This window comes from Ursus americanus, chromosome X (genome assembly GCF_024610735.1).
Source record: "Ursus americanus isolate L20-20 chromosome X, mUrsAme1.1.p, whole genome shotgun sequence".
Taxonomy (NCBI): Eukaryota; Metazoa; Chordata; class Mammalia; order Carnivora; family Ursidae; genus Ursus; species Ursus americanus.
In genome coordinates this window covers 103723182-103795270 of record NC_142164.1, presented here as the reverse complement: position 1 = coordinate 103795270, position 72089 = coordinate 103723182, and the positions used below count along the sequence as shown (strand labels likewise).

Here is a 72089-nt window from a genome sequence, read left to right as displayed (position 1 = left end):
AAAAATCATTAAAAAAAAGTAAAAAAAAAAAAAAGAAACCAGGGATGTACTGTATAGTGACTAACATAATATAATAAAAAGAACATTAAAAAAAAGAAAAATACATTATTTTAAAAAATAATAATGTTCCTTGAGATTAAAATATAATTAAGATACAAAACAAGAATAATTTATAACTGAGGAAAAAATAATGAAATTAAAAAGTGTTCTAAGACCCTTATGCTGTCTGGGAGAAAAATAGAGGAACCTATTAATTTTAGACTTTATAAATTAAGTAAGCATACTGTAATTCTAAGGACACTATTAAAAGAAAAAAAGTATATGACTTTCAAAACCAAAAGAAAGAAAAGAATTAACATAATTTAAAAAGTACTCAATATCGGGGCACCTGGGTAGTGCAGTCGTTAAATGTCTGCCTTTGGCTCAGGGCGTGATCCCGGCGTTCCGGGATCGAGTCCCACATCGGGCTCCTCCGCTGGGAGCCTGTTTCTTCCTCTCCCACTCCCCCTGCTGTGTTCCCTCTCTCGCTGGCTGTCTCTCTGTCACATAAATAAATAAAATCTTTAAAAATAAATAAATAAACAAATAAATAAATAGTACTCAATATCAAATGAGGCAATAAAAGAGAGAAACATAAAGCACAAAATAGGGTAATATCAAAACTTATTAACTCTTTTAAATATAAATCAATGCAGTGCCCCAGTTAAAAGACAAAGGTTCTTAGAAAAATCACATTTTAATCAAAGAACTTTTTCTTTATTTTTTAAGATTTTATTTGAGAGAGAGAGCACGAGTAGGGGTAGGGGGGCAGAGGGAAAGGGAGAAGGAGACTCCTCACTGAGCAAGGAGCCCGATGCAGGACTCAATTCCAGGACCCTGGGATCATGACCTGAGCCAAAGGCAGATGCTTAACTGACTGAGCCACCCAGGCGCCCCTTATTTTATTTTTTTAAAGATTTATTTGCTTATTTATTTGAGAGAGAGTGAGCACGGGGTGGGGGCGAAGAGCAGAGGGAGAGGGAAAGAGAATCTCAAGCAGACTCCATGCTGAGCACAGAGCCCCATGGTGGGGCTCGATCTCATTACCCCAAGATCACAACCTGAGCCGACCTGAGATCCCAACCTGAGCTGACAACAAAAGTCCAACGCTTAACCAGCCACCCACGTGTCCCCAAAGAACATTTTTTTAAAAAGATTTACTTATTTCAGAGAGAGAGAGAGAGCATGGGAGTGCTGGGGGAGAGGGAGAGAGACTCTTAAGCAGACTCCATGCTGAGTGAGGAGCCGGAGGCCAGGCTCCATCTCCCATCCTGAGATCATGACCTGAGCTAAAACCAAGAGTCCACTGCTTTACCGACTGCACCACCCAGGCACCCCAAGAACAACATTTTAATCAAAAGAAACAGTATCTAAAAACTGAGACTAGAGAAATGTTAAAGTACAAGGACAGAGAAAAATACACCATACAAATAATCAAAAGAAAGTTGGAGTAGCTATAGCACTATCAGAAAATATGCAAGTCCAAAGGTATTACCAGAGACAAAGTGAATCACTTTATATAAATCAAAGGTATAGTTCACCAGGAAGATAAAGTCATCTAAAATCTGTACCTAATAATACAGCATCAAAATAATTAAAGCAAAAATTGACAGAACAACAGGCAAAAGTACATAAAACCATACATACAATGGGAGATTTAAACACAGATCTCAGTAATAGAACAAGTAGATTTTTAACAATAGTACAATCTATCAGAGCAATGCGCTTCTCTCCTTTTCCTTTCTAATCACTCTGTGTGACAACAGAAAAGAAAATATTTCTTGTCCCTAGGTAGTAAAGAGACCAAGGTCATGGCTTATGTGAGTTGTGACCTGGCTGGGTCCTCTGGGTTGTGGTTAAATACTTCCCACTTAATTTGGACCATTATCCTGCAAATAGGTTAGCACTTCAAAGTATAACTGCACAGGGCAAATCTATCCAGTTACTGGAAAAATTACCTAGAGAACATATAAGGAAGACAATAATTACCTAGAAATAAAAAAAGTTTGTAACCTAAAAATAGTTTCCTAAAAAGGGAATAACACAGGTCTTCTTCCTAAGGGCACCAATAAATTTTTATAAACCAAGTACAAATAGTGGTAATAAAACCTAATGAGAAACTGGATTTTTTACAGTATATATTAAAAATACTCATTTCCTGGGGCGCCTGGGTGGCACAGCGGTTAAGCATCTGCCTTCGGCTCAGGGTGTGGTCCCGGCGTTCTGGGATCGAGCCCCACATCAGGCTCCTTCGCTAGAAGCCTGTTTCTTCCTCTCCCACTCCCCCTGCTTGTGTTCCCTCTCTCGCTGGCTGTCTCTCTCTCTGTCCAATAAATAAATAAAATCTTTTAAAAAAATACTCATTTCCTGTTCTCCTGTGGAAGTCTGCATAAGTAAATGTTATTATCATTTTTCTCAAGATCAAACTATTGGAGATTATACATCCCAGTGTTTCTTCCTTAATTCAAAAATAGTTCAGAATCCCAGTCAAGGGGCGCCTGGGTGGCACAGCGGTTAAGCGTCTGCCTTTGGCTCAGGGCGTGATCCCGGCATTCTGGGATCGAGCCCCACATCAGGCTCCTCCACTATGAGCCTGCTTCTTCCTCTCCCACTCCCCCTGCTTGTGTTCCCTCTCTAGCTGGCTGTCTCTATCCTGTCGAATAAATAAATAAAATCTTTAAAAAAAAAAAGAATCCCAGTCAAGAAGAGAAAAAACAGCAATAATAAATCTCATGAATGCCTACGACTCTCTGAGAACCCTTAAAAAAGTGACAAATTAGGTATTCATAAGTGAACATTATTAAAAATTTTTCAACTAGTATGAATCATTCCAAACCAAATTATAGTAGAAATGCCATATCCATTTTAAATCCTAAACTATCCACTTAAATGGCCAATAATTTATTCTTTGAGAGAACACGAACAAGACTCCAATCAATTTATATGAGACAGTCCAAGCAAATATGAAACTGCTGCCAATTTCCAATTGTTCCATCCTAGTAATTTTATTTAAAAAAAAAAGACTGAGTAGAAAACAAGACAGTTGTTTTTATAACTTAGCTATAAATAAAATGAAGTGTGGGTGTGGGTTGTTGTGTGTGAAAATCTCATCAAAGAATGTATGAATGTGCTTGGGAAATAGTTTCGACAAACCAGAGCCACCTCTAGGCCACATGGTACCTCATCTTTCTCTGAACACCTTTATGCAATATACAAATACACATTTCTGTGTAATAATAGCCCTGCACAAAAACTATTCTTACAATATTATTTGTCAAAAGGAAACACAATCATTCAATACCTACTTTATCCCCAAGTGAACCCTCACCTCAGCAAACACAACCTAAGAGCAAAGCCTGAGAAGAAACAAAAGGCAATTCACCTTGCCATGGCCCAAGGAAGACTTTCATTAATTATATGACATGTTTCTCTCATTTCATTGAGATATAAAGGGAGGTAAGGTATGAAGAAAATCCCCCAAGCACCTGCAGGGTGGCCACACCAATAGTCACCTAAACTCTGGATAGAACAGAAAACATAAGGTCACTGTTTCCACATTAGGTGACTGAACTGGCTCTTGATGTTGACCCCTGGGGCAAAGAAGTTGCTTTAAGAAGCCCCTGACTACTATACAAGAAGAAAGGGGGCTTCCCAAAGGACAGTTGAGGCTTGGGATTTTAAATCTGAAGGAAGAGTAAGAGTTATTTAATTCAATCCTTCTGTTTGACATATAAATAGAGATCCAAGGCCTTTCAATGACTCTCCCGAGGTCATCTATCTAATGTTTTATAACAATTGAACTTGAACCTATATCTCACCATCATTCACTGTTCTTTCCAGTACAACTCTGAAACCCCAGTTTCAGCAGTGAATTCTCAAAAAAGGATCACTGGGTAATCGCAGTCAGGATCTTAGTGAATAATATGTAATTATGGGGCAAAAAGAAACTTTCTTGAGTGCTAGAAATATTCTATATTTGATAGGGATGTTGGTCACACATGTGTATATGTTTGTACATTCATGGAACTTAGGATCTGTACATTGCACCATAAATCATAATTGTTTTATTATTAAAATAACAATACTTAATAAAGATAATTTATGAAATGCAAAAAATTCTTTAATAACAAATTCTGCACAATGTATCATTAAACTTATGCCTCCTTATCCCCGGTCGTACAGATGTTAGAACTCTGAGACAAGGATTAAGATACTAAATTTTATTTTGGAAGTGCAAACTTAGGGCCGTGAGGGGAGGAAAAAGGGGGAAAGAAGGTAAGGAAAGATACAGAGCACTCAATGTGATGCATTACCTCACATGATTACTGCTTCATAAGGAACCATGAAGAGACGCAGCAGGCCGCTCAGCAGATGTGTTCACTCAGCACACAGGATTTGTCTAGAAGCTTTACTAGGAGGACTTCCATTTCAGAGTACTCCAGAGGAGAGAGAAAGAAGGAAAAATCTGACTAGCTCCTTCCTGTCTCCCATGTCCCACACTCCCCAGCAATACTGAAGGGCAGCTGCTCAAGAAGCAGACCCCACATCCCACAGAGCGGTGTTTCTTCTCACTTTGAATGCTGAGGGCTGACTCAGTGCAGATGGGCCACTAACCAAATTTATAAAAAGAAGGAAACAGTCAAAAAAACCTGAGATGGCACATAAGGCTTATGACCCAAAACAGATTAACAAGTAGATGGTAGGAATAATAGGCACATTATCCCATTTTTTTTAAGGATATAAGACTAAGAGAATATACATACTGAAATATTAACCACAATCATCTCTGGAGTGGTCAAGTTAATGCCGATTGTTTTTCTACTTTGTTATTCTCTGTGTTTGCTGGATTTCCTACCCCAAAAACCAAATACTCAAGTCTCAACCTTCTTTTCTCCCCCACCTTTCTAGCTTCAACACTTCATGCCATAATGATGTTTCTAGGCCTACAAAGGATGGTTACTTGGGATTTAGTTACTAAACTCAACACAGAAAGCACATATTGCATATAGTAAAAATCACTTTTGAAAATCCCTTCAGTTACTCATAACAAGTAGTTTATTGTCCATAACAAATGGTACATTGTGTACTACCCATAAACTAATACTTGGATCCCCTAAAATTTGAAAACTTCTGAGCTTCACTGAAGGAAGTTAACAAAATCAAAAGTCTGTATGCAGTTGTCTGGGCAGTCAAACCACAATGCCATCAAGATAATGCTCATATTCTGAGTGCCCATATGGTTCCCTTCCTTTCTTCTTTTAATCAGGGTTCCACTCAAGTGTAATCTCCTGATATACAGGATGGCTTGCAGGAGGAGAATGAGAAACAGAGCATTTAGCAGTTTGCTGGAAGATTCTAGAGAGAAGATGACGAAAAGGTCAAGACACAGGTATGAAGAGGAAGAGATTTCCAAAATATTGGTGTTACTATTCAGTTCAAAAACTTTAATTAAATCCATTGAAAATGATTTAATGTTTGAGAATGCAGCTTGCTGCAAGTTTATATATACATTAAAATGAACACATATAAACAATGGGGAAAAAAATGGAACCTCCACAGATGCCTCTTTGCTAACAGCTGTATCTGAAATAACAACTCCTGTTGATCTCTACCCTTTTAACTTGACTTATTTTGTTTAGAGCGCTTACAACAGCCTGAAACCATATTAAACACCTACTTGCTAATTTGTTGAATGTTTCCTCGACTAGAATATAAGTTCTATGAGGGCAGAGCCTTTGTGTGTTTTGTTCACTGCTGTGTCCTCAGTGAGCTTTTAGAAGGGGTGCCACATAATAGATGTGTAATAAATATTCGTTAAAGTAACTATTAAATCCCTAATCTGTTTTAATATTAAGCCTCTATAGAGGCGCCTGGGTGGCTCAGTAGGTTAAGCGTCTGCCTTCAGCTCAGACCATGATCCCAGGGTCCTGGGATCAAGCCCTGCCTCGGGCTCCCTGCTTAGCAAGGAGTCTGCTTCTCCCTCTCCCTCTGCCTGCCACTCCCACTACTTGTGCTCTCTCTCTCTCTCTCTCTGTCAAATAATAAAATCTTTAAAAAAATATTAAGCTTCTATAATCTTAATACATGTTCTCAACTGTGTTTGTTGTTTGTTGTTTTGAGGAAGCTACTCCACTGGGTTTTTTTTTCTCTTTTTCTTCAGATATACGTATTAGCAAAATTAGGTCATTAACTGCCCAGTTTTAGGGCCAAACAGGACTAGGGCCATACATCAACGAATGTACCCTACTTAACAAACCATTTCACAAATCTTGCATTTCTCATGTTTCCTTTCTAAATCATTGAGTTTTTGTAGAATTATTACTATTTCTTATGATATAGTTTCTTATTCTGTCATTTTAGGCCACTGAATTATAGTTGTTCTGTATGACATACCTTCAATATTCAATTTGAAAACTGATTTATGCCAATATATTTTGGGACTGGAAATTCAAGTTTACTTATATATGACTGTAGAATACAACCTATCCAGCAAATTTACTAGTATGTTTCAAAATTTTGTGTTCTTTTGTAACCTGCTATAATCTGTCTTAATAACACATTTTACAAATATATAAAGTCATTAAATGAATTTGACCCAACCAGTATTTATATTTTGCTTTCTAAGAAGTTTTAATGTATTCTTTGAAAACGTTGAATAAAGGATGTTTCTGAGGAAACGAAAGGCAAAATAAATGTTTTCATTTTCTATATTTATGCCTTACCTCATTCTGAAACTGATTTCAGACAATTTATAGTAATAAATAAACTCTTCAAGGTGAAAAAAATATAACAATTCAAGGACAAGGGAAAATAAAGGAATAATGATAAGATGTGGCCAGAGGAGTATCCTTTATAATAACTAGAAGGCAGGGAGAAAGAGTAGACTATAAATAATTACACTTTATTATTTTCCCTGTCATTGTGACCATGTAAAATTCCTATACCATGAGAAAAGAAGAGCAAAGTATTCAATTCTCCCTGAAAAAGATTCGATTAAAAAAAAATTAGAAAATATCTGCTTCATGTTTGAAATATACCAGACATTATTCCTGGTTAAGCTTGGCTTCAGATTCCACTGATACAAGCAGGATTCAGTCTACAAAGTAGGGTTTCTGTGCTCTTCGGGGTGTGTATGACAACCTATCAACCCATTTAGAGTGAATGGGAACTATTAGGACTTTTTATATTTAATTTCATAACGTCCATTTAAATTTATATTTTGAGGTTCTATAATGCTCATCTTACATATTTAGAATACTTCTTTTAAGTCTAATTTCAAAGCACAAATATATTTTAAACAAAACTGGGATCAGAATATGTATACACACACACATATACATATACACATACATATATATATATACGCACACATATATAACATGTGTGGTTTAGTATTACCTTTTTTACTGAGCATTCTACCATAAGCATTTTCTTATGCATTAAATAATACTTGAAAAAACAAATTTATTAAGTACATTGTATGAATGAACTTTAAGTTCCATTTAGCTGTAAACCCTAGTTGTTGGATTTGTTTCCAAGATTAACTATTTTAAATAAAGGTGCAATGACATCTTTGCACACAGAGACTTTCCTTCTTTAGAAATGGAATTACTGTGTCAAAGGTATGAACATTTTTAACATTTATGATACGGATACTGTGCTATTTTCACAAATATAAACATTTTTAACATAAAAAGTACTTAACTGATCATTACTTTGCCCTCTTCCCATTACGTTTTAACAAGGGCAATCATTTTGAATGTACTATTGTTACTAAAAAAAACCTATTTTTCTGAACCTTTATTTGTCTCTTCAAATTAACATCATGATAAAAGATGTCCTCTTAGCAGCCCACGGAATGGGAGAATATATTTGCAAAGGACACTACAGATAAAAGACTGGTATCCAAGATCTACAAAGAACTTCTCAAACTCAATACACGAGAAACAAATAAACAAATCAAAAAATGGAAGGAAGATATGAACAGACACTTTTCCAATGAAGACATACAAATGGCTAACAGACACATGAAAAAATGTTCAAAATCATTAGCCATCAGGGAAATTCAAATCAAAACCACACTGAGATACCACCTTACGCCAGTTAGAATTGCAAAAATAGACAAGGCAAGAAACAACAATTGCTGGAGAGGATGTGGAGAAAGGGGATCCCTCCTACATTGTTGGTGAGAATGCAAGTTAGTGCAGCCACTCTGGAAAACAGTGTGGAGGTCCCTTAAAAAGTTAAAAATTGAGCTACCCTATGACCCAGCCATTGCACTACTGGGTATTTACCCCAAAGATGTAGTGAAGAGAAGGGCCATATGCACCCCAATGTTCATAGCAGCAATGTCCACAATAGCTAAATCGTGGAAGGAACCGAGATGCCCTTCAAGAGATGACTGGATTAAGAAGTTGTGGTCCATATATACAATGGAATATTACTCAGCTATCAGAAAGAACGAGTTCTCAACATTTGCTACAACATGGACGGCACTGGAGGAGATAATGCTAAGTGAAATAAGTCAAGCAGAGAAAGACAATTATCATATGATTTCTCTCATCTATGGAACATAAGAACTAGGAAGATGGGTAGGGGAAGAAAGGGATAAAGAAAGGAGGGGTAATCAGAAGGGGGAATGAAACATGAGGGACTATGGACTATGAGAAACAAACTGAGGCCCTCAGAGGGGAGAGGGGTGGGGGAATGGGATAGACCGGTGATGGGTAGTAAGGAGGGCACGTATTGCATGGTGCACTGGGTGTTATACGCAACTAATGAGTCATCGAACTTTATATCGGAAACCAGGGAGGTACTGTATGGTGACTAACATAACATAATAAAAAATAATTTAAAAAAAGATGTCCTCTTAGAAAAATAAACCTATTTATGTTAGGCCTTTGTTGTGTTGGGTAGGAGTAAAAAAGAAGGAATGCATAAGCTTTCAATTATACAGTCCTTTATTGCTGAGAGCTGCAACTAATCCCTTCCACCAAAAACACTGTTGAAAGCAATTCCAGGGCTAAGAAGTCCTGGGGAAATATCAAGATCCAACCACAATCATGTCACATGTAGACATTATGTTGCAACTTTTATCCTTGAATGAGATCAACTGGAATAGCACAAAACTTTAGAAATGTCCTATTCTTTAACTTTTCTTGTTTTATTCTTTAACTTCTTTTACCAAATTATACTGACGTGTAGTCCACATCATCATCCAGGTAACAGATGCTATGGGCAGCGAATGAGGAGACATTTAAAATATCAAGTTTTGGGGCAACCTGGGTGGCTCAGTTTGTTAAGTGTCTGCCTTCAGCTCAGGTGATGATCCTGGAGTCCTGGGATCGAGCCCCACGTTGCGCTCCCTGCTCAGCGGGGAGCCTCCTTTTCCCTCTCCTCCCCGCTCCTGCTCTCTCTTGCTATCTCTGTCACTATCTCTGTCTCTCTCTCTCTCAAATAAATAAAATCTTTTGAAAAATTAAAAAATAAAATAACAAGTTTTAATAACAATTTAATAATAATTTTAAAAACAAGACATATCCTGAAGACTCAGGCTATTCTGAGAACAATTTAGTTTGAAAAGATCAAGTGTTGATTTGAAAGGTAGTTTAGTTTGTTTCTCTGCACTATGTGGAAGAGAGTCTAACATTAATCTTCTTTTACACAGAAACTTAAAAAATTAAAGAGGATGGGTATAATTGTATTGATTTTTTAAGTTAAAAAATACAAACAAAATGAACCTATTCTTATATGGTCAATTAATCTATGACAGAGGAGGCAAGAATATACAACAGGGAAAAGACAGTCTCTTCGATAAATGGTGCTGGAAACACTGGACAGAGACATGCAAGGCAATAAATGGGACCACTTTCTTCCACCACACACAAAAATGAACTTAAAATGGATTAAAGACCTAAATGTGACCTGAAACCATAAAAATCCAAGAAGAGAACACAGGTAGTGATTTCTCTGACACTGGCCATAACAACATTTTTCTAGATATGTCTCCTCAGGTAAAGGAAACAAAAGCAAAAATAAACTATTGGAACTACATCAAAATGAAAATCTCTTACACAGCAAAGGAGGGGGACGGGTGAAACAGGTGATGGGGATTAAGGAGTGTACTTGTTGTGATGAGCACCAGGTGATGTATGGAATTGTCGAATCACTATACTGTACACCTGAAACTGTAACACTGTGTATTAACTATACTGGAATAAAATAAAATATACTGAAAAGATGTACTAACCAATTCCAACGTATCAATCTTACTTGGACCCTGATTCAAACAAACTGTAAAATACATATATAGGGGGGGCACCTGAGTGGCTCAGTCAGTTAAGCAACTGCCTTCGGCTCAGGTCATGATCCCAGGCTCCTGGGATTGAGCCCCTCTTCAGGCTCCCTGCTCAGTGGAAAGCCTGCTTCGCCCTCTCCTTCTGCCCCTCTCCCCCGCTTGTGCGCTCTCTCTTGCTCTCTCGCTCTATCTCAAATAAATAAAATCTTTTAAAACATACATATGTGTGTGTATATATATGCTTGTGTGTGTGTGTATATATATAAAATAATCAGGGAAATGTGATATCTAAATATCTGATCATAATAAATTATTAACTTTTTAGCTATGATAAATGGTACTATGTTTTAAAAGGTAAGAACATTCGTCTTTAAGATTACATTCTGAAATATTAAAAGATGAAATATGATGGCTGGAATTTGCTTCACAATAATCTAGTAAGTGGGTAGCAATATAGATAGAACAAAATTGGACAAGAACTGATCATTGTTGAAGATGAGTGGTAGGTACATGGGAGCTCATCATACTATTTCTCTATTTTTGTGTATTTTGAAGTTTTCCATTATAAAATTAACAAAAAATACAATGAAAGAATTATGGGGTATACCAATTCTTCTTGAATTTCACATTTAAGAAAATATATCCTATAGGAAAAGATAATAGCATTATCATTCATTCATCCATTCAGCAAATATTTGAGAGCCCAATATAGCAGAAGTGGGGGGAGGAAGAATCAAATGTATATCATAAGTTCCCTCTACCCACAAAGAGTTCTCCTTTCCATAGGAATCATTAATAATACCATGGAATGCCTTCCCTCTTTCCCTTTCCTCCTTGAGAGCTAGCATAGAGGACAGTAAAGGCATAACAGATTTGCTTTAAATGTCAGCCTCAGGGATCACTTGATCAGTTGGAATGGCCAAAGCCATTGGTGTGGTCCATGATTTCAGCCTCACAGCTGTAGCCAGTAAAAAGCGTAAAACATGGGTTTCTTTTGGGGATAGTATTTGGAGAGGAGGAAGAGAGATCTTCTAGTTAACATTACCAGGAAACCCATCCTTTCACTCCAAATAAATGCATTTCCTGAAAGAAAATTATTTTCCTATCCTACTGAGAATAACGGAAGAGATACAAGAGCTGCTGTACTGAATGCAGCGCTCAGCCAAAAGCATGGGTGTGAGAACGATGAAAGCCGGCAGCTCATGAGTAGAGAAAAAAGAACAGACGACAAAGAAAGGAAGAGAGGGCAAAAGGTGATGCTTTCCAGTATCAGAGCCAGTTTCACCATAAGAAAGCAAGCAAAGTGGGCAACAGAGATTGGGCAAAGCAAAAGAGAACAATTAAAAGAAAAACAAGAGATGAATGGAGTCACAGCCCACTCAGATCTTGGGAAAAAGTGAAGTATAAAGCAAATTCTCCTTTGAACACATTTGCATATTGTGGATTCCAAACTCATTTCAAACCAGGTTAATATATTTAATTAAAATGCTTCAGAGGCGTCTGGGTGGCTCAGTCAGTTAAGCATCTGACTCTTGATTTCGGCTCAGGTCATGATCTCAGGGTCATGAGATCGTGCCCAGCATGGGGTTCTGCGCTGGGCATGGAGCCTGCTTAAAATTCTCTTTCCCACTCCCTCTGCCCCTCCCCCACCGCTCATGCATGCACAAGTACACTCTCTCTCTCCAAAAACAACAACAACAACAACAGTAATAATAATGTAATAACACTGTATGGTGATAGATGGTGACTACATTTATCGTGGTAAACACTGAGTAATGTATAGAAATGTTGAGTCACTATGTTGTACATCTGCAACTAATACAACATTGTATGTCAACCGTACTTCACTGAAAATAAGTAGAAAAATACTTCAGAGCATACAGCATGATAGTAAATGTGTATTGTTTTGTTAAACTTCAATTCTAAAAACAATCAGTTGCCTTAATCAAGATTCTATATTCCTGGAGTGGTCAGTTAGTGTAATGTCACAAAGGCTATACTGCAAAGGAGGCAGTTCTACTACAAGTTCTTCTGTTATCCTATCAAGACCAACATGCCATGCTTTGTTAATTAGCACGCCAAAAGTCGAAAAGAGGATGGGACTGGAGGAGATAATGCTAAGTGAAATAAGTCAAGCAGAGAAAGACAATTATCATATGATTTCTCTCATCTATGGAACATAAGAACTGGGAAGATCGGTAGGGGAAGAAAGGGATAAAGAAAGGGGGGGTAATCAGAAGGGGGAATGAAGCATGAGAGACTATGGACTCTGAGAAACAAACTGAGGGCTTCAGAGAGGGGAGGGGGGAATGGGATAGACTGCTGATGGGTAGTAAGGAGGGCACGTATTGCATGGTGCACTGGGTGTTATACGCAACTAATGAATCATCGAACTTTACATCAAAAACTAGGGATGTACTGTATGGTGACTAACATAATATAATAAAAAAATTATTAAATAAAAAAAGAGGGATTCTGATGAAAACAGTGGTCTGTTAATTACACGATGAATGTCTGAAGTAAACTTTCCATGTGATAAACATACTCAAGAAACACGGACTGAATAAAAATATTGTAGAGTCATTGCCCTCATTTACATAAATAAGATATTAAAAACCAGCAAGGCCCACTGCCTGTGCACCTAAGGATAGCACCCAAGGCTTGATCCCTAAACATTTCTGAGACCAACTATTCGTTCAGAGAATTTCTCATCGCCTGATACAACTGGAGGTAATAAAATCCTGCCTCTGGGATAGCATTATGCCTCTGCCCTAATAGAACCTTTTGTACAGGTGGAGGACAACACATCTGAAAGGACAGAGGCCGGAGGCTCCAAAAAGCTTAAAGAAAGAATTGAATTAACTGCTTTGTGCCTGCTTGCAAATGAACACTTATTTAATTAAAATCTGCATATGTGGCAGGATTTGGTCTGAGACTTCCTTTCATTACGACATAGTAGTGAGGCTGTAGGTGAATAGCAAGCCATCGTCCACTAAAAACTTTGTCAGCAGCTACTGTTACCCAACAAAGTGACCTTAAAATTGTACACGACCAAAGTGACGCAGGAAAGTTCATCTAAAGTGAGACAAACAATAAACACATATAAAAATAAGTAAACAGCATAGTTTCAGATAATAATAAGGACTACAAAAAATAAGGGACAAGAATATAGAGATTGTGAGGTCAGAGAGAACCTCTCTGGTAAGTTAATATTTGAGCATAAGCAACCAAAACCATAATTTGCTTTTGTTTTTTTAAGTTTTTATTTAAATTCCAGTTAGTTAACATATAGTGTAATATTAGTTTCAAGAGTACAATATTGTGATTCAACACTTCCCATACAACACCTGGTGCTCATCACAACAAGTGCCCTCCTGAATACCCATCACCTGTTTCACGCAACCCCCCTGGTAACCATCAGTTTGTTCTCTATACTTAAGAGTCTGTTTCTTGGTTTGCCTCACCCTCTCTTTTTTTCCCTTTACTTATTTGTTTTGTTTCTGAAAGTCTACATATGAGTGAAATCATACTATATTTGTCTTTCTCTGACCGACTGCCTTATTTTGCTTAGCATTATACTCTCTAGCTCCATCCATGTCATTGTAAATGGAAAGATTTCATTCCTTTTTATGGCTGAGTAATATTCCATTGTATACCACATCTTCTTTATCCATTCAGTAGTCGATGGATGCTTGGACTGTTTCCATAATTTGGCTATTGTAGATGATGGTGCTATAAACATCGGGGTGGTTTAGTATTTTTTTGTATCCTTTGGGTAAATACACAAAAATAAATTTAAAATGGATGAAAGACCTAGATGTGAGACCTGAAGCCATAAAAATCCTAGAAAAGAACACAGGCGGCAACTTCTTTGACATCAGCAGTAGCAACTTCTTTCTAGATATGTCTCTGGAGGCAAGAGAAACAAAAGCAAAACAAAAAACAAAAAAACACTCTTAGGACTATATCAAAATCAAAAGATAGAGTAAATGGACAGGATAAAGAATAGCATATTAGACACAGGTGAAAAGAGAATTAATGATGAGCTAGGTAATTAAACCTAACCCTCTAGCCAAGAACAAATAGAAAAGCTGAGAATTTTTTTAAATTTTGTTTTTGTAAATGTAGTGGAGATGTACTACTCACTGAAGGATTTGGGGAAGGCAGAGTGAGGACAGGAGAGCCAAGAAAAGAAGGAAAGTAGGATAAGGAGCAAAGGAGATGAAAGAGAGAAGTGGGGAGTAGCACTATCAAAGAGATGATGGCTCAGAATTTTCCAAACTGACAAAAGACATCAAGCCACAGATTCTAGATGCACTATTGATCCTCAGACAAATACAAAGAAAACCACCTGTGATGGCTTATTATATGTGTCAACTTAGCTAGAGCATGGTACACAGTTTTTGGTCACACATCAGTCTAGATGTTGTTGTGAAGGTATTTTTTAGATGTGGTTACCATTTAAATCAGTGGACTTTGAGTAAAGCAGATTACCCTCCATAATGTTCATGGACCTAAATAGATCATATGTACATCAAATGTAAATAGACAATTAAAAGATAAAAAACTAACTATATGCTGCTTATAAATGACATACCTTAAATATAAAACTATAAAAGGTTTAAAGAGGGTGAAAGGATATATCCTACATACACTAACCAAAAGAGGCTTCTATATCTATATATAATATTAGACAAAATAGGCTAATGCTAAAAGCATTAATAGAGTTAAAGATAGATATTTTGAAACAATAAATGATTCCATTTACTATGAAGATATAACAATTCTAAATTATCATACATCTCATAACACAACTTCAAAAATATATAAAGCAAAACTTGACGTAACTAAAGGATAAAAGACAAATCCAGAATCTTAGTGGGATAATTTAACTTATCTGTCTCACTAACTCATAGAAAAACCAGATTCTAAAAATCCTTAAGGAGAAGTTTTGAAAAGCATGGCTAACAAACTTGACCGAATTTATATATGTAGAGCACTGAATCCCAAAACTGCAGAGTATACATCCTTCTCAAGCACACACTTGGAACATTTAAAAAGCTGACGATATATGAATGCATTTTCTCTGATCAAATAGAATTAAGCTAGAAATAAATAACAAAAAGAAGGATAGCTATAAAATCTTCCATATATTTGGAAATTAAGCAGTACTTAATTAAATGACCCATGCATGATTCAAAGAAGCAAACACGAGAAAAATCAGAAAGTATTTTCAACTGAATGATAATTTCAAAAAACAGTGTATCAAAACTTATGGACGCAGCTAAAGCAATGTTTAAGGAGGAAATTCACATAATTAAACACATCTATTAGAAAAAAGCCTGTAAAATAATGATCTGAGCATCTCAAGAAGTTAGAAACAAAGAGCAAATTAAAGCAAAAAAGTAGAATTAAGGGAAAAAATAAGGGCAGAAATTAGTAACAAAGAAATCAAACAATCAACACACTCTTGATAAACAAGGTGGGAGAAATCACTCTATTGGACATCAACTTACTCCATAGCTACAGAAATTAAGGCATCATGTTATTGGCACAAAGACAAATGGAACAATGGAACAGAATTAAGAGTCCAGAAACAAACTCTTACACATATGCAGACACTTGATTTATGACAAAGGTGGTACTGCAGAGCAGAAGAGAAAGGGGGCATTTTCAATAAGTGGTGCTGAGTCAAATTAGTATCTACATGGACAATATAAGAAACTTGGCTCTTACCTCAAACAATATACCAAAATACATCCAGGAATCTAATGGATCTAAATACGAAATATGAAAACAATAAATCTTGTAGAAGATAATTAAGGAAATTATCTTCATAATGTAGGCATAGGGCAATAAGATTTTTAAGCCAGACAGAAAAAACAATAACCATTAATAAGTTACATTGCATTAAAATTAAGAACAATTTCTCATCAAAAGACACCAATAAAAGGGTGAAAAGGCAAACCTCAGACTGGGAAAGACAGTTGTAATACATGTAACAAACAAAGGACTCATGCCTAGACTACAGAAAAGATTCCTATGAATCAATAAGTGAAAGACAAATGTGTGAGTCCAGGTCCTTGCAGAAGCACATGCCAAGATGGGATTCAATGTGCAAGGATTTATTAAAGAAAATGCTTGTTGAGAGAATTTAACTTAATCCACAAGATAGTGTTTTGACACTTTCAGCCCCATAAAGGACACAGAAGTTTTTTTAATTATTCATTTATGTACATTTCTGCAGAGAAGTAGTAAGACTTCTCAACAGTAGGGCGCCTGGGTGGCTCAGTCAGTTAAGCATCTGCCTTCGGCTCAGGTCATGATCCCACAGTCCTGGGATCGAGTCCTGCATCAGGCTCCCTGCCCAGCGGGGAGGCTGCTTCTCCCTCTCCCTCTGCTGCTCCCCCCCAACTCACTGCTTGTGCATTCTGGATTTCTCTAATAAATAAAATCTTTTTTAAAAAAGACTTCTAAACATAAAATAAATTAGGATAAAATTCTGTAAGAGAAGTAGAATAGAATTAGGAGCTCATGGGGTATTATGCTAAGTGAAATAAATCAAGCAGAGAAAGACAATTATCATATGGTTTCACTCATATGTGGAATACAAGGAATAGTGTGGAGGATCATGGGGGAAGGAAGGAAAAACTGAATGGGAAGTCATCAGAGAGGAAGACAAACCATGAGAAACCCTTGACCCTGGGAAACAAACTGAGGGTTGTTGGAGGGGAGGTGGGTGGGGGGATGGGATAACTGGGTGATGAGCATTAAGGAGGGCACGTGATGTGATGAGCACTGGGTGTTATATGCAACTAATGAATCGTTGAACACTACATCAAAAACTAATGTTGTACTATATGTTGGCTAACTGATCATAATTTAAAAAAAAGAATCAGGAGCTCACGGAGAAAAGAGAAGGATATAAAACTCAAGAGAGTTTTAATTTGAAATGACATGGAAAAAAGAGGCTAGAAGGGACTGAGTTTACTGGGAACTGACTAGATTATATTTTTTAGTAGAAACAGAGTTCAAGATAGAGAGTCCCACCCCCTTCAAGGTTGTGGCCAGTGAAAATTTATATTCTCTACATGTGTAATTAAATACATTTATACTAATATAATATTTAATCAAAATGGAAAAAGTATATTGGGCTACAATATTCAAGCATACGCTTTGCCTTTTATAACCAAAGTCCTTCAGGAATTACTTTAAAAATTAAAGCTTTTATAAATATGATAAATATGATAAAAATAAATATATTTTTAAATGTTTTTAAGCTCTCAACTTATATCCAGACAAGAGCTTGCACACTCCACAGGATCTACTTCATTCTTGGAAATAATTTAAACTGCACCAAAAAAAAGAAAGAAAGAAACTAGGAAGAGAAATGTAGTATTAGCCTGTTTAGGATTGAGCATAAATGTGAAATGTAAGTGTAAGAGAATAAACATTTTGTAGAGACAGAATGAATGGACTCTTCCTTAAATGAAAATGTAATCATCTCAAGTACTTACAATGTACTTCACAGATGTTTATTATATAAGAACATGTAAATACAAACATCTGTTTAGTTAAAAGCAGATATTAATCCAGTGCTTTAGAACTGAAATGTATTAAGTACTATTTAGCTAAGAGTCTCTTAACCACACAAAATGTACAATACGACATACAGGTTTTGGGAGTTTTTGTTTTGTTTTGTTTTGTTTTGTTCTACAGAAAAATTAAAGTTATTTGGAAACATCTTAGCCTATGTGGAATCATACTACATTCTTCATAACATTAGTCCAGAATATTTGCCAAATGTAGTTTGATGTTACAGAAAAAAACAAGGGCTTTGGATTCAAAAAGAACTAAATTCAAATCACAGCTCTCCAACATAATAGTTGTGTGGCCTTGGACAAGCCACTTAACTTCTATGAGCCTCAGTTTTTTCTTCTGTAAAACTGCAGAAGCCAACATCTAACATCACAGGATGCTGGAATGGGGTTCTTCTTGCCCGAGATACCAAAATAATAGATGTCAGAACACAAATGTGAAACCACACTCCTTCACCCACCACCATTCCTACAGAGTTACTAAGGAAATAGTCAATGACTCTTCTATCAGTTAGATTTTGCTAATAACAAACCACCCCACAACTTAGTGCTTAAAACTACAAACATATAGTTTTTCTCACATTTCTGTGATTTGTCTTGGCAGTTCTTCTGGTCTGGGCCAGCTTGACTGGGCTACGTAATCTAGAATGGCCTCATTGCCATGTCTGGCTGTTGACCTGATGTCAGAGGGGTAATATGAAGAGCTTGGCCACATGACTCTCATCGTCCAGCAGGCTTATTCACACAGTCATAATCACAGAGTTTCCAAGAGCAGCAAAATAGGCCAAGCCCCATTGTGCAAGCACTTTTTTTTTTTAAGTCTCTACTTGTAGCACATTTTCTATTGTCCCACTGGCCAAAGGAAGTCACATGGCCAAGCTACCACAACCCTTGAATCCCTCAGAAAGAAATATAAAAAGAGGTTTGAGAACACAGTCCTGAGCTGCTTGTAAGAGCTCAATAAATATATGTTGAATAGAATAATAAATGAATGAAAGAAAAAACTGAGAGGATGATGGTGCCATTAACCAAAATAAGAGGTTTAGCTAAAGCAGCAGGCACAGGATTAAGGGGAAAGAGTGAATTCCATTCCAAACACCTAGAACCCTGAGGTATTCATGATAGGTGTGCAGCGGTATCTCATTGTTGCTTTAATTTGCATTTCTCTGATGACATAAGATAAGGAGCATCTTTTCATATGCTTATTTGCCATTTGTATACAATCTTCTTTGGTAAAGTGTCGGTTAGTCTTTGGCCTATTTTTAAATTGGATTGTTTGTTTTCCTATTGTTGGCTTTTAAGAGGTCTATTTTGAATAACAGTCCTTTACCGTATATATTTTCTACAATCTTTGCAGTCTGTGGCTTCTCTTTTTCTCTCTTGACAGTGTCTTCTAAAGAGCAGAAATTTTTCATTTTAACGAAGTCCAGCTTGCCAATTCCTTCTTTCACTGACGTGTCTTTGGTATTACATCTAAAAAAGTCATCACCAAACCCTGGGTCATCCAGATTTTCTCATATGTTATATTCTAGGTATTTTACAGTTTTGCATTTTACATTTAAGTCTATGATCCATTTCAGTGTAACCAAATTGTATGCCTCCTATGACTGCCCAACTAAAGGCTGAATTCCTAAGCCTCTTTTCCTGCTATGCTTGCTCATGTGATAAAGTTCTAGCCAACAGAATATGAAAAGAAGTTATGTGTGCAAACTTTAGTTCTCACCCTTAATGGGGGGAGCATATTCTCCTTCCCTCCCTCTTGTGACTTCTTTCATCCTGCTATCTGGAACATGAACATTATGGCTAGCCATCTCAAACTGTGTAGACAAGTACAGAGGAGGGACAGAGGAACAAGATAAAAGGGACTGAATCCCTGTACGAGCATGTAGAACAGTGTTGCCATACCACCCAGGGAGTACTACCTAAAAGAAAGATGAATTTCTATCTTCTTTAAGCCATTGTTAATTTACATTTCTGTTAATTTGCATTTCTGTTACAGGCAACAGCAGTTACATCCTAACTAACAGAGTGGGCCATGCAAGAAGAAAAATCTAGACATTAGCAGACTAGAGAACATTCTTTTGGCCTCTCCTAAGAAGGAGTTTTCATATGTTCCTTGAGATGTTAACTGGAAAGCAACATCAGAACCTAAGTCATTTAACTTATAGTGGTTGCATATAACTATATAATATTCATTATATATTGAAATATTTATGGGTCCCATTAAATCAAATGTATTCATCATTCTTCTGTATTCTTTACCTAATGATCAAGGTTATAGAGACCCCCTAGACACGTTATAAATGAGTTTTCTGACTGGACCCTACTTGGCAATAGCAGTAAATATCTTAGAGCTGAGAATGGTCAAAACCAAGTAAAAAAGCTTCTTCATACCTATCCACACTCTGATTCATACACTCCTTACAAAATGTTGCTTTAACCAATTCATGGTATACACTATACTATGACAGTACTACACCTGAGGTATTTTAAATGGGTATGCTGAATATAGTTTCCCCTCCATTTTATTCCTTCCTTCCCTGTGCCTTGTACTACTCTTCAAGGAATGCATCACCTGACTCCCTTGTGCTCTGGCTTCTGCTTGGGTTAGGCCAATCAGAGGCAGAGGCAGAGGCAGGGGATTGGAGGGTGGGAAAAAAGAGAAGTTGGGATATTCATTCCCCCAGCTTTTTCCCTGCCTGGTCACAGTGGACAGTATTTCTTTTTCTCAACTGAAGGCCAAGAAGGAAGCAGAAAATGTTCATGTTGTACATTTGTATAATTTTTCAGAGTAGGGGCTAAGTATGGTTATTAACTGCTGACAAATTGGAAGCCACCACTCATCTTAGGCCATGACAATTGGGAATTTAGCCCAGTGTGAAATAGTGTTGGGACAGAAGTACAGTGGCATGGTAGCCTCTGCTGTTTCACAGTATATAACCTATTTGCCATGATGCAGCCAGTAAATCTTGATCTAAACTGCATTCAGAGTGACAGAGTACTAAAAGCAAGAAACATAAATTCTCAAACTTTACACAGGAATCACCCAGAGTACTTGTTAAAGATGTAGATTCTTGAGCTGCAGTTTAGGAAACTGATTCAGCTTATCTGAAGCTTGTCATGAAATCTGTAAAAGGTGGCCGGGGTAGGTTAGGCCCAGGTGGTCAAAGGGGCACACTGAGAAACACTGAATTAGAGATTTGTGTTTAAAAAAAATTTAATATCCAAGTAGCCATTCAGTCTTCTTTACCTGGGCAGCAGAAAGTTAACCTCCAGCTAAATTCCATAATTCCTGCAGTCTGTCTTCTACAGCTGCAACAGAGTTTCCCAAACTGTCATATGCACACAAATAATCTGGAGGGGGGAGTCTTGTTCATCATACCATCATGTAATCACAAGATTCAAGAATTTGCTAAATTCAAGATTCGAGCATTCGCTAAAGATGAATGAAATCAAATTTTGCAACTCTTGAAAATTAAAATGGGGGGGGGCATTCCAAGATGGCAGAGGAGCAGGAGACCTAAAGTTCGCCTGGTCCCAGGAATTCAGCTAGAGAGCTACCAAACCATTCTGAATACCTATGAACGCAACTGGAGAACAAAGAAAAGAGCAGCAGAAGCTCTGTGAAAAGAAAAGCAACCACTTTCTGCAAGGAGGAGAAAAGATGGCGGAGGAGTAGGAGACCCTTTCTCAGCTGGTCCCAAGTGGAGCTGGATTTCTACCAGACCATCCTGAAAACCCATGGAATCAGCCTGAGACGCAGGAAGATACACCTGGATCTCTACAAACGAACATCTCCAGCGCTAAATATTGAGGTACAAAACGGGGAGCCGTGAAACCGCACACAGATATCAGAAGATAAACGGAAGGGGGAGGGAGCCGACGCACTTGGGCGCCGGGAAGCGGTAGCCACTTGCGCTGGGAAGCGGGCAGGACTCGAGGACCAGCACCCACAAGAGGGCAAACTGAGACTGTGAGCCTGAGAATGCACATGCACAGACTGAAAACTGGTGCTCCGGAGCACACACTGGAGCTAGACTGAAACCAGGAGCTTGGGAACGCGTGCGTGTCCAAACTGAAAACCAAAGCTCCAGAGCGCACACTTGAACTAGACTGAAACCGAGAGCTCGGAGTGTGCGCGCAACCAGACTGAAAACAGGTGCTCCAGAGCACGTGTGACCCACACTGAAACAGGGAGCTTGGGAGTGCGCATGGGTACCGGGGGCGGCTGGCGGTGTTAGAAGCACAAAGGACAGAAACGTGCCGGCCCTGGAAGTGAGGCCTGGGACACTGGCTGTTGTGCGCACACCCGGGACGATGCAGGGTCTTTGGCAGCACCGACAGAAACAGAGTTAAAGTGGCCAAGAGAGCTCAGTGGAGAGCAGACTGTGATCCCTCTGTTCTGAGACAGAGGCTAGGATACACCCACTGCTGCTCTAACTCTCAGAAGAGGCACAGAAAACCGCCAGGGAAAGCCACCAGAGAACAAAAGCCTGGAAATACCGGCTCACATTGTGCCCATCCCCAACCCCCCTCGCAGGGGACGGGGCAACTCTACCCAAACAGGGTTGCCTGAATATTAGCATGGCAGGCCCCTCCCCCAGAAGGCAGGCTGAAAAATCAAGAAGCCCACATCCCTAAGGTCCCTATAAAACAAGTATACACTGCCTGTGTCCTGGTCAATAACTTGGGCTCTGGGCATCCCCGCAACCTCTCCTCATCAGAATGACGAGGAAGAGAAATACCCCCCAGCAAAGAAAAGATAATGAGTCTGTGGCCTTTGCCACAGAACTGATGGATATGGATATAACCAAATTGTCAGAAATGGAGTTCAGAGTAACAATGGTCAAGATGATGTGTAGGCCTGAAAAAACTATTAATAAAAATATTAATGAATAGAATCTCTAAGGGCGGAAAGGAGAGTGAATCTGGCAGAAATTAAAAATGCTATGAATCAAATGCAGTCTAAACTAGAGGCTCTGACAGCCAGGGTAAATGAGGCAGAAGAACGAATTAGTGAACTGGAGGATGGGATGGTAGAAGAGAAAGTTAAAACAGAAACTTGCCTCAAAAAAATCCAATCTCAAGAATGTAGATTACGGGAGATTACTGACTCAATGAAACGTTCCAATGTCAGAATCATCGGCATCCGCGAGCGGGTGGAGAAAGAGAGAGGTCTAGAAGAGATATTTGAAAAAATTGTAGCTGAGAACTTCCCTAATCTGGCAAAGGAAACAAGAATTCATGTCCAGGAAGCAGAGAAGACCCCTCCCAAGGTCAATGAGAACAGACCTACACCACGTCACGTCATAGTACATTTTGCAAATATTAGATCCAAGGATACAGTATTGAAAGTGGCCAGGGGGAAGAAAATCCTTACGTACAGAGGGGAAAATATCAGAATAACGTCGGACCTGTCTACAGAGACCTAGCAGGCTAGGAAGGGTTGGCAGGGTATTTTCAAAGCTCTATCTGAGAAGAACATGCAGCCAAGGATACTTTATCCAGCAAGGCTGTCATTCAGAATTGATGGAGAGATAAGGACCTTCCAGGATCAGCAGAAACTCAAGGAATTTGTAACCATGAAACCAGCCGTACAGGAGATATTAAGGGGGGTTCTATAAAAGTAAAAAGGCCCCAAGAGTGATACAGAACAGAAATTATAATCTAAAGAAACAAAGACTTCACAGGAAACAGGACATCATTAAAATCATATCTCTCAATAATCACTCTCAATGTGAATGACCTAAATACTCCCATAAATGCCACAGGGTTGCAGACTGGATAAAAAGACATGACCCATCCATTGGCTGTCTACAAGAGTCTCATTTTGAAACTAAAGATACATCCAGACTGAAAGTGAAGGGATGGAAAACCATTTTGCATGCCAGTGGACCTCAAAAGAAAGCTGGGGTAGCAATTCTCATATCAGACAGATTAGATTTTAAACTAAAGACTGCAGTTAGAGATACAGAAGGAAACTATATTATTCTGAAAGGATGTATCCAACAAGTGGATATGACAATTATAAATATATATGCCCCCAACAGGGGAGCAGCTAGATACATAAGCCAACTCTTAACCAGAATAAAGAGACATATAGATAATAATACGTTAATAGTAGGGGACCTCAACACTCCGCTCTCAGCAATAGTCATATCACCTAAGCAGAAAATCAACAAAGAGGGAGGAGTTAAGATGGCGGAGGAGTAGGAGACACCGTTTTCAGCCGATCCTCCGAGTCGAGCTGGATAGGTACCAGACCAGCCTAAACAACCACGGAACCAGCCTGAGACGCAGGAAGACGCATCTGGATCTCTACAAATGAACATCTCCAGCGCTGAGTATTGAGGTACGAAGCGGGGAGCCATGAAACTGTGCACAGATATCGGAAGATAAACGGAAGGGGGAGGGAGCCGCCGCGTTCGGGTGCCGGGAAGTGGTAGCCACTTGCACGGGAGAGTGGGCGGGGCTCGCGGACGGCACCCGCAAAACAGCAGACTGAGACCGGGAGCCGGGTGCGCGCCACCAGGCATCTCGCGGATCACCGGAATCCCGGTGCGCTGACTGGATCCAGACTGAGACCGGGAGCTCTGGGAGCGCGCGCGGGGCGGCTGGCGGCTGGCGGCATTAGAAACACAAAGGACAGAGACACGCCGGCCCTGGAAGTGAGGGCTGGGACGCCGGGTGTGGGGCGCACATCCCGGGACGCTGCAGGGTTGAGCAGCACCAACAGTAACGGAGTTAAAGTGGCCAGAACATTAGTAGAGAACGGGCCGCAATCCTTCTCTTCCGTGACAGAGGTAGAAATTTGGCCGCTGCTGCTCTGACTCTCAGAAGAGGCACAGCAAACCGCCAGGGAAATCCGCCAGAGAACAAAAGCCTGGAAATACCGGCTCAGAGAGTGCCCATCCCCATCCCCCCTCACAGGGGACGCCGAGACTCTACCCAAACAGGGTTGCCTGAGTATCGGCGCGGCAGGCCCCTCCCCCAGAACACAGGAGGCAGGCTGAAAAATCAAGAAGCCCACAACCCGGGCGCCTGGGTGGCGCCGTCATTGAGCACCTGCCTTCGGCTTAGGGCGTGATCCCAGCGTTCCGGAAAGGAGTCCCTCATCGGGCTCCTCCGCTGGGAGCCTGCTTCTTCCTCTCCCACTCCCCTGCTTCTGTTCCCTCCCTCGCTGGTTGGCTGCCACATAAATAAATAAATAAAATCTTTAAAGAAGAAGCCCACATCCCTAAGATCCCTATAAAACAAGGGGCACGGCCTGGGACCCAGTCAATAATTTGGGCTCTGGACAACCCCGCAACCTCTCTTCATCAGAATGACAAGAAGGAGAAGCCCCACCCAGCAAAGAAAAGACAGTGAGTCTGTGGCCTCTGCCACAGAAATAATAGATATGGCTGTAACCAAATTATCAGAAATGGAATTCAGAGTAACGATGGTCAAAATGATGAGTAGAATTGAAAAAACTATTAACGAAAAGGTTACTGAGAATATAGAATCCCTAAGGACAGAAATGAGAGCGAATCTGACAGAAATTAAAAATTCTATGAGCCAAATGCAGGCAAAACTAGAGGCTCTGACGGCCAGGGTCGCAGAAGCAGAGGAACGGGTTAGTGAATTGGAGGATGGGTTAATAGAGGAAAAAATGAAAATAGAAGATGGTCTTAAAAAAATCCACGCCCACGAATGTAGGTTACGGGAGATTACTGACTCAATGAAACGATCCAATGTTAGAATCATCGGCATCCCCGAGGGGGTGGAGAAAAACAGAGGTCTAGAAGAGATATTTGAACAAATTGTAGCTGAAAACTTCCCTAATCTAGCAAGGGAAACAAACATTCGTGTCCAAGAGGCAGAGAGGACCCCTCCCAAGCTCAACCACGACAAACCTACACCACGTCACGTCATAGTGCATTTCGCAAATATTAGATGCAATGATACAGTATTAAAAGCGGCCAGGGCAAAGAAATTTCTCACGTACCAAGGCAAAAGCATCAGAATTACGTCAGACCTGTCTACACAGACCTGGAATGAGAGAAAGGGTTGGGGGAGCATATTTAAAGCTCTTTCAGAGAAAAACATGCAGCCAAGGATCCTTTATCCAGCAAGGCTGTCATTCAGAATTGATGGAGAAATAAAGACATTTCAGAATCGCCAGTCACTAACCAATTTTGTAACCACGAAACCAGCCCTACAGGGGATATTACGGGGGGTTCTATAAAAGTAAAAAGGCCCCAAGAGTGATACAGAACAGAAAGTCACAGCCAATACAAATAAAGACTTTACTGGCAACATGGCAACATTAAAATCATATCTCTCAGTAATCAGTCTTAATGTAAATGGTTTAAATCATCCCATAAAACGTCACAGGGTTGCAGATTGGATAAAAAGAAATAACCCATCCATTTGCTGTCTACAAGAGACTCATTTCGAACCCAAAGATGCATTCAGACGGAGAGTAAGGGGATGGAGTACCATCTTTCACGCAAATGGACCTCAAAAGAAAGCTGGGGTGGCAATTCTCATATCAGATAAATTGGATTTTAAACTACAGACTATAGTTAGAGATGCAGAAGGGTACTATATTATTCTTAAGGGAAGTATTCAACAAGTGGATATGACAATTATAAATATATATGCCCCCAACAGGGGAGCAGCAAGATACACAAGCCAACTCTTAACCAGAATAAAGAGACATATAAATAAAAATACATTAATAGTAGGGGACCTCAACACTCCACTCTCAGAAATAGACAGAACACCCTGGCAAAAACTAAGCAAAGAATCAAAGGCTTTGAATGCCATACTCGACGAGTTGGACCTCATAGATATATATAGAACACTACACCCCAGAACCAAAGAATACTCATTCTATTCTAATGCCCATGGAACATTCTCAAGAATAGACCATGTTCTGGGACACAAAACAGGTCTCAACCGATACCAAAAGATTGAAATTATCCCCTGCATATTCTCAGACCACAACGCTCTGAAATTGGAACTCAACCACAAGGAAAAATTGGGAAGAAACTCAAACACTTGGAGACTAAGAACCATCCTGCTCAGGAATGACTCAATAAACCAGGAAATCAAAAATCAAATTAAACAATTTATGGAGACCAATGAGAATGAAAATACAACAGTCCAAAACCTATGGGATACTGCAAAGGCAGTCCTAAGGGGGAAATACATAGCCATCCAAGCCTCACTCAAAAGAATAGAAAAATCTAAAATGCAGTTTTTATATTCTCACCTCAAGAAGCTGGAACAGCAACAGAGGGACAGCACTAATCCACGCACGAGGAAGCAGTTGACCAAAATTAGAGCTGAAATCAATCAAGCAGAAACCAGAAGTACAGTAGAGCAGATCAACAGGACTAGAAGCTGGTTCTTTGAGAGAATCAATAAAATTGACAGACCCCTGGCAACACTTATCCAAAAGAAAAGAGAAAGGACCCAGATTATTAAAATTATGAATGAAAAAGGAGAGGTCACGACGAGCACCATTGTAATTGGAAGGATTATTAGAAATTTTTATCAACAGCTATATGCCAATAAACTAAGCAATCTGGAAGAGATGGAATCCTTCCTGGAAACCTATAAACTACCAAGATTGAAACCGGAAGAAATTGATTCCTTAAACAGGCCAATTAATTATGAAGAAATTGAGTCAGTGATAAACAACCTTCCAAATAACAAAACTCCAGGCCCGGACGGTTTTCCTGGGGAATTCTACCAAACATTCAAAGAAGAAATAATACCTATTCTCCTAAAGCTATTTCAAAAAATAGAAACAGAAGGAAAGCTACCAAACTCATTTTATGAGGCCAATATTACCTTGATCCCCAAACCAGGCAAAGACCCCATCAAAAAGGAGAATTACAGACCGATTTCCCTAATGAATATGGACGCCAAAATCCTCAACAAGATACTTGCTAATAGAATCCAACAGTACATTAAAAGGATTATCCATCACGATCAAGTGGGATTCATACCTGGGATGCAAGCGTGGTTCAATATTCGCAAATCAATCAGCGTGATACATCATATCAACAAGAAAAGACTCAGGAACCATATGATCCTCTCAATCGATGCCGAAAAAGCATTTGACAAAATACAGCATCCTTTCCTGATTAAAACCCTTCAGAGTGTAGGAATAGAAGGTACATTTCTCAATCTCATAAAAGCCATCTATGAAAAGCCTACTGCAAATATTATTCTCAATGGGGAAAAGCTGGAAGCCTTTCCCTTAAGATCAGGAACTCGACAAGGATGCCCACTCTCACCACTATTATTCAACATAGTACTAGAAGTCCTTGCAACAGCTATCAGACGACAAAAAGGGATCAAAGGTATTCAAATTGGCAAAGAAGAAGTCAAAATGTCTCTCTTTGCAGATGACATGATACTCTATATGGAAAACCCAAAAGAAGCCACTCCCAAACTATTAGAAGTTATAGAGCAATTCAGTAACGTGGCAGGATACAAAATCAATGCTCAGAAATCAGTTGCATTTCTATACACGAATAACGAGACCGAAGAAAGAGAAATTAGGGAATCCATCCCATTTACAATAGCACCAAAAACCATACGTTACCTTGGAATTAACTTAACCAGAGACGTAAAGGACCTATATTCTAGAAACTATAGATCACTCTTGAAAGACATTGAGGAAGACATAAAAAGATGGAAAGATATTCCATGCTCATGGATCGGAAGAATTAACATAGTTAAAATGTCCATGCTACCCAGAGCAATCTACACTTTCAATGCTATCCCGATCAAAATACTGAGGACATTTTTCAAAGAACTGGAACAAATAGTCCTTAAATTTGTATGGAAACAGAAAAGGCCCCGAATCGCCAAGGAACTGTTGAAAAGGAAAAACAAAGCTGGGGGCATCACAATGCCAGATTTCGAGCTATACTACAAAGCTGTGATCACAAAGACAGCATGGTACTGGCACAAAAACAGACACATAGACCAATGGAACAGAATAGAGAGCCCAGAAATGGACCCTCGGCTCTTTGGGCAACTAATCTTTGATAAAGCAGGAAAAAACATCCGGTGGGAAAAAGACAGTCTCTTCAATAAATGGTGCTGGGAAAATTGGACAGCTACATGCAAGAGAATGAAACTTGACCACTATCTCACACCATACACAAAAATAAACTCCAAATGGATGAAAGACCTCGATGTGAGACAGGAATCCATCAAAATCCTAGAGGAGAACATAGGCAACAACCTCTACGACATCGGCCAAAGCAACCTTTTTCATGACACATCCCCAAAGGCAAGAGAAACAAAAGATAAAATGAACTTATGGGACTTCATCAAGATTAAAAGTTTCTGCACATCCAAGGAAACAGTCAGAAAAACTAAGAGGCAGCCCACGGAATGGGAAAATATATTTGCAAATGACACTACAGATAAAGGACTGGTATCCAAGATCTACAAAGAACTTCTCAAACTCAATACACGAGAAACAAATAAACAAATCAAAAAATGGAAGGAAGATATGAACAGACACTTTTCCAATGAAGACATACAAATGGCTAACAGACACATGAAAAAATGTTCAAAATCATTAGCCATCAAGGAAATTCAAATCAAAACCACACTGAGATACCACCTTATGCCAGTTAGAATGGCAAAAATAGACAAGGCAAGAAACAGCAATTGTTGGAGAGGATGTGGAGAAAGGGGATCCCTCCTACATTGTTGGTGGGAATGCAAGTTGGTACAGCCACTCTGGAAAATACTGTGGAGGTCCCTTAAAAAGTTCAAAATTGAGCTACCCTATGATCCAGCCATTGCACTACTGGGTATTTACCCCAAAGATACAGACGTAGTGAAGAGAAGGGCCATATGCACCCCAATGTTCATAGCAGCAATGTCCACAATAGCTAAATTGTGGAAGGAGCCGAGATGCCCTTCAACAGATGACTGGATTAAGAAGTTGTGGTCCATATATACAATGGAATATTACTCAGCTATCAGAAAGAACGAGTTCTCAACATTTGCTACAACATGGACAGCACTGGAGGAGATAATGCTAAGTGAAATAAGTCAAGCAGAGAAAGACAACTATCATATGATTTCTCTCATCTATGGAACATAAGAACTAGGATGATCGGTAGGGGAAGAAAGGGATAAAGAAAGGAGGGGTAATCAGAAGGGGGAATGAAATATGAGAGACTATGGACTATGAGAAACAAACTGAGGACTTCAGAGGGGAGGGGGGTAGGGGAATGGGATAGACCGGTGATGGTTAGTAAGGAGGGCACGTATTGCATGGTGCACTGGGTGTTATACACAACTAATGAATCATCGAGCCTTACATCGGAAACCGGGGATGTACTGTATGGTGACTAACATAATATAATAAAAAATCATTAAAAAATAAAAAAAAAATCAACAAAGAAACAAGAGCTTTGAATGACATACTGGACCAGATGGATCTCATAGATATATATAGAACACTACACCCCAGAACAGAATACTCATTCTTTTCGAATGCACATGGAACTTTCTCCAGAATAGACCATATACTGGGTCACAAAACAGGTCTCAACCGATACCAAAAGACTGAGATTATTCCCTGCATATTCTCAGACTACAATGCTTTGAAACTGGAACTCAATCACAAGGAAAAATTTGGAAGAAACTCAAACACTTGGAAACTAAGAAGCATCCTGCTCAAAAATGATTGGGTAAACCAGGAAATTAAAAATCAGTTTAAACAGTTTCTGGAGACCAATGAGAATGAAACACATCGGTCCAAAACCTGTGGGACACTGCAAAGGCGGTCCTAAGGGGAAAATACATAGCCATCCAAGCCTCACTCAAGAGAATGGAAAAATCTAAAATGCAGTTTTTATATTCTCACCTCAAGAAGCTGGAGCTGGAACAGAAGAACAGGTCTAACCTACGCACGAGAAGGCAGGTGATCAAGATTAGAGCAGAGATCAGTGAATTAGAAACCAGGAGCACAGTAGAGTAGATCAAAAGAACTAGAAGCTGGTTCTTTGAAAGAATAAATAGGATTGATAAGCCACTGGCCAGACTTATTCAAAAGAGTAGAGAAAGGACCCAAATTAATAAAATTATGAAGGAAAGGGGAGAGGTCACAACCAACACCAATGAAATAGGAAGGATCATTACAAACTTTTACCAACAGCTTTATGCCAATAAATTAAACAACCTGGAAGAAATAGATGCCTTCCTGGAAACCTATAAACTACCAAGACTGAAACAGGAAGAAACTGATTATTTAAACAGACCGATTAATTATGAAGAGATTGAAGCAGTGATCAAAAGCCTCCCCAAAAAGAAAGGGATAAAGAAAATGGGGGTAATCAGAAGGGAGAATGAAGCATGAGAGACTATGGACTATGAAAAACAAACTGAGGTCCTCAGAGGGGAGGGGGGTGGGGGAATGGGATAGGCTGATGATGGGTAGTAAGGAGGGCACGTATTGCATGGTGCACTGGGTGTTATATGCAACTAATGAATCACTGAACTTTACATCAGAAACCAGGGATGTACTGTATGGTGACTAACATAATATAATAAAAAAATTAAAATAAAATAAAAAAAAAAACCTCCCCAAAAACAAGAGTCCAGGGCCTGACAGATTCCCCAGGGAATTCTACCAAGCATTCAAAGAAAAAATAATACCTATTCTCCTGAAGCTGTTTCAAAAAACAGAAACAGAAGGAAAACTCCCAAACTCATTCTATGAGGCCAATATTACCTTGATCCCCAAACCAGGCAAAGACCCCATCAAAAAGGAGAATTACAGACCGATTTCCCTAATGAATATGGACGCCAAAATCCTCAACAAGATCCTGGCTAATAGAATCCAACAGTACATTAAAAGGATTATCCATCATGACCAAGTGGGATTCATCCCTGGGACGCAAGGGTGGTTCAACATTCGCAAATCGATCGGGGTCTTAGATTTTATCCAGAACGAAAAATTCAGAAATCATATGATTCTCTCGATAAATGCAGAAAAAGCATTTGACAAAATACAGCATCCTTTCTTGATTAAAACCCTTCAGAGTGTAGGGATAGAGGGTACATTCCTCAATCTCATAAAAACCATCTATGAAAAGCCTACAGAAAATATCATTCTCAATGGGGAAAAGCTGGAAGCCTTTCCCTTAAGATCAGGAACACGACAAGGATGCCCACTCTCGCCACTATTATTCAACATAGTACTAGAAGTCCTTGCAACAGCAATCAGACAACAAAAAGGGATAAAAGGTATCCAAATCGGCAAAGAAGAAGTCAAAATGTCTCTCTTCACAGATGACAGGATACTCTATATGGAAAACCCAAAAGAATCCACTCTCAAACTATTAGAAGTTATAGAGCAATTCAGTAATGTGGCAGGATACAAAATCAATGCTCAGAAATCAGTTGCATTTCTATACACGAATAATGATACTGAAGAAAGAGAAATTAGGGAATCCATTCCATTTACAATAGCACAAAAATCATACGTTATCTAGGAATCAACTTAACCAGAGACATAAAGGACCTATATTCTAGAAACTACAAATCACTCTTGAAAGACATTGAGGAAGACACAAAAAGATGGAAAAATATTCCATGCTCATGGATCGGAAGAATTAACATAGTTAAAATGTCCATGCTACCCAGAGCAATCTACACTTTCAATGCCATCCCGATCAAAATACTGAGGACATTTTTCAAAGAACTGGAACAAATAGTCCTTAAATTTGTATGGAAACAGAAAAGGCCCCGAATCGCCAAGGAACTGTTGAAAAGGAAAAACAAAGCTGGGGGCATCACAATGGCGGATTTCGAGCTGTACTACAAAGCTGTGATCACAAAGACAGCACGGTACTGGCACAAAAACAGACACATAGACCAATGGAACAGAATAGAGAGCCCAGAAATGGACCCTCGGCTCTTTGGGCAACTAATCTCTGATAAAGCAGGAAAAAACATCCGGTGGGAAAAAGACAGTCTCTTCAATAAATGGTGCTGGGAAAATTGGACAGCTACATGCAAGAGAATGAAACTTGACCACTCTCTCACACCATACACAAAGATAAACTCCAAATGGATGAAAGACCTCGATGTGAGACAGGAATCCATCAAAATCCTAGAGGAGAACATAGGCAGCAACCTCTACGACATCGGCCAAAGCAACCTTTTTCATGACACATCTCCAAAGGCAAGAGAAACAAAAGATAAAATGAACTTGTGGGACTTCATCAAGATAAAAATCTTCTGCACAGCCAAGGAAACAGTCAAAAAAAGTAAGAGGCAGCCCACGGAATGGGAGAATATATTTGCAAATGATGCTACAGATAAAAGACTGGTATCCAAGATCTACAAAGAACTTCTCAAACTCAATACGTGAGAAACAAATAAACAAATCATAAAATGGGCAGAAGATATGAACAGACACTTTTCCAATGATGACCTACAAATGACTAACAGACACATGAAAAAATGTTCAAAATCATTAGCCATCAGGGAAATTCAAATCAAAACCACACTGAGATACCACCTTACGCCAGTTAGAATGGCAAAAATTGACAGGGCAAGAAACAACAATTGTTGGAGAGGATGTGGAGAAAGGGGATCCCTCCTACATTGTTGGTGGGAATGCAAGTTGGTACAGCCACTCTGGAAAACAGTGTGGAGGTCCCTTAAAAAGTTAAAAATTGAGCTACCCCATGACCCAGCCATTGCACTACGGGGTGTTTACCCCAAAGATACAGACGTAGTGAAGAGAAGGGCCATATGCACCCCAATGTTCATAGGAGCATTGTGCACAATAGCCAAATCGTGAAAGGAACTGAGATGCCCTTCAACAGATGAGTGGATTAAGAAGTTGTGGTCCATATATACAATGGAATATTACTCAGCTATCAGAAAGAACGAGTTCTCAACATTTGCTGCAACATGGACAGCACTGAAGGAGATAATGCTAAGTGAAATAAGTCAAGCAGAGAAAGACAACTATCATATGATTTCTCTCATCTATGGAACATAAGAACTAGGAAGATGGGTAGGGGAAGAAAGGGATAAAGAAAGGGGGTAATCAGAAGGGGGAATGAAGCATGAGAGACTATGGACTCTGAGAAACAAACTGAGGGCTTCAGAGGGGAGGTGGGTGAGGTAATGGGATAGACGGGTGATGGGTAGTAAGGAGAGCACGTATGCATGGTGCACTGGGTGTTATACGCAACTAATGAATCATCGAACTTTACATCAGAAACTAGGGATGTCCTGTATGGTGACTAACATAATATAATAAAAAAACATTAAAATAAAATTTAAAAAAAAAGAATGGCTAAAATATAAAATAATGACAGCACCAAATGCTGACAAGCCTGTTGAGAAACTTGATCACCCATATGTTGCTGGTGGAAATGTAAAACAGGACAGCCACTACAGAAAAATTAAATGGATTATTTTAAAATGAAACAAGTAACCATTATATGACTCAGTGGTTGCAAATTTGTGTATTTATTTATCCCAGAGGAATGAAAATTATATTCATGCAAAAACCTATACATGAATGTTCAAAGCAGCTTTCTTTGTAAAGCCAAAACCTGCAAACAGCCTAAATGCCTCTCTATGAGTGAATCATTAAACAAACCACATACATATGTGATACCACTCATTTGTTTGCTTCAATTCTATCCCTCTTTTGAAATGTCTATTTTTGATTAGGTTATCCTTTGTTAAACCATGAACCACTAGCAGACTACCCATATGAATCTCTGCTTGGCAAAACTAACGAAAAGTTATAAAATAAAGGTCAAAAGCAGATAAAATCTTATTTTAAAATGTTTATACTATTATTCCACTGTCAAATTTAACTCCTCCAAGTGTTCTCTTAAATTCAAATTTTATTTCAACACAACTTCGTGACCCACTATGGGAATCCAGGGAAAAGTCATTTTATTTTATTTTTTAAGTTAATGATCTTTTTATTGAAGAAAAAAAAAAGACTAGCATCTACAACTTGGAATGGTCATAAATTGCAATTTCTTGACCTGCAGTGTTGATGGTTGTGCTGAAGTCCACAGCCACAGCCTACTCTGCTGGCTCCAAGTCATGGTTCAGAAGGTTTTAAAAACAGAGAGTCCCAAGATGCTCCCTTGTTAAAGGTTTCTTTTTAAAAATTGTGTGTGAATGGTGACAGCCTGACACACATTTCACTCTGGTAAAACACAGACAACGCTAAACCAACACACGCAGGATGTCACCAGGATGTGTGTCACCATCACCAGGGATCAGGACACACAGAAGTACAAGAGGGCTAGCCTGCTAAGTGGGGCCACATCTAGACAGTTTATCCTTCACTCATCTTTCTGTACAGCATCCTGAGGCAAAACAATTTTAAATGTTTGTTTTCAGTAAACCAGCTATGACAATACATATTAACAAACTGGACTAGACCCCCCTTTTGAATAGATTTCAAATTTGTTTTTTTCATTTTTCATTTTTAATACAAATGTCTGACTGTGCTCAATTGTTAAGCTGCACGGATGAAAAACTGGCAAGCCCAAATAGTGTATTAATCATTAGCAAATGGAACTGCAAGGAGTTCACTAAGAGCTTCCTTATCATTAAGGTAGTACAAGTGTTTATATATAAAACTGACATGTAGCTTGATCTTTTGGGGGCAGGACCACCAACCAATACATGCAAATTGTGTGTGGACAGAAGGCACTTCTGACATTCAGTTTTGCTTTATAGAAAGAGAATGAATAAATGAGCTTTTTTGCAAGAGGTGAGTAAAAGATTCAACATGATTCTTCTGGGGGGGCAAAGGAGTTGAAAGTAGGTATTCATTTTACAGTCATCATCTGTATGAATTCTTCAAAGGTGACCCATCCATCTCCATCAATATCTGCTTCTCTGATCATTTCATCTTCTTCAACTGTTTGTGTTTCTCCTAAGTTTGTCATGACATGACATAGTTTTGCTACGCTGATGTAACCATTCCCATCCTTGTCAAAGACTCAGAATGCTTCACAAATTTCTTCTTCACTGACTGTATCTTTCATTTTTCTAGCCATCAGAGTCAAAAATTCTGAGAAGTGAATGGTGCCATTACCAACAGCATCCACCTCATTGATCATATCCTGCAATTAGGCTTCTGCTGCCTTCTGACTCAGTGACCTCATGACAGTTCCAACCTCCTCTGTTGTGATGGTGCCATCCCCATCTTTGTCAAATAGAGAAAAAGCTTCCTTGAACTCAGCAATCTGTTCTTCGGTCAGCTGATCAGCCATGGTGCTAGCAAAGGAAGGAAGAGCAGAGCCCACAAGGGTGGCTCTACCAGCGCAGAGGCTGTGAGGGCAGGGGTACCTCCACTGGTTGCTGCTGCTGCGGCGGCAGCACAGTGTGCACTCAGCCCCGTACCCCTGCCACTGCCCAACTCCAGGGAAAGGTCATTTTAAAGCATATACATCGCATAACATTAGGAAAAATAGTCAATACAGGACCCACGACTTTCTGCAAAATTTTATCAAATCCAGGTCAAAAGTTACTAGAAACCAGGCCTAGAATTGGTGTTTTCTTGCCGTTTAAAGAGACTACTTTAATAGGAAAAGAAGTTTTATCTGCATTTTCTTTTACAGATTTGAACTCAACTGTGTTTTACCTTCTCCAAAGGAAGCAGTATTTCAGATATAATTTTCCCTTTTCCAGAACTGTTTTTCTAATTTTAAGAAAAGTGAGCATTTTGGGGTACCAGGCAGGCTCAGTCAGTAGAGCATGCAAATCTTGATCTCAGGATTGTGAGTTCTAGCTCCATATTGGGTGTAGAGTTTACTTTAAAAAGTAAATAAATAAAATCTTAAAAAGAAAGAAAGAAAAGTGAGCATTTTATAAATAAGTCACTGTGAAGGTATAAAATATAACCATTTGCTACCCTCTAGTGGAACTACTAAGTTTTGCACAGAAACATTTTTGGCTTTAACGGATCATTCTACTTGATTACCTTTGATTCTTCTTGGTTTCGTCAACCTGTGGCTGTAAAAGTAAAATTTCTTGATATTTGATACAAAATTCTTAAAATACAAGGATCAAGCATAAGGGAGAAGATAGAGAGGAAAAGTCTTCTGAAGACACATCATTGCACTGTTTCTCATTTAAAGTTATAAAACAAAAACTATTTTGGTAGTCATCTATAAACCGATCCAAGGAAAGAGTCATGAACCATACTCCACCTAAATCTGTGCTGAGAAGACATGGTTTTCATGCAAATTGGCATTGTATCCTCAATCCCAGCTTGCTCCTAGTCTATATACTATGTCTTTTTATTGCCAGACATTTCTCTAGTGTGCTTAGGTCATGCAAAGCATGTCAAACATGTATGGTCATATTAATTACATCCTTCTTGAACGTGGAAAAGAAGTCCGGGTGGAAAACTGAGAAACCGAATTACAAATGTGCCATATGGTCACTGATAGGAAGACAATGTATAGGAAACACTATGTTCCACAGCACTGATTATTTTGCTTTGGCTACATTACAGTTATTCCAGAGTACAGGAGGCCTTTATCAGTATCCCTTCCTATGCTCTCAGTAGTCACAATTACACAGATGAGCCCCCTACCTGAAGCACGTATGATTCTCTGCCTGAGATCTTTCTTAGCTAAGGTTTCCTTCAGCAAGTTTACATACTACGAGAACACTATATTGGAGAAGTGTACATATTGTGAAATGAGCATTTAGTCATATTTCTGGCACCAGGATTTATTTTTCCAATCATCATGGTGTCCTTCAGTCTGGGCACAGAATATTACGTGGCATCTACCACATCATGGAGTCAGGCAAAGGTTTATAATGACAAGACAGACTCCCAAACTTCATAGGATAATTTCATTCCAATAGTACAAAAATCATTTTGGGGGTCCTCCTCCATGTCAATCCTCCCATCCCCAGGAAACACACCAAAAAAATTACGAGAGATGTCCCTGGTGCCGTCTTGACCAGAGCCCTATCTCCTTTGGTGTTCTACAATGAACACTACCTCCAAACAGCTTTGAACTGAACTCACAATATCCCAAGTAACATAAGGTTTAAATTTCCAATTAAATAACTGGGACAAGAGAAAGAAGAAAAAAATACAAGGAAACTACTACTGTAACAAGACTGACCCTTCAGACTAGTCTGTCCTTGAGGACTTGATGTCAGCTAATAGAGAGGGAGCAACTCCAGTAATTCTCTACTTTAATACACTCCAAATTTGGTTAGAATACTATTGGGGAAGTAGCCTCTGCATGACCTATTGTCCCCCCACCCTAGGACTGTCCAAGAAGTGTCCTGGCCCTGGAACATTCCCCTAAATGGAAGTTAGATGCTGAGCTATCACTTGACCCAGATTATTCCCAGAAAGAAACCTCTTTCCTAAAGGATTCTCCCCTGCCCTGGATAAACCATGAACTTATTGTATTGTTTAAGTATGTGTGTCATATGGCATCTGGCCTGCCCTATCAATGTATCTGCTCCCTCCACTCCCACCAGCAGGAAGGGAATGGGGTCTTCACCTGCAGCACAAGAGGGATGTGTACAGTCCATCACCCTGCATCAGTTTTCAGGAGGGACCCACTGGCCACGGCAGACTGGCACACATTACAGATGATGATCTGGTGCCTCCTCTCCTTTCCATGAGTAAAGCATTGTTCTAACCAGTGCCTTGAATGTTAAGTCCTTGGTAACTCACAACCCATTGAAGATGCAGTGGGCCAACGTCTGTGGGCTCCTTCTTCTGGTGGATGACACTGTTATGATCTCTGCCATCCTCCACACAATGGCACACCTTAGTTGGGATTGGTAGCTGGATCTTCCTATTCAACAAATACTAACCCTCTATATGAGGAATAATAAAGCTACCTGAGCAAGAGAAGCCTAGTTATTTATCAACACTCATACTTCCCTTCTTATATAGAATTGGAAGTTTTACCTGACCAATCAGCCAGGGCTCCTGCTACAGACCTCAGCCCCTTCCCCTTATCCTACCGCCTAGGGGCTTAACATGGTGGTGAACAATCCCTGACCATGTAAAGGAAGGGAACACTCAAAGATGGCAAAGTAATGAGACAGCAGCCCAGTAACCACTCCAAAAACCAACAATTTCCACCCAGAATTTTACATAAGACTGAAATGAATAAGAGATGTTAGAGGACAAGAGCCAAATTATGGAAAGAGACCAAACGTCTACTGACTGATGAATGGATAAAGAAGATGTGGTATATATACACAATAGAATATTACTCAGCCACAAAAATGAATGAAGTCTTGCTATCTGCAATGACATGGATGGAGATACACAGTATAATGCTAAATGAAATTAATCAGAGAAAGACAAATACCATATGATTTCACTAATATGTGGAATTTAAGAAACAAAAGAAATGAACATGGGGGAGGAAAGAGAAAAACCAAGAAACAAACTCTTAACTACAGAAAACAAACTGAGGGTTACTGGAGGGGATGTGGGTGGGGGGATGAGTGAAATAGGCGATGGGAATTAAGGAGTGTACTTGTTGTGATGAGCACCAGGTGTTGTATGTAAATGTTGAATCACTAAATTCTACAACTGAAACTAATACTACACTGTATGTTAACTAACTAATTTAAATAAAAACTTGGAAGGAATAAAAGAGGTGTTAGAGCAGGGAGCCAGAAGCAAAGTAAAAGCTCAAGAGAGAAAATGTGGGCAGAGACATCATCTACACACTGGTAAGATTTGGCAAAGAAGGGACTAGAGACAAAAAAGAGTTTAAAGACAGGTCCTTGGAAAACACTAAAATTTAGAGGGTGGCAAGAGAAACGCAAGTCAAAGAAGGGAAAGCCAGAGAAACAGGATGAAAAACTGGAGCACAAAAACCACAGGGTAAAGTCAGCAACAACAACAAAAAACAAAAATGCACAAAACTTGAACAGGCATTTTTCCCAAGAAAGTATGCAAATGACCAAAAAAAATGAGCACATGAAAGATACTCAACATCACTAATCATGAGGGAGATGCAAATCAAAAATACAGTAAGATACCATCTCATACCCATTAAGATGGCTACTAAAAAAAAAAAAACAGAAAATAACAAGTGTTGGCTAGGATGTAGAGAAACTGGAACCCTTGTGCACTACTGGTGGGAATATAAAATGGTATAATTGCTGTGAAAAACAGTATGGCATTTCTTCAAAAAATTTTTTAAAAAGTGTTGCCACATGATCCAGCAATTCCACCTCTGAATATACATACCCAAAATAACTGAAAGCAGACTCTCAAAGAAATATTTGTACACCCATGTTCATAACAGCATTATACACGATAACTAAAATGTAAAAGCAACCCAAGTATCTATGGACAGATGAATGGATAAGCAAAATGTGGTACTGTGTGTGTGTATATATATACATATATACATATACATATATATATATATATATATATATACATATATATATATATATATAATGGAATATTACTCAGCCTTAACAAGGAAGGAAACTCTGACTTACGCTTATGAATGAATCTTGAGGACGTTGTGTTAAGTGAATTAAGCCAGTCGCAAAAAGATAAATAGCGTCCAATTCCATTTATATGAGTTACTTCGACTAGTCAAAATCACAGAAACAAAAAGTAGAATGGTGGTTTCCAGGGAATGGGGGGAAGGGGAAATGAGGAATTCTTGTTTAGTGGGTATAGAGTTTCAGTTTTATAAGAATAAAGTGTCCTGGAGATGGTTGGTGGTGTTGGTAGCATAATAATGTGAATGTACTGAATAGTACACTTAAAAATGATTAAGATGGTAAACTTTAGGGGCACCTGGGTGGCTCAGTCAGTTAAGCATCTGTCTTCGGCTCAGGTCATGATCCCACGGTCCTGGGATCAAGCCCCTCATCAGGCTGCTCAGAGGAAAGCCTGCTTCTCCCTCTCCCTCTGCCTGCTGTTCCCCCTGCTTGTGCACTTCCTCCCTCCCCCCTCCCTCTTACTCTCTCTCTGTCAAATAAGTAAATAAAATCTTTTAAGATCTTTTTTAAAAAAGATGGTAAATTTTATGTTGTGTATTTTACCACAATAAAAAAAAATGGAAAAAAAACCCACAGGGTGGAGGGTCCATCAGTTATAATAAAGAAGAGGAGGCATGAGAAAGACACAGATTTGTCCAATTTTGAGATGTTGGTATAACCACTCCCTGCAGCACTCTGCCTTTTTACAATGCTCCCATTATCTTACCCACACAGTTTGCCCAGATTGTCCTTATGTTGTACATCAATTCCATCCTTATACCTTGAAATACCCTAGAACATCTAACCCCGGCCATGTTGTTCACACTAGGAACACATTAGAAGTTATCATCTCAAATTCATAATCATGACCATCATCATCCCTCCAGACAGGGAAAGAATGACATCCCAGCCAGTTTTCATACATAAATAGAAAAAAAACTACTTTCTCCTTACCCCCATGAAGGCAAGCTAAACAATAACAAAACCGTGGACATGGTGAACAAATTGCCATTTGAATATGCTCCAAAGGATTTGGACAGCCAGGCAGGCATAATGAAGATTGCAGTAGAACGCTCTTCTCTGATCTGATAGCTCACGGTGGAGATAATGATACATGGTGACTTCTCCGCATATGAAAGGATGGCCTTGCAGTCCCAGAAAATCACATCCTGTTAAGTAACTACCTACATAAGGATAAGGCCTGCTCCACAAGCCAAATACCAGCCTGTATCATTTTGATTTTTTCAATATCATCAAAGAAAAAAACACACATCTGGCTAGTGAGGACTACTAGATAGAAACTTCCCAGAAAGAACACTCTCTCCTGCTTTTCCTTCAAAATGTAAATTAAAATGAGAACTCTATTTGAAATCTCTCCTTCCCCTACACAATGTTCACTACATGTATAAATGATAAACTACTAAGTTTATTCATAGCTCCTTAGGGGCTACATTCAAAGTTCAAATGCTCAAATACCCAGGCTAGAACAACCCTCTGTGACTTCCCACTTGATGAACCTGAACTCACACTTCCTTCCATTGGACTCATACTTTTTATACTCAATCTGACATCTGATTGATATAATGAATGAGAAGTTTACAATATGAAGTATTGGGAACTGTACTATGGCTTTATTACCTCATTTCAGCTTCAGCACACAGGGAGGGTCATGAAATATCTACAGTGTAAACGTGAAGAAATCTAGGCTCAGAGAGATTAAATGCCTCTCCCAAGGCTACAGTTTCAAGAAGTGGCAGAGCTCAGACTAGAACCTATGGTGTCACTCCAAAACTCATGCTCTTATATAGGAAGAGGATGTTTCACACCAGATTTAACTGCCACCCCCATTGCCTTGTGAGTTAGTAAATCTCTCTGAGGGTAACCCTAAGGCCACAGCATGACCACTACCACTTGATGGGATTGTAGAGCACTCCAAGAGGAGTGTTTGAAATATGTAAAGTGGTTAAAGAAATACACTTGCAGTGCTCACAATTAGATTTGGTGCATGAGGGTACTGGCGGTCAGATACATTCCTGAAAGGCTGCACTGAACAGGACATCGAAAGCAGCATGTCTTCTAAGATAAGAGGTCTGGGAGACATCACATAGAACAAAACAATATGCCCAGTACAGCCACATCCTATCACAGTGCTATAAAGTAAGTTAGTTGAATGGAGGACCAAATTTTTAGCAAGAGTTGTCAACATGCTAGGTATTTTCTCTCCCACAAGACTAGACCTTTGTACTCATTCCAAAAAAGACACAACTAAACATTCTACTTAAATGGGAGGTGATCTTCTGGGGGAACTGCCACATTTAGAGCCCACACTAACTTTCTTAAACATGTGTTCCATTGGAAGCTAAGCATCAGTTGTCCAGTTGTCCTTTTCAGTTTCTTTATGGATCAATGCCATCTTTTTTTATTATTATTTTTAATAATATTTTTTATTATATTATGTTAGTCACCATACAGTACATCCCTAGTTTTTGATGTAAAGTTCCATGATGGGTATTAAGGAGAGCACGTATTGCATGGTGCACTGGGTGTTATATGCAAGTAATGAATCATGGATCAATGCCATCTTTTAATGGCACCTGTTGCAAGGCAAAAATATGCAGCATGAATGGTCCATAGAATATCCCAAATATCTGCCAACTGCTGGGTGGTTTTGGTTATGACAGCAGCACCATTTATGTCACTTATGTGCTCAGTGAATCCAAATATAAAACACAGTCCAAACAAGAGTCCTTAACTATTGCTCCTATTTGTTATGTGAACAAAACTGGCAGGGCCATACTCAGAAAAAGGATCCACTATAGTGCATGCCCAGTGGCAACCTTGAGGAGAGGGTAGAGCACCACATCTAGCACTTCAGACTTTGGAAACCAGAGATTCCCTCTATATTCAACTGTGCAGCTGGCACTCTACACACATTTCCAAAGCTCCTTGGTCTGATATGCTGGAGTCGATAGGTCTTGTTTGGGGACCAGGTCCCAAATTCCAGATGAATAACCATGCCTTGATTCAGTCTATCTAGGTGAACATGAAGTACGAGCAATTCATTGGTTTCACTGATTTTCATCTGCAAATGACCCCTATCCATGGGTATGCACATGGGACACATAAAGACGGTGTATGTGTTTTGCAGTCTGCTGATAATGTTTCTCTCCACAGAGGCTGAGTCGGAATCAGCCAGTCATTCACCTAACAGAAGCCAGTTCATACTACCACCCCGAGGGTCCCTGCACAGGAGTCAATCAAATGTAACAAGGTGCATTTGGGGGTTTTTTTTCCAGGACAAGAAACACAGTCCATTTCTCCACTCATTGAGCAGAATGCCCTTCCCCATGCACAAATGCAGTTTTTATTGGCATAGTACCCATAGCCCACTGGAAGACATGTGCCTTTAACTTAGCTGAACCAGACGCAGGCATCCTCATAAACCTGGGTGTAATAAGGCTGCAAGAGACGCTGGCACATTCCATACATATCAGACAACCAAATCTGGAGGGTAAGCGGGCACAGGTTCCTACCTCTGAGACACCATTAATGCCTTGTTTATTTCTTCCCTGGATATACCACTCCCACTTCAAAATGCATGTTTCTTGGGAAATACCCAATTCGTTCATGTTTTCATTTGGGACCCATCCCATAATAAAGAAGTAAGTAAGTTGCAACACTTGTTCTTGCTTTGTTACTCTCATCATGTCCACTAACACCACTAACAAGCCAGAAATAGTCTCTGAAACAGGGTATATCAAGTGGTGGTTTCAGGTTAGCATCAAAACAAGGCTCAAAGGGTGGCACTGGCTAGTGGATACATCGTTTTGACACTGGTTCCATTTTCAAAAATGTCAGTTGATAACAATTTCACTCCAAAGATGCTTCATGGGTAATTTGCCCAAGTAAAAATGTGGTCTGCACAGCTTGTTGGAATGTTTTTAAATCACATTCTTGGTCAATGTGGATGTCTTCTGAATAATCTTATGTAACAGGATGAACAGGAGCCACACGTTATATATAAGTGCATCCAAACTGAACAAGCTTACCACGTGCTTTGTGAAATGTGATTTTCTAGATATTCTTAGGCTGATCATTTTTATTTCTTTTTTTTTAATTAGTAAACTTTGTTTTTTAGAGGTTTTAGATTCACAGAAAAAACTGAGTGGAAAGTACAGAGGGTTCCTATACAGCCCCTTTGCTCACACCCTTCTATCAGCGTCTCCCACCAGAGTGGTATAATTATTACAATCAATAAACCTACACTGACATATCATTATCACCTAGTCTGTATTTTACATTAGGGTTCACTTTTGGTTCTGTACATACAGTAAGTTTTGACAAACATATAATAACATTTATGCACCATTACAGTATCAAACAGAATAGTATCACTGCCCTAAAAAATCCTCTGTACTCTTCCTGTTCATACCTTCCTCCCCACTAACTGCATTGGCAACCACTGATACTTTTATTGTCTCCATAGTTTTGTCTTTCCCAGAATGTCATATAAATGGAATCATGCAGTATGTAGACTCTTCAGATTGGCTTCTTTCATCTACCAATATGTGTTTAACTTTCCTCTATGTCTTTTCATGGCTTGATAGCTTATTTCTTTTTAGTGCTGAATAATATTCCATTGTCTGGATGCACCAAAGTTTATTTATCCATTCACATGCTGAAGGACATCTTGGTTTCTTCCAAATTTGGCAACTAAGAATACAGTTAGTTGTTATAAATACCATGTGCACATTTTTGTGTGGACATAAGTTTTCAACAGCTTTGGATAAATACCTAAGAGTGCAATTGCTGGATTTTATGGTAGAAGTATGTTTCATTTTGTAAGAAGCTTCCAACTTGTCTTCCAAAGTGACTGTACCATTTTGCATTCCTACCAGCAATGAATTAGAGTTCCTATTGCTCCACATCTTCATCAGCATTAGACATTGTCCGTGTTCCAGCCTTTGGCCATTCTAAGAGGTATGCAATGTTACCTTACTATTGTTTTAATTTGTAATTCCCTAATGAATTTTGATGTTGAACATTTTTTTCAGATACTTTCTATCTGTATATCTTCCTTTGGTGAAGTATCTGTTCAGATTTTTGCCCATTTTAACAGTGCTGTTCATTTTTTTATTGTTGAATTTTAAGAGTTTTTTTTATATTTTGGATAATAGACCTTTATCTGATGTGTCTATTATAAATATTTTCTCCCATTCTGTGCCTTATTTTCTCGTTTTCTTGACATTCTCTTTCACAGAGCAGGAGATTTTAATTTTACTGAATTGCAGCTTATCAGGTATTCCTTTCATGGATCATAATTTTGGTGTTGTATCTAAAAAGTCATCATCATGGGGCGTCTGGGTGGCTCAGTGGGTTAAATGTCAGACTCTTTTGATTTGGCTCAGGTCATGATCTCAGGGTTGTAAGATTGAGCCCTGCATCAGGCTCTGGGCTGGGCGTGGAGCCTGCTTAAGATTCTCTCTCTGTCCCTCTCCCTCTGCCCCTCTGCTTCTCACCCTCTCTCAAAAAAAAATAAATAAGTAAGTAAATAAAAAAGCATCACCATATCCAAGGTTGTTTATGTTTTCTTCTGTTATCTTCTAGGAGTTTTACATTTAGATCTGTAGTCCATTTTGAGTTAATTTTTCCAAAGGGTTTAAGGTTGGTGTCTAGATTCATTTTTTTTTTTGCATGTGGATGCCCAGTTTTTCCAGTACCATTTATTGAAAAGACTATTTTTGCCCTACTATATTGCCTCTGTTCCTTTGTTCACTGTATTTTGAGTCTATTTCTGAATTCTCTGTTTGGTTACATTGATCTATTTGCCTATTCTTTTGCCAACATCACACTGTCTTGATTACTACAGCTTTATAGTAAGTGTTAAAGTTAGGGTTATGTCAGACCTTTGATTTTGTTATAGTCTTGCTATAATTTCTCATTAGTTCTAAGAGCTTTTTTGTCAATTCTTCTAGATTTTCTTCATAGAAAAATATCCACTCAAATGGAAAGAGAAGTCAGGGAGGCACTTGTCCTGCAGAAGCAAGGAGTGTGTTTTCCAAGACTGACATAAGCTTGACTGGTATCCCTTTCAGTTAGTGGGAGACAGGAAGTAATGTCTGACTCATGCAAATGAAATCAAGAATCTAAGGTTGAAAATGCCTGGCCAGAATATGCAATGAGCAGGTTGACTTGAAAGTAAACTGCACTTCCACCACATGCAGAAGAAAGGTCTGTATTTTCCATGGTTGACATGAGAACCCCATTAAAGCAAGTGTACTCAGACTCCCTTAAAAGAAAAGCACTTAGTAGGAGCACCCAGAGAGGCAGATGAACCCAACAGCAGGATAGGTCACAGTAAACTCTGTTAATCCTATATGCACACATAATCTATCAGATTAAAAAATTCAAGCAGACACCAGCTTGGAGTAGGCAGAAATTTCCCAGCATTCAGAAGTGTAGGGTTTTAATTATTATACTACACTTGGCTTCTGTGACTTTGGGAGGGACCACAGGATGTTTGGTTACTAAAGAGTAAACAGAGTTGCAGCCACTTTCTAGAGATTTCCTGCCAGACCTGGTGAGAAGAGATTTGCAAGCCAGTTTTCAATGTAAGAAGGAGAAGAAAGTAACTTTCTCTTTACTCTTACCAAAGGAAGCTCCACAAAGTTGGTTTTGACGTGTTCTGGAAAGAAGTCCTCTCTTTGGATCTTTTAGAAAGTACCTAGCTTCCATTTATCTCTAAATGTTATGGGATGACAATATCAAAAAAAAAAAACCTCACACAAATGACAACCGTTTTTGGAAAGGGTTATATAAAAATGGATAAATAACTTCTGAGGTTACCTTATCTGTAATACAAGAGATGATAATGCCCAATTCAGAGCTATGATGCTCAAATGAGAGCTAAAAACAACAATGAAATAATCAGTCACAAACAGAAAATATCAGATAATCAGGTAATATCTACAAAACATGTATTAGGAGAAGGATGGAAAATGGTGGACTTGGAAGCACTATAAATAGGTCCATCCACCAAAACAACTATTCAGCTGGCAAGAACTGTATGATGCAACTATTTTAAAAGCTCTGGAGTCTCCCAAACATTTGCAGCACATAGGAGAGCACTTAATAATGAAAGGGGCAGGAAATTTTGGATGAATTTCAGCCCCTGGAATTTCAGGTCCTCTAGAGTAAGAAGGCTAAGAGTACTAGCGTCTGACTCATTTAGGAAGCGATTAGGTCTGAGTCTCCCCCTACAGAATGTTCAAAGGTGCTCACTTGGGAGTGAACTGCAATTCTACCACCTGCAGGAAAAAAAAATCTCGTTCTCCATGGTGGACATGTGGACTCAAAGAACAGGAGCATGGTGGGATTTGTTCCACTTTCATGAGGGAGAGACCTAGATTATTTGACTCTTGCTTCAAGCAACTGACAAAGATCTTCAGAGGACAAGAGCAATATTCACTGGAGTTCCAGAGGGACAAAGCATAGTGTGTGACTCATGCAGCAAGAGAACATGTCTGCCTCCTGCAGAAATGGCCTTATGATAGCCTTTCAAAGAAGAAAGGAAGCAAGTGGGACATGGCCTCAGAGGAAAGCATCACAGGCCTCCCATCCTCTTGCGTTCTGGGAAAACCATAGGACATTCAGCCACACTCAAACAAGCTGTGCTTCAACCTTTTCCCGCAAAGCCTACACAGACATGTGCAAGGTGACCAACAGGGAAACACAGTCCCAACACCCTACACATGCACAATACTAGGGGGTTACTCCTCCTGGGGCACCCATAAATCATAACACCGCCCCCTTCTTGAGAGAGATGCTAGTGTCCATCACTAAGTATATGCTTCTCTTTAGAACTCAGACTTCCATAACTGTAGACCCAGGATGGGAGATGATGAGGGGATGGCCAATGCAAGTACAACAGCTTCAATAAGTTTTATTCATGACCTTAGAATTAGAGGAATGAAGAGACTAACATCTTACTCAGAAAGGAAGAGAACGGGCTGGAGATACTCCTTCCAGGAAGTACAAAAGGCGGCTGACTGGGAAGCAACTTGCACTACCACCTCCTGAAGAAGAAAAGTTTGTATTCTCCATGTGGACCCTATGATTTGGGATGGGATTGTCTACATCCTGATATGGGGGTTGGGGTGTGAAAGATTAGTTCTTTCTTTCTTCAAGTAAATGACAAAAAGCTGGAGAAAGCTTGTCTTACATCTCCTGAAATTTGCAAAACATAGTGTTTAGTATCTGACTCATGCAAGGGAAGCTAAGAATCTAGGGCTGAAGATGCCACTGTTGGAAGGAACACTAAGACGCAAGCTTGGGAGTGAACTGCATTTCCACCACTTCCAAAAGAAAGACTGGTGTTGTCCAATGTCCAAATGTAAATGCTACAAGGAAGAGGGGCCTAAGATTGTATTAGAAGGAAAGCATCCAAGAGAAGAGGAGCACATGGGGGAAAAGAAGGATCTCAACACAAGTGTAGGTCATCAAATTCTAGGGGTTAAAGTGTATCTGGTGGTCAGTCAGAGGAAAGGCACATTCCCAAAAGCCTGCATTGAATGGTATGTGGCACAAACACTCTCTCAGGTAAGAGACCTGGCAAATGCTCCAAAGGACAAGATAATCAATGCCAAATACTTCCATATTTTAAAGCAAGGTGCTTGGCCAACTTGCAAAGGAAAGGATCCAAATGGATTGTGCCAGCATTTGACCATCATCCACCACAGAGATACAAAAATGTTGAGGTGGAGAGAAGAAACAATTTTTAGAGAGGGTTGTCTGTGTGGTGGACACAGTACTAGGTCTGGACCCAGAAGACCCATATTTGCAGCCTGTCTCTGATGCTTTCCAGCAATCCTTTCTCTATGCTAAATTTATTCATCTCTAAATTAAGGTGGATTAAAAAGTCACATATTTTTCTGGATTTCTCCCATGTCCTGGGGTTCACATTACCCCTTCCTGAGTCAAACTCCCACACTGTTGTTTCCTGGACCTCAGGGTTGTTCAATCCTGATTCTTAATTCTGCTGCTCCATGCAGGACAGTTCTGTGTCTCGTTACAACCACCTTACCATTAGGTGCTCAAACATAACATCTTGAGGAAAGTTTTCCCTGACTACTCACTCACTCACTCTGACCACACTCCAGAATAAATCTTGTTTTCTATATGGTATGAATTCTCATAATATTCTCTGTGTTTTTTCCCACCAGAATATACAGAGCACTTCTTATATTACAGTTTTATAGTCATATGACCAATCCCTAAACTACTGATAAAATCTGGAGTGTTTGAGCACATTAAGGGCAGGAACATGTCCCTTTGGTTAGTGCTGCCTCCCAAATAGCAGTGCCTGGTAACTAATAGGTATTCAGCTACATACAGAAGAATTCTGGTACACCACACAAAAAGATAAGCTCTAAGTGGATGAAAGACCTCAACGTGAGACAGGAATCCATCAAAATCCTAGTGAACATAGGCAGTAACTTATTCGACATCAGTCACAGCAAGGTCTTTCAAGACACGTCTCCAAAGGCAAGGGAAACAAAAGCGAAAATTAACTTTTGGGACTTTATCAAGATAAAAAGCTTCTGTACAGAAAAGAAAACAGTCAACAAAACAAGAGGCAATCCACGGAATGGGAGAACATATTTGCAAATGACACTACAGATAAAGGGCTGGTATCCAAGATCTATAAAGAACTTCTCAAACTCTATACCCAAAAAACAAATAATCAAATCAAAAAATGGGCAGAAGACATGAACAGACACTTCTCCAAAGAAGACATACAAATGGCTAACAGACACATGAAAAAATGTTCAACATCATTAACCATCAGGAAAATTCAAATCAAAACCACACTGAGATACCACCTTACACCAGTTAGAATGGCAAAAATTAACAAGGCAGGACACAACAAATGTTGGAGAGGATGTGGAGAAAGGAGAACCCTCTTATATTGTTGGTGGGAATGCAAGTTGGTACAGCCACTTTGGAAAACAGTGTGGAGGTTCCTCAAAAAGTTCCAAATAGAGCTACCCTATGACCCAGCAATTGCACTACTGGGTATTTACCCCAAAGATACAGATATAGTGAAAAGAACTGCCACATGCGCCCCAATGTTCATAGCAGCAATGTCCACAATAGCCAAACTGTGGAAGGAGCTGAGATGCCCTTCAACAGACAAATGGATAAAGAAGATGTGGTCCATATATACAATGGAATATTACTCAGCCATCAGAAAGGATGAATACCCACCATTTGCATCAACATGGATGGAACTAGAGGAGATTATGTTAAGTGAAATAAATCAAGCAGAGAAAGACAATTATCCTATGGTTTCACTTATATGTGGAACATAAGGAATAGCATGGAGGACATTAGGAGAAGGAAGGGAAAAATGAAAGGGGGAAAATCAGAGGGGGTGATGAACCATGAGAGACTATGGACTCTGGGAAACAAACTGAGAGTTTCAGAGGGGAGGACAGTGGGGGGATGGGTTAGCCCAGTGATGGGTATTAAGGAGGGGACGTACTGCAAGGAACACTGGATATTAAGTGCAAACAATGAATCACGGAACACTACATCAAAAATTAATGAAGTACTGTATGGTGACTAATAAACATAATATAATAATAATAATAATAATAATAATAATAAAATAAAGAAGGTTTCAAAAAAGGTATTCATATTCATTAATTCTGCAAATTAACAATTCATATAAAATCATGTTTGAATTGATAAATAATTTGTGTAAGTATGATGAGGACAAAGCATAAAAAGATGAATATTTGGCATGAAGAATAAACAGATCAATGAGAGACTATTGCACAATGCCAACAGGTAACAGATAAAGACATTCAGAAATGGACTTACAGGGACTCAGGGACTGACATCCCCTAAGTGACTGTCTACATCTGGACAAGGCCTGCTCCACAAGTGAAATACCAACACTATAACCTTGGCATTTTAAAAATATGGTAGAAAGATGTATGCACTTGGCCAGTAAGGAATACTAGAAAGATAATTTCCATGAGTGGATATTCTCTTTTTCTTTCTCCAAAGTAAAAATCATTTCGAAGCCTGGCCTTCTCATACTCTTCTACCATACCTAACTTTGACTACATGTACAAATGTTAGACAATCAAAATTTGTCCATATTCAACTAGAGGCTACTTTCAACTATTTAATTCAAATAGATCAACATACAGGTCTAACATTCTCCCTTGATGAGCCTTAACTCACTAGCCTTGCTTTGAATTCCTGCATTTTTAATGGAATATAACATGTGATTGCTATGATTAATAAGAATACCTACAACCCTGAATATAAAGTTTTATATATAACTTATTTTTTTAAAGGAGAGGGAGAGAGAGAATATTTTTTTTAAAGATTTTATTTATTTATTTGACAGAGATAGAGACAGCCAGCGAGAGAGGGAACACAGGCAGGGGGAGTGGGAGAGGAAGAAGCAGGCTCCCAGCAGAGGAGCCTGATGTGGGGCTCGATCCCGGAACGCGGGGATCACACCCTGAGCCAAAGGCAGACGCTTAAGGACTGCGCCACCCAGGCGCCCCTATATATAACTTATCATCTCATTTCAGCTTCGATACACAAGGAGTATCATAAATGATCTCCCATGTAAAGGTGAAGCATCCGAGGCTTAGAGAGAAAAATGTCTGTCCCAAGGCCACAGGGTCAATAATTGGTAGAGCTCAGACTGGAACAAAAATAATGAATCAAAACCTGTGTGCTCAGACAAAAAGAAGAGGAGGTATCACACCATATCCTTCTGGGCAGGCAATCCTCCTCCTTCAAAGTAACTGTGTGACCATAGCAGTACACTTGCTGGAACCACAAGGTTGTGTACAAAGATGAAGGAATGCCTGAAATATGTAAACTCCATTAGAAAATTACCAACAGTGCCTACAGTTACGGATGTAACTGAAGATGCAGTGATTCAGACATACCCCTAAAAGTCTCCATTGAACAAGATGTTGAAAGCAATATGTCCCCTCATGTAAAAGATACGGCAAAGATCCAAAGAGCAAATCATTTAATGCTCAGTACAACCATATTCTAAGTTGAGGAGCTAGGTCATCTTATAAAGAAATGGACTGGTTCTGCTGGAATTATCTCATGTTCCAAAACAAAGATATAAAATAGTTTATTTGAAGAAATATAGAATTTTTTAGTAAGAGTGGGCAATATAGTAGTCATATTCTCCACCATCAAGAGTCTGGTCCACCCAATCCCAAAACAGAATTAAATGTTCTATTCAAATGAAAGCTAGCCTTCTGGGAAACTGCTACATTAAACTGCTACATTAAAACTGCTACATTAAATTTCTTTTTTTAAAAAAGATTTTATTTATTTATTCGACAGAGAGAGAGACAGCCAGCGAGAGAGGGAACACAAGCAGGGGGAGTGGGAGAGGAAGAAGCAGGCTCCCAGCAGAAGAGCCTGACATGGGGCTCGATCCCAGAACGCCGGGATCACGCCCTGAGCTGAAGGCAGACGCTTAACGACTGAGCCACCCAGGCACCCCGTGCTACATTAAATTTCTCAAGCATGTGTTCCACTGGGAGTTGAGCATTGGGGATGTATTCCTCTTTCCCAGTACATTCCTTAAGAGTTGAAGTCATCCTCCAATGGCTACCTGGCTATTATACAGACAATAAACACTCCAGCAAACATCTTAGGTAGCCACCCAAACCGTATACTTCATCCTATAAACCAAGCACTACTGTTGCAGTACCCAAACATGAAACAAAGTCTTAGAGTCCTTGTATAGAATTCTGACTTGGGAGTGAACTGCACTTCCACCACTTGCAAAAGAAAAGGCTATGATCTGGGATGCCCGGGTGGCTCAGTCAGTTAAGCGTCTGCCTTCCATGCAGGTCATGATCCTGGGGGCCTGAGATAGAGCCCTACATCAGGCTCCCTGCTTGGCGGGGAACCTGCTTCTCCCTCTCCTCTGCCATTCCCCGCACTTGTCCTCTCTGGCTCTCTCTCTCTCTCTTTCTCTCTCTGTCTCTGTAAAATCAATAAATAAAATCTTAAAAAAGAAAGAAAGAAAAGTCTATGATCAACAATGCCCACATGTAGAAACTGTGATGGTAAGTGGTCTGAGATTGTATCCAAATTAATCACTCAAGAGGAGCCCTTAGAAAGAAAAGGGGATGCACAACACTGGAGTAGATCACAAAATTCTAGGGGCCAGGGACTGTCAACCAGTCACAGAAAAGGCATATTTCCAACAGTATGCATTGAATAGAATGTTGAAGACAAGCTCTCTCAGGTGAGAGACTTGGCAGAAGTTCTGTTACCGGTTTAATTGTTCTCTCCCAAGAACTCATATGTTGAAGTCCTAGAACCCAATTCCTTAGAACGTGCTCTTATTTTGAAAAGGGTTTTACCAAGGTAATCAAGTTAAGATGGTGTCATTCAAGTGGCCCTAAACTAACATGACCAGTGACCTTGTAGGAAGAGAAAAAGTGGAAACAGATACAAATGCATGGAAAACGCTATGTGATTATATAGAACACAGGCTACAAGCCAAAGAGAAAAAATGCCTGGAACAGATCCTTCCTGCACAATCTTCTTTCACGTCCCACATAACCAACAATATCAACAATTTCATTTTTTACTCCAAGGACCACTTGTGTGATACAATAAGTTTTTGTTGTTAAAGCCACCCAGTTTTGTTTGATTTCTTATAGCAGCCCTAGAAAATGAAAACACTGTCCAAAGGCAAAGACAATTTGTGTCAAATACACCCATATTCTAAAGTGAAGTACTGGTCACCTGGCAAACAAATGATACCAAACAGGTCTGTCAGCATTACTCCATTAAACTACCAAAGATATATAAAAGAATTAGCATAGAAGAAAGAGAAAAACAATTTTTAGAGAATTTTGTCAGTGTGCTGAGTATTTTCTAAGCATTCATAAGGGGGGACAAGTACTGTTTCTGTCTTGCTACAAATCACCGACCAAGAGCTTCGGAGAAAACTGACTGATACTTGTGAGGGTTGAGGGACACAGGAACAACCGTGTGACTCACACATGTATAATCAAGAAGTTAGGGCTTGAGGTGCCCCTGGAAAAAGGAAGTAAGTGTATGCCTTGTGAACGAACAGCAATTTCAAAGAAAGACAGTGATTTCCTGGGTCACAGGTTGTTCTGGGAAGAGAAGCCTGAGAATTCTTTCACAGGGAGGCCATCCAAGAGGACTTCCTAGTAAAAAGAAAGACAGCTACAGAAGGGATGGTCCTAGCAGCCCTAGGGATTGGGGTGGGGGGGTCTAAGAGACAAGTCAGAGGAAAGTCACTGCATGTGACAGGGGCATAAAGTCTGAGGTCCCCAAAGAAAAATGAAAATGTTTCCTGAAAGCATATCATGGTATCCTCCACATCTCAGAGCCTATATCCACATTACAACTTGTGTGCTCTTCTCTCTCTGAGGGACACATCGGGGGGAAAAGGACGAGAAACTGGTCACCAGAGAGCAGACTGAAAACAGAAAGACAAGAAGGGTGTGCCTGTGACTGCCCTCACACTCATATATACACATCACTTGCAGGATTCCAGTCTACAAACAGGACCCAGCTGGGAATGAAAGATATTCCCCAACATTCAAGAACTGAGGCAAACCTGGATTAATACACTGGAACAGATTTCTTACCTCATGGAAGTGGCAACGGAACATTTGGCTATATAAGAATAACCAAAAAAAAAAAAAAAGCCATGGGAAGTTCCTGGGCTTTCCTCCAAGACATGGGAAGAAGTCCTCAAGTCGTCTTTTGGTAAAAAGAGCACAAATAAAATTACTTCCTTTCTGAACCCATTAACATTATTAACTCAACCAGAATGCAAAGAAATCATGATCAGATAGAACTCCATGTTCTAATGTAATACGACAACACAGAAGTCATAGTGAGAACTGCAGGAGAGCAAGGATGCCTGCATTATTGGATAACACAAGCCAGGAGATTCTCAGCTACCCCAAAACATATACTTGTATTACTTTCAAAATTACAAAAGACACTCTCTGAGAAAATTCCCTACTGCAAAGACACCTGCATGAAGGTTGGGATCCAGGTCAGCAGTGCGATGATCCAATTTTCTTTATTTATTTTTACCGGTTTTTAAATATCTTTATTCACAAATCAATATAATATTGGTCAGTTTGAGTACTATATGTGTTATAAAACAGATTATGAAAAGTATATTTATAATGAAACCATTATTTCATATAACTGAATCATCTGATATACTACATCTTGCCATAACTTAATGGATCCAACTCTACCCTTTGAATGAACCAATTTTATGGTTCTCCTAGAAAGTTTTGAGTTGGGCATAGTTTCTTGCTGCTTCTTTCTCTGATCCAAAGCTTAAGAGAATATCCCTGGAAATCAACAATTGGATCCAGACCTCTCTAGGATTGAGGAGAGGCAGGAGTGGGAAAAGGGACATCCCATCACATTTTAAAGGCCCACAACTGCTATGCTTTGCAGGATACTGGGGAGATACACAGTGGAGGAGGAAAAATCAGTCCCAACAATTATAGTGAACATTTCTAAGCCGTCAACATTAAGGATTAATTTCTAAAACACAAGTTTATAAACAGAAGCTACCCAGCTAGTTATTAACTGAAATGCATATAGTCAAGGAGATGCTGTGCTTATAAAAACACATTCATCATCTTTATCTCTAATTTTAAAATAATTCATTCCCTTGTTGGGTATGCAAGTGAGCAATGGAGAAAGTAGTGCATCTGCAGTACCAGCTGGTGCTAAGAATTTCAACACTTCCAGAAGCTGCAGGCTAGAGAACTTTCCTAGGCACCAGAGGGGTTCTTCTCTCTCAGCCAAGATGCCCCCATTTAAGTCACTTTTGAATTTCATTTTAAGCTTATATTGTACGAGTTCTAGTCTTAGTTGAGAATAGTCTCTAAGTTTCTTGAGTCACTCCCTAGACTCTTTTTCTATTCCATTTTCAGGACTGATCCTTGAATCCATGTTTATAACCAGGCCACGGGTTTTTTCTTGTAGAGTTTCAGGGGTCTGATTATCCTGATTAAAAACAATGGCCTTAAGAGAGTCCAGAAACTGGCTTCTGAGGTCCATTTTTACAATCTGATGGTGCTGGTTAGCAACTGTCAGTACCTGCCCCAGAAGGAGTGGATTGTTCTTCAGCTGGGAAGAAGAAGGCATATGGATTTTGGGAATAATACACCACATAAGCAGGTTTCTACTGGTGTGGCTTTCCATACTGCATTCCCCACGCAATTCAAATCCATACTGCATTCTCCTCAGCATCTCTGAAGCTGATAATCACATTTTTTAAGGCTTCCTAAAGAATTTTCTTAACTGATCTTTTGAATTGTTCCATATCAAACAGGTCAAAGTCTTCACCTCGCCCTTTACTCACTTAAAAAATATCGCAAATTTGCTGGTGCCGATGACATGAAGTATAAATGATGTCTAAAAGGGCTGCATCATCGAGACTTGCAGGCTTCTCCTCACAAAGCAGAACCAAGTTCTAAACAAGAGATTCCTTTTTCTGCCAGAAGTTTGTGGTCTGCAGTTGATTTGCAGACAAAAAATCCCAGCTTGGAGAAGTGCCATCCTTTCAGTCACTGGGATTTTCAAAATGGCTCTCTTGACAAGCTCGGTCACAATTTCATCCATCTCTTTGGCACATCCAACACGGTCAGTCATGCCCCTTCCTCAGCAGCTGTTCCCTAGAGGTGATCCACTTTTAAAATTATACCCAAGAACAGTCTTTCTCAGCTCATCTCCTGAAAGGGGACAAACTCACCCATAAACTCACAACAGTCCTCATTTCACTGTGAGAGTTATTTCCAGGCAGCCCAAAGAAAATATTAACCATGCAGGTGGGACTTGTATACAGCACAGGGGCTTGTGTCCCATCTCCTACTCAGCTGAAAGCTTTGGCAATCGTGGGTGCCTGCAAGTCTTGACCAGCGCGTAAAGCCTCTGATTCCTATTAGAGGGAGGATATTGAACTCTACCTTAAACAATCTTGTTCTTGAAATCCAGCACAACTGGCAGGGCTCCCTCATGTGCCACATAAAACAGATGTCAAAACATTAACTATATTATATTGAGAAATTATAATGCCATCATTAATGTTCTTACATTAATTATTAATCACAAATTCAGCCTACATAATGGTGCTAGGATATTGCAAAAAACAACATTACATTTGCTGTTAATGTTTTTGGAGCAATTCATATATTAAAAAAAAAACCTACACCAAAGAACTGTATAAAGAATTCAGTAATATTTTTAAGCTGCATAATGTTTGGTATATAGTTAGGACATATTAAATTACTATAGCTGAGTTTAAAAATATGGAAAAACGTGGCCCCTTGAGAAAACCCACTTGGTACAAAGTCACCTGCTTAAAGGAGGAGCGTTAAGTATGGATAGGAAATGGATAGGAAATTATCTTCCCACAGAAACAAAGAGGCTCCTAACACAGAGACCTGAACACAATCACATACATGATGAGGTCTATATGCACTCTGACACCTCACATAAGAATGGGATGAGGGGACACTTGGCTACACCCACACTGCACCCATCCTTGTGTTTCTGGATTTCTCCCAGTTCACCCCCTTTTTCTCACTTATTTCCCTTTTTTGTTTTTCTCTACTTTTTCCCACATCTCCTGTGTTCTCGTCCATTTTGCTGATATGTGTATGCATATACATACACACACACACACACACACACACACACACACAGTGATTCTCTGACTGGAGACGGGATTCCAACCATGAAGAGACTTTCCTAGAGGTGGCTGTGAAAGAACTTTTATGGAATCCATTTGTCACATATGTATGGATTCCTAAGTTAGACTGGCCCAAGGATGACCAGGGAGCACATCCACCATCTCTTCCTTCCCTCTCACTATCAACATGTCCTATTTCAACCTTCAGGGTCTCACCTACCTTTTTCTAAAAGGGCAATGAAACCATATCAGTCTCCAGATAAAAGGGATTAAAAGCCACATGGAGTAAATTTGTCAAAATGAACTGAGGAGCTAAAAGCCCACACCATGTAGGAAAAGGGGCTGGATAAAATAAGGAAATAAGTCTTCCTGAGGTACCACCACCAGCTCACACAGGAGTTGGGATCATACTCCCTAGTTTAGCATTCAGAGATCAATACATCACAATCCAAATGGCAGAAGGAGTACAAAGGTAGAGAATGGAATTCCCTAAATTGAAGGGTTACATACATTGGTCACCAGAATTGAATTAATTTCTGAAGCTGGAATAAAGTCAATAGCCAACAAATAACCAAGTCTTTTCAGGAGGCTTCGAAAATACAAAAGAGGCTCCCAAAGAATACCAAGAGAATCCATGTACTCCTACACGACAGCTGAGGGATAAGTTTGAACTGGAGATAATCCATTATGAAATTTTCCTAAATAACGAGGAGGCATTCGCCCCAAAGAAAGCTGGAATATATGGCAGTGTCTGCATGCACTCTGACCATAAAAGAATGAGGGGATGAAGAGATGCTGCCTTTACCTCCCACCCAGTTCTGAAGTAAGTAGAATGAATGAAGAAATGCACTCAAATACCTATAATATATGTACTGTAGGTCTGATACATCTCTGAAAACCTACCTTGAATACGATGATCTATAGAACATGTCCTCAAATATTCGAGTTTTGTTAGATACCCCAAAGGCCAAAACAATAAATGCAAAGTACCCCATATCATACAAAAAAGTTCTAGGGTATCTTACCAAAAACTCACCCCAAAATGGTTCAGCTACATTAGCTCATTCCACACTTTCAGGACATAAAAACTTGAGTTGGAAGGAGGAAAGGAATTTTGGAGGAAGGTGTCAGTGTAGCAGGTACTTCCTGCCCAATTCGGACTTTAGGCCTCCTTCCCTTGCCTAAGCTTGTAATTTAACATTCTATTTATATAGAAGGTATGGGCTGGGGAAATGCCATATTTAAAGACCAAATTTATTTTCTAAATTGCATGCTCTGCTAGGTCTGAAGTATTGGTTGTTTACTTATCTTAGTCTCTTCTCTGAGAATCCATGCAATCTTCTAATGGCATCAGCTGCTGGAGAATAACATGGGGCAGGAATGATCCAGTGAAAGTCTCATGAAGCCAATGACTACTGGATTTGTTTTCCTCTGAAGGTGACACCATTGTCTGCTTGAATGTGGTAGGAGGATAAAAACACAAAACACAGTGCAAATGAGAGTCCTTGCATATTGCCTCCATAGTGATGTGGACAGGGCTTCTCTGTAAAGGTATCTATTGCATCTGTGGTCAGAGGTATGCCTGAGAGAAAGTTAGGGTGTCAGGTCTAGTTTTTCTGACTATGAGACATGGAGATCTCTTCTGTACTGGTCTGAGGCTGGCACTCTGGGGATGTCTAAGAGGCTACATTGGTCTCATGTGCTGGAATTACTATGTCTTGGTTTGGGGCCAGATTCTGAACTGGAGATGCATTATCATGCCCTGTGTGACAGTCTACCCAGGTGACCATGGTCCTAATTTTGGCAGCTCGTGTTTGATGAACTTTATGATTCTATTGATTTTCATCTTCGAAGGGTCCTTATACATGTATCTCCACAGGGGCACAAAAATACATGTGCATCTTGGGTAATTTGATGATATTTTTTTTCTCTGCAGGGGCAGAGACATGATGATCCAGTCGGCATGCTGCCAGACACCACACTAGGCTGTAAACCCATGGATGACTGCCCACGTGTGATTCAAAAAAAAAAAAAAGTAAAAAGATGTATTAGAAGACAGTTTTTCCAGGGTAAGTACCTCAGCCTCTATCTCCACTAAACTTACTGATTAGTTCATGAACCATACCCAGGCATCCTCAGAAACGTGGGTGTATCAAAGTCACCAGAGCCTGAGGTGCTGTCACGATCTCTGCATCTGAGACAGCTACATCTGGAGTGTGACTGGACAGTTTTTCCTGCATCTCTGAGACACTGTTAAAGCCTACTCTGCTTCTTCCTAAATATACCACTTTCAGCTAAACTGTATGCTTCTTGTACAATACTCACTTTGTTGGTGTTCTCTTTAAAGACCAATGCCATGATATGGAAGCCAGGGTTTAACAATCCTCACTCTTGTTTTGTTACTTTTTCGATGTCTACCAGCATCCATGAACAAGTAGACAATAGTCTCTCAAATGGGGTGTATCATGTGTCAGATTCAGGCAAGGACGGTGAACAAACACCTAAGACAAACACACTGCCTAGTAGACACGTATTTTAGTCACAGATTCCATTCTGCAGAAATTTTGGTCACTGATAATTTCCCTAAAAATACGCGGCATGGATGAGGAGCCTGAGTGAAAGGTTGTCTGTGTAGCCTAAATGATAGTTTCTAATGCAGACTGTTAGTCAACTCCAGTGCTTGTCCAGTGATCTTAGGTAATGGGTTGAACTGGATCCTCAGGAGAAATATAAATTCCAATATGGAATGGGGTTATCATATGTTCTGCCCTCTTTTGCTTTCTCAGAGATTTTAATGCCATCATTTTCGTTCATGAATAGACTTGGATTGTTTCTAGGTACCGGTCCATGGTTTACATAAAGTTAATCTTAGTGGCCAACCAATGATACTTGCTAGAGTAAGAGTCCAGGTCTGGTTATTCAGATATTAGCCCGTCTGTCTCAGGTAGATGGTATGCTTGAGATTTATTCCAAGCAAACAGCTTCAGGAAGCTTGTCTTTTTTTTTTTTCCTTTTAGAAAATCCTTAATTTATTTACATTTGTGTTAACCAATCACTTTGTAGGGTCATTTACCTTTTATACACTCAAAACCATTAGACCTACATATTTCATTCTCTGGCACTGGTTTCAAATAAGCATACACTTGCTGACACACGTTTCTGCCACATTCTTTTCTTCCCCCATGTGTCTACTAGGCAATGTGTTTGTCTTAGGCAAGTTTAGACTTAGGAGGCAAGTTTAGACTTAGGAGGCAAAAGTCCAGTGGAAAGTACCAGAACAGGGAAGAATATTTGCCTAATTACCCCATGCCACCAAATGCATTCTTGGAATCTGCTGTGTGTATAAGATGGTATCCTACCCCCACACATGTAACATTTGTCTTTCTGAAAATCAAATCTGATCCTACAAGGAAATCACAAAAAAAAATACTATTCTCTCAAGTTATATCAGATTTGTTTTCAAAAGGAAAAAAATCAAGCTAGTTTAAAAAATTGTAAACTGTCCCACATCAAGTATCTAACCATTCATGGAAGTTGGCTTCTCTATCGAGGCTTCATTTATAAGGTGAAAAAAAACAATTTAAGTACAACTAAGAGCTACAGAAATTGAACTAGTGTACTGTTTTGTTTTAATGCATGTGGAATTTTTCTTCTTTACAGTCCTCAGTAAAATTTCCTAACTATCCTGAACTGAAATTTTATTTGCTTAGGTTATCTTTGACCTCTGATTTCCCCAACCATGGACTCTTTACAGCACATGTTAGTTGATCCATCTAGGATCTTTAACCCAACCAGCTATTTTCTCCATGGAAATTGCTGCCATTGGCTCCCATGACACCATTCTTGGGTCCCCGTTCTGGTCTTTCTGGCTACTTTTTTCCAGTGTCCTTTAGTCCCTCTTTTTACACTTCACTTATTTCTTAATTACTGGTTTTTCCTAGGGTACCATTCTTGACCTAGTGTTTCTATAGACATTCCCTGGGCAACTTCACTAAGCCATGAATCAAAGTATCACATGGACACTGATGAATTCAAATTTTCAAACTCCAGCTCTGTCTACCTGCCCTGCCCAATGTTTTTCAGACATTTTAACTTGAAGTGTCCCAAGTACAACATATTTTTTTTTTACTTTCTTCCCTATTGCCCTTAGACCTCCCCCTTCCTGTATTTTCTACCCTACAACATCACCATCAGTCGTGGAACCCACTAAAGTCTTTTTTAAGGGAGGCTATGCTAGACTCCCTTCCCTCCAGGACCTCACCCATGTTCTTTCTCTACCTGCAACATTCTCAGATATCCCTTCCTTTCATTACCTCTTTAGGATCTTACACTGTTCATGCCCATTCCTCAGAGATGCTCTCTTACCTTTATTTTTTGCAAGCTGTTTCAAAACTGGCTTTTTCTTCTTAGAACTTACTACAGCCTGAAGCAATACACACACTTGAGTGGTTATTAAATAAATGGCTATGTTTTTCACTTCTCCACTGTTTTGTGACAATACAGCGGCCATATTTATTTTGGTCCAACATTTTATCAAGCACAGTCACTGGACTATGGAATGCTCTTAATAAACCCTCTTGGATATTGAATGAGTAACTTCTAACACCCTTCAACTTCAATCGGTTGCCATACCCTTTTGCTTCTATCAAATCACATATCTTTCAAATCTGCTCTTTCATTATCATCCCCAGTCTAGTCCTTAGAGGAAGTCCTCAACATCCCTTGTCCACCATCAGCCTCAACTCCATCAATCAAACTATTAATATTGTTACTTTTTAAATACAAATATGATTCTCCTGCTCTAGAATCTTGAATGACTCCCAAATTTCTCTAGGAACAAATTTAAACTCCTAAACCTGGTCTACAAAATTCTTGACAACCTTACTTGAATCTTCAGGAAGCTTGTCTTATCTCCCTTAGAGTTGGGAAACACATGAAGCAGCATCTGATTCAGACAAGGGAATCCCACACCTGGGGCTGGAGCTGCTCTGAGAAAGGCACAATGACGTGTGTGGCTGGTAAAGTGAACCACATGAGTGCACAAGAGCCAGACTGGTCAGACGTGGCCTCCTTAGAACACATGAACTTGGGCATCTGCCCATCCTGAGGCTGAGCCCAGAGCAGCTGAACCCCAACATGTCACATCAAAACAAGAAAATTCAGCAAAATTTGGAAACTTTAATTTGCCAAAATGAAAGACTTCCCCCACTGGCAAGCCGATAGTGACTAGATGCATGAGCTACTATGCATTTGAAAGCCAACAAATGCCAAATCTTTTTAAGGAGCCTAAAAATACATAAAACAGACTCCCTGAGAAAACCCATAAGCCTAAATACCCAGGTGTGAATGTTAAGGGACAAATCCACAATGGAGATGATAATGCAATATAAAAATTCCTTCTGAAAACAATCAATCAGAAGACTTCGAGTCAGGAGACGGAAGGGAGGCAATATATGGCAGTGTTTGCATGAGCCCTGACAACTCAGAGAATGATGGGATGAAGGGATACTGGCTTCCCTCCAATATGAAATATTTAAAGTGGATAAGGAAATGCACCCACAGTGCCTACATGTTAAAGGGTGCAGTGAGGGAAGTCACTGTGGACCAGACACGTACCTGAAAGTCTGCCTTGAGAAGGTCTTTGTAAACAAAACGGCCTTGCATATAAGTGTTTGCAGATGCTTCAAAGACCAAAATGATAAATTTCAGGACCCCATATTCTAAGGTAAACTACTGTACTATCTTGCCAAAATCATGAGCAACATTCAGTCAACTGTCATTAGCCCAAATGTCTACTTCGGGACATGAAGCTGAGGTAGAAAAAGGAGGAAATACATTTAAACTGAGTTGAAAAAGTGGTAGGCATTCACCTCCAAGTTTGGGCTTCTCCTTTTAAGTATACATTCTATTTAAATGGAAGGTATCTGCTGAGGAAACACCACAGTTAGTGCCAAACCTGACTTTCTTAATGTGTGCTCCATGGGAAGCCATGCATGGTTTGTTCACTTCTCTGCCTGTTTTTTCTTTAAGAATCCAAACCATCCTTCAGTGGCACATGCTGTCTGGAAATGACATGGGATGTTAATGGTCCATCACATATCCCCTTGAGTCTCCACTAACACTTTTGCCATAAAGGTGGCACCATTATTCAATTAGATGTCCCTGGCAAGTGCAAATGAAAAACACAGTCCGGTTGACAGTCCTTGTGTCTGATGCTCACAGAGTTGTCAGGTCCATGCTCAGGAAAAAGATCTAACAAACCCCATGCCCATTGGTAAACTCAAGAGGAGGGGAGAGTGCCTGGTCCATCACATCTGTTATGAAAACTGAAGATCCCCTCTCTGTTCAGCTATGCAGCCGGCACTCTGGGCACATTGGCCAGGCTTCTTTGGCTTCATGTGCTAGAATCACAAGGAACTGTTTTTGAGACTAGAGGCAAACTGCAGATGGATTGCCATGTCTTAGGTATAATTTATCCAAATGGCCTTAACCTGGGCAGTGCAAGTATAAGTTTTTTGACTCTGCTGATTTTTACCCTCAAAAAGTCCATATCTATGTGCACCACATGAAGCATGAAAAAGAGCTGTGCATCTTGTGCAATTCGCTGATGATGTTTGCCATCAAAGAGACTGAAACTTGATCATCTGGGTGTCCCACTGCCAGGCAACAGTCCACACTATCACAACATGGGTATGTGTCAAGGAGTTTGTTAAAAAAAAAAAAAACCAATGTGCATTCAGGAAGGAGGGTGATTTCTACTGCAAGCACAACAGCCCAGACTCCACACATTGAATAGAATTCCCATTTTTCCATGCACAGAAGCAAGGAGTTTTGTCTGGGGTCATACAACTTCTATAGCCCACCGCACCACGTCTGCCTTTAACATAGAGGATGTGACCACAAACTACACGCCTGAGAATATATGTCTGAGATCAGGTGGTGGTTTTAACTATAATTAAATCTCACTCTAGGGGCACTTGGGTGGCTCAGTCAGTTAAGCGTCTGCCTTCTGTTTGAGTCATGATCCTGGGATCCTGGGATCAACCCCGCATTGGGCTCCCTGCATAGCAGAGAGCCTGCTTCTCCCTCTCCCTCTACTTCTCCCCCCACCTGTGTTCACTCTGTCTCTCTCTCAAATAAATAAATAAATAATCTTAAAAAAAAAAACCCTCACTCTTGGCAAGGACCCCTCTTCCTATAGTGAAACTGAAGTCCCCTTGCCTTTTTTTAAAAGATTTTATTTTTTTAATTAATCTCTACACCCAACGTGGGGTTCAAACCCACAACCCCAAGATCAAGAGTCACATGCTCCACCAACTGAGTCAGCCAGGTGCCCCAGACCCTTGCCTTTTTGGTAGAACTAATGGATAACTTTTTCCTGTAGCCAGTTCTTGCTGTAGGACCTCTTGGGGAGGGGCTGTTGGAAGGATCCTTCAATTTTATGTGTCACACAAAGCAAGCACTGCTCTTGCATATCTTTTCATGCACTTTTTTGATTAGAAATATATGGATGTTAAACTTTTTTAAAATAAAGAAGATGATAACTACAATTAGGGTGCTGTCTTGAGGTTCATGGGAAATGACTCACCCTATTTAGTTTTCCCTTTTCAGCCCAGAGACTTAAACTGTTTTTCAGGGGATGTATAAAGAAATTTAATATTTTTCTACATGAAAGCATTTTCTCCCAACAATGAGCCACATCCCTTTACACAACACATACCTCACTGAACAAATAAGGAGACTACCATCGTATGTCTTCCCATTGTGTACATGCCTACCTACTATATTTGGACACCCTCTAAAATACCCACTGTTTTGTTTTGGATAGTACTTTGCCAAGATAAGGAGCTGATCTTCCTTTTTTTGTTGTTCAGAACAGCTTTATTTTTTAAATGTAAATTTTAGTTAACATACAGTGCAATATTGGTTTCAGGAGTTGAATTTAGTGATTCATCACTTACATGCAACACCCAGTGCTCATCACAAGTGCCCTCCTTAATACCCATGATCCATCTAGCCCATCCCCCACCCACCACCCTCCATCAACCCTCAGTTTGTTCTCTATCGTTAAGAGTCTCTTATGGTTTATTTCCCTCCCTCCTTTTTTTCTTTTCCCCCTTTCCATATGTTCATCTGTTTTCTTTCTTCAATTCCACATATGAGTGAGATTATATGGTATTTGTCTTTCTCTAATTGATATATTTTACCTAGCATAATACACTCCAGTTCCAACCACGTTGTTGCAAATCGCAAGATTTCTTTTTTCTGATGGCTGAGTAATATTCCATTGCATATATATATATATATATATATACACACACACACACACACACACACACACACAGACACACACACACATCTACCACATCTTCTTTACAACTCATCTTCTTTATCCACTCATCAGTCAATGAACATTTGGGCTGTCTCCATAGTTTAGCTATCATTGATAATGTTGCTATAAACATCAGGGTGTATGTACCCTTTCGAATCTGTATTTTTGTATCCTTTGGATAAATACCTAGTAGTGCAACTGTTGGGAATTCTATTTTTAACTTTCTGAGGAAACTCTGTACTGCTCTCCAGAGGAGCTGCACCAGTTTCCATTCCCACCAACAGAGTAAGAGGGTTCCCCTTTTACTGCATCCTCGCCAACACCTCTTGCTTCTTGTGCTGTTAATTTTAGCCATTCTGACAGGGGTGAGGTGGTATCTCATCGTGGTTTGGATTTGTATTCCCCTGATGAGTGATGTTGGGCATCTTTTCATATGTCTGTTGGCCATCTGGATGTCTTCTTTGGAAAAATGTCTATTCATGTCTTCTGCTCATTTCTTAACTGAATTATTTGTTTTTTGGGTGTTGAGTTTGATTCTTAAAGAAAAAACATGAAGAGAAGTACACAAGACATGTATGGCTCTTAGTGGAGCACACACTAAAGAAAGTCAGTTTGGGCTCTAAATGTGGCATTTCCCTAGCAGGTACCTCCCACTTAAATAGAAAATGTAATTATAGGGTTGAGTAGAAAAGGAGGAAGCACAGGTTACAGGCAAGTAGAAAATGCCTACCCCTCTTTCAGATACTCTGTCCAGAGTATCTTTCCTCCTCCTTCCACCTCAGTTTTCGTATCCTTAGGTAGTGAATGGGTTAATGCCAGCAAAACCAGTTTCGTCAGGTATTACAGTACTTACCTTAGAATTTGGGGTCCTTGGCCCAGCAACTGCACTACTGGGTATTTACCCCAAAGATACAGACGTAGGGAAGAGAAGGGCCATATGCACCCCAATGTTCATAGCAGCATTGTCCACAATAACTAAATCGTGGAAGGAGCTGAGATGCCCTTCAACAGATGACTGGATTAAGAAGTTGCGGTCCAGGGGCACCTGGGTGGCACAGCGGTTGAGCGTCTGCCTTCGGCTCAGGGCGTGATCCCGGCGTTACGGGATCAAGCCCCACATCAGGCTCTTCCGCTGCGAGCCTGCTTCTTTCTCTCCCACTCCCCCTGCTTGTGTGCTTGTGTTCCCTCTCTCGCTGGCTGTCTCTATCTCTGTCGAATAAATAAATAAAATCTTAAAAAAAAAAAAGAAGTTGTGGTCCATATATACAATGGAATATTACTCAGCTATCAGAACGAATGAGTTCTCAACATTTGCTGCAACATGGATGGCACTGGAGGAGATAATGCTAAGTGTAATAAGTCAAGCAGAGAAAGACAACTATCATATGGTTTCACTCATTTGTGGAACATAAGGAATAGCAGGGAGATCGGTAGGAGAAGGAAGGGAAGAACAAAGGGGGAGGGTAAACAGAAGGGGGAATGAACCACGAGAGACTATGGACTCTGGGAAACAAACTGAGGGTTTCAGAGGGGAGGGGGTGGGAGGATGGGTTAGCCCAGTGATGGGTATTAAGGAGGGCACGTATTGCATGGAGCACTGGGTGTTATACACAAACAACGAATCATGGAACACTACATCAAAAACTAATGATGTACTGTATGGTGACTAACATAACATAATAAAAAAATTTTTTTAAAAAGAATTTGGGGTCCTTCGTATTTATCATTTTGGTGTTTGGAGCATCTGGAAATATTTATACCAAGGTTATTTTGCTTTCAAAATCTTTCCCAAGGTGGGCTTTCAGGGATGTGCCTGACCCAGAGCATCTCCTCCCACTGTACCCTTAATTGTAGGCACTTTGCCGACTAGCCCAGGATCATCACAGGTGCCATCATCCCAGAGGCCTTATCCATTCTAACATTTGAAAAGCCATCTGTTATTAGCTCAGGGACCCTACTGTGCTTCTCATCACCACTTAAGGGAGAGAATGTGATTCCAGATGCTGGGGAATCTATCCTAGCCATTAACCTGACCAGGATGGCCTCTTGTCTCATAAAGCAGCATCATAACTTCATCAGCCACATGATCAATGCCAAATTTGGCATTTCATTCACAAAGACGCACAAGACCAAGGAGAATGTAAATTTACTTTTACACTAAAAATATTTTTAGGGGCGCCTGGGTGGCTCAGTCATTGAGCATCTGCCTTCGGCTCAGGTCATGATCCCAGGGTCCTGGGATTGAGCCCCACATCGGGCTCCCTGCTCGGCGAGAAGCCTGCTTCTCCCTCTCCCACTCCCCCTGCTTGTGTTCCCTCTCTCACTGACTCTCTCTGTCAAATAAATAAATAAAAATCTTTTAAAAATATTTTTAAAGGCCTTCTTTATATTTTGACACCTCAATATTTACTAACACAGCAAAAAAGAATGAGGCAAAATTCCACCTTCCTGTAATCTTTATGCCACATACCAGAAAAGACACATGATAAGAAAATGGATAGAAATCCAAGTTGTAGACTACCTGCTTACAGAGGAGCTACCTGCGGACTGCAGCTAAGTGCTCTTCTATCCTGCAGCTATATGCTCAAATGAGGGCAGTACAGAAATTCCCATAACTCAACAGACCCCAAGGGATGAGAAAACTGCCTCATGATGATGAGGGTTGGAATGACTGACCCAAGTGCAAGAGCTTCAGAAAGCTTCACTCATGTTCTCTGCATTTAGGGCAACACGGGTATGGTGTCTGATTAATGTAGAATAAAAAACTAGGGCTGGTGTTGCCCCTGCTAGAAGGGACAAAAGGGAGCTGGCATGGGAATGAATTGGAGATAATAACGTCCCACTTCACAACTATGATGTTCGAATGACAGCATTTCATCTAGGCCTACAGAAACTCACCAGTATTTTCAATAGAGCATTGTAGCCTTAGCAGCCTCCAGGAGGAAAAGATAAAAAATCTCATGGAGTCAATCTAGGCCCCACATGAAGACAGGCCACTCAAGGGGCAGCCACTCAAAACTGCCCCAGCTTGCCTCAGCTATCCCAGCTTAGTAGTGCTTGGGGGCACTGACAAATCACTATACAAAAGGCAGTAGGAGCATAAATGGGAGGAACTGGTATCACCTAAGTGAAGTGCTACCCCGCACTGGTTTGGCAATATGGGTTTTATCAAGTCCTTTAGTACTTTAACCAGTGCATGAACTCTTCAGTTCTTTTTAGTGATAGAGGGACCTCAACTTCTACCACAGGCTTCTTCCTTCTTGAATGAAGTAAGATCTGGCTAGACAGGCTGTTTTGAAAGCTTTAGATCTACAAAAGTTCAAATAGCCAGGATCTCAGGAGGTTTTTTTTTTTAATTATATCAAGAATTCATTTATTATGACATTCCATGAATACAGGTAAGAAAATAACAAAATCCAAATAACTCAAAACCCAAACATCAAATTATTGCTGACGTTTCTTAGTAAAGTTACATTTAAATTTTTTTCTAATTTAAAAATAATTTTTATTAAATTCATAATTATTTTTAGGAAGTAACAGTAGATTCTAAATTTTATTTATTTGTTTACTATTTATTTTTTCTTTTTTTTATTATGTTCAGTTAGCCACCGTATAGTACAACATTAGTTTTTGATGTAGTGTTCAATGATTCATCATTTGCATATAACACCCAGTGCTTATCCAACATGTGCCCTCCTCAATACCCATCACCTGGCTACCCCATTTCCCCACACCCCCTCCCCTCTGAAACCCTCAGTTTGTTTCCCAGAGTCCATAGTCTCTCATGGTTCATCTCTCTCTCTCTGATTTCTCCCCCTTCAGATTTCCCTTCCTTCCCCTATTGTCCTCTGTGCTATTCCTTATGTTCCACATGAGTGAAACCATATGATAATTGTCTTTCTCTGCTTGACTTATTTCACTTAGCATAATCCCCTCCAGTTCCATCCATGTCGATGCAAATGGTAGGTATTCATCCTTTCTGATGGCTGAGTAAGATTCCATTGTATATATGGACCACACCTTCTTTATCTATTTATCTGTCGAAGGGATCTTAGGAGATTTTAATCAGCCACTTGCTGCCTAAAACCACAAACATTTTTCAACAGGCTGATTACACTGTCAGATCCGGAATATCTATCTTCAGGTATATCTTCAGGGAATCATGAGATGAAGGCATACTGGATTACACCCACATTGTATGTGCCTTATCTTCCTAGACATCTTCCAATTCACCCCTTTTCTCCCTTCTTTCTCCTTCTCTGTTTTTGTCAAATATTCCCAAGGTCTCCCTGTCCTCACTCATTATGCTAACTGATATCTATAAAGAATGCAATGATTCTAAGACTAAAGACAGGACCCAATCATTTAAGAAAACTCTTAGGTAAGCTGGGCAGGGAGAATTCTAATGGAATCCATTTTCACATACTCATCTCCTGTAAATAGATAGACAGAGAGATAGATAGATTCCTAAATTACTTCTTCCAGCAAAAGATCATCGATCACTTCTAAAAGCTCAGCCCTCCCTTTCCAATATCAACTTGTCCTATTACGAAAGGCAAGGTCTCACAAGTATTTTTTCCAGAAAGACACCGTAATTTAGCTGGCCTCAGGAGAAGGAAGCTAAAATATCACAGAGACAATTTGTATAAGAAGGTAGGGCCAGACTGTGCTGTCTAGTGGGGAGATGAACTCAAGGCCAACATGGAGATAGGATTTCTGATGTGCTTACATGCAAGCTTAGGATGGAGATTCTAGCCTGGTGTTGGGAGCCCCAATATGTCACAACCTAAATGGCAGAAAGAGTACAAAAATGGAAAACTGGTATTTGCCAAATAGAAGGACAAAAAAAAAAAAAAAAAACGACACACACTGGTTTGCCTAGATTGACCAGACATCAAAAGCTGCAACCAACAGCCAACAAACACCAAGTCTTTTTACGGGGCCTTGGACAAGCTAAAAGAGGCTCCCAGAAAATACCTACTAGTTATACATCTCAATTTGATAGTTGGAGAATAAGTTTGGACTGGAGATAATTCAACATAAAATTCTAAGAACAACCAGAAGACTTCAAGCCAGAAGAGAGCACAAGGGAATCAATATGTGGAAGGGTCTTCATGCACCCTTGACAACTCACAGAATGATGTGATGAAGAGGTACTGACTTCCAACATTTGGAAGCAGTAAGGAAATGCGCATGCGGTTACTACAATTAACGGTGCATTGAAGGAAGGTCTTGTCAGACGTGACCATAAAGCCTGACTTGAATAAAATGTTGAAAGCAACACATCCTTGGATACGAGCATTTTGGCAGAGGCTCCAAAGGCCAAAACAATAAATGTCTAGAACACCATATTCTAAAGTGAAGTAATATACTGTCTTGCCAAAAACCTGAGCAAAACTGGGTCAGTTGGCATTAATCTATTTCCCACCACAGAAATATGAAAAGTTGAAGTAAAAGAAGGAAGAAAGGATTTTCTTCCCTTACCAGAATCTGGGCCTCTTCCCCACATCTCCAAACTCA

General features: G+C 39.6%; 2 pseudogenes; both read right to left on the bottom strand.

Moving 5' to 3' along the window:
- Positions 1–35786: 35786 nt before the first annotated feature.
- LOC123797239 (calmodulin pseudogene) lies at positions 35787–36233 on the bottom strand (annotated as a pseudogene).
- A 19909-nt stretch (positions 36234–56142) lies between these two features.
- On the bottom strand, positions 56143–57171 carry LOC123797236 (centromere protein N pseudogene; annotated as a pseudogene).
- Between the last annotated feature and the right edge of the window lie 14918 nt (positions 57172–72089).